The 72089-nt window shown below is 34.1% G+C and overlaps 2 protein-coding genes across 2 annotated transcripts; one reads left to right on the top strand and one right to left on the bottom strand.

The window, feature by feature from the left end:
* Positions 1-49588: 49588 nt before the first annotated feature.
* LOC129748520 (uncharacterized) lies at positions 49589-71625 on the bottom strand. The gene is made up of 2 exons (XM_055743168.1): positions 70941-71625; positions 49589-50526 (listed from the first exon to the last, which is right to left on the bottom strand). Exons 1-2 carry the CDS (start codon positions 71266-71268, stop codon positions 49718-49720), a joined length of 1137 nt encoding a protein of 378 aa, XP_055599143.1. The 5' UTR covers positions 71269-71625; the 3' UTR covers positions 49589-49717.
* Positions 58091-59317, top strand: LOC129748522 (hydroxysteroid dehydrogenase-like protein 1). Its single transcript, XM_055743170.1, has 4 exons — positions 58091-58333; positions 58391-58624; positions 58684-59129; positions 59189-59317. Exons 1-4 carry the CDS (start codon positions 58165-58167, stop codon positions 59285-59287), a joined length of 948 nt encoding a protein of 315 aa, XP_055599145.1. The 5' UTR covers positions 58091-58164; the 3' UTR covers positions 59288-59317.
* Positions 71626-72089: the final 464 nt, after the last annotated feature.

Below are 72089 nucleotides of genomic sequence, written 5' to 3'. Positions count from 1 at the left end.
CAAAAAAAATCAAAAATAAGACAAGCGTGGTAAAAATATGACGAATACCGTCAAACGGGGCATCATGCAAAAGCAGGTTCTGTATACCACAACACTCATTCCATTTTTATTTAAATATACTGCTATGAAGTTATCATTGAATGATAAGAAATTGATAATGACATAGTTTTTAACATAGTGAAAGATTTTTTGAAAGCTTTTGATTCGAGCCTAGCCTAAGGGTCCGGCGCCGATTGACCGACGCATAGGGCTGAGATAAAAGATCTCCACTGTTGGCGATCCGGAGCCAGCGTCTTCACTTGCTGCCAGCCAAGGTTCTCGTCAACTGTGCGGATTTCAGCGGTTAGACTTCGCCGCCACGAGCTTTTGGGCCTGCCTCTTCTTCAATTCCCATCTGGATTCCAGTCAAGCGCCTCTCTGCAAATCTCGTTTTCATCTTTTCGCAGCGTGTGCCCAATCCATCCCCATTTACGTTCCCGAATCTCGATTTGACGTTTGAGTTGAAGATTCGGATCTTAATTCGTATATAGATCTGGCGTGAGCGCCAGATGTTTCAGAGACTCGCAAACGCAAATCGGGCTTTTCTGATCCGGGTTTCAATGTCCTTCTTAGTACCACCATCAGGCTTAATCTGGCTACCAAGATACTGGAAGCACTCCACTGTCTCAACCTGTTGTCCAGCTACCACGAAATTGGAACGATTTTGAGACCTGCTGCCTTGGAGCTTTCGGTGAGGTCGTCGAGTTTGCTCTGCATGTCTTGTTGTGTTTGGGCGAGCAAAACAATATCGTCTGCCTTTTGATTCTCATAACAAAATTAAAAATAAGCAATAGATGTACAAATTCTGACATTTTTCGATGCCGTAAAAAAAACATTACCCAGTATGACGGATTGGCTTAATGATATCACCTACAAATTTTATATTGCTTTCATTATCCAACACTGTTGGTGTTAAAATATTTTTCGCACAATCACTCGATTTTTTTAAATAAATATTTTTATAATTTAGTTACCTTTCTGGGGCAAAATGCAACAAAACGCAAATGAAAACTAAACCTCATAGGGTAAAACTGTACAAAACGCACCAGCGGGGTAAGATGGCCGATGCCATTATTTCTCAAATATACACTAACCAACGGCTTCGAATAATATTTTTCTTCATTTATATTGTAGCAAACAAGCTTTTTCATCATTCAATAGATGAAAAGTTCACAAAAACTACTTCAGTTCTTAGAAACAGAAGAGCTAATGGAATCAGCGTGAAACTTGTTATTTTTCATAAGTAACATTTAAGGTTTTATGGTAAAACAGCCTGCGCAATCTGATAAAACTACAGCTTATCGTTTATCCACTCATGTGCACTTTCGGAAGACAATAAAATTTTTGTTGTATTTTATTAACTTCCTACAAAATTTCATCAAAAATCGTTCATATGAAAATTGGGGCAGAATGCCCACAAGATCACGTGTTTTACGCTTAAATTTCGAATGCTGTTAACTTTTGAGAAAACCCAAATATCAAAACAAGATGCCATATTTTTTATTTGCTGACTCTCAAATTACGATATCAATGCATAACTATAACAAATTTCGTTCTTGTTCGAGTCAAAACGGTGCCGTCAATGTCGTCAAACCAGGTAAAATTATGACAAAGTGATAAAAATATGACAAATGTCATATCTTTCAGATTGTTGTCATTTTTTTTACCTAATTTGTCATAAGTTTGCCATGTTTTTACATTTAATTGTTAATTTTTTGTAATAATTTGTATTATTTTTTGCCATATTTTTATCACATTTGTCAAATTTTTATCGCATCTGTCAGATTTTTGTCATGTTTTTGTTATATTTTTGTCATTTTAAAGGTAATTTTTTTGTCATATTTAGGTCATAATTTTGTCATATTTGTTAGATTGCTGTCATTTTATTGTAAAATTTTGTAACGGGTATAAAAAAACACCATTTTCACGATTTTTTTCTAGAGCTATCGTTCAAACAAATGTTTTCTAATTTTTTGCATTATACAAAGCATTGTTGAAAGAACATTAAGTAATTTTTTCGTAGAAAAATATTGAAAAATGAGCCGGTGAGGGAGCACTTTCGAGGATGTCTTTAAGAAAACAGGATTTGCGGTGGACACTGTATTTCAGCATAGAATCATCTGAAGTCAAAAAATCAGAGCAAAATATTTTTAATAGATGTTTTTCTGGACCCCAACGTTTTTATTTAACTTAAAAATGAAATTTTTGTGCCTGTTTGAAGTAAAAACTACGATTTTTCACGAAAAAATCCGCCATTTTTCACCTGTAAAATCTCCCCAAACTAAAAAAATCAAAAAAGAAAAACGTTGGGGTCTGGTATTTTATATGTAGAAAATATGTTCCAAATTTGAAAAGAATCGGATAAGTAGTTTTCAAATGACGATGTCCACGGACTTTAGAAATGTGCTTTCGAGAAAAACGCGTTTGAAGTTTCTGCTCTTGCTTTCTTGCAGTATAAGATAGGAGGAGATAAAGGCCTATAACTTCTACAGTTTTGCTTCAATTGACTTGAAAATTTGATACATCATTCTTGAAATGTTTTACAATAAGAAAATAAAAAAATAAAAAAGTCGATTTTTTGAAAGTGTTAGACCCTACCCCCCCCCTTAACTGAATTCTGTAATGACAGCCAGCCGAAAAAGGGGTCGTTTGCATCTGAATTTGCCACTCACTTATTTACGATCGTTTTGGGAAAGTAGTTTATAATCATAATTTCTCTTGGCGTTGCCAATTGAAAAGCCGTTCTGGCCAGGCACGTGTCCATTTCAACAGATGAGCGAACGCTTTCTCCGCAAGGAGCAACGCGTGCACGCACTTTCGGCATACATAAATAACAACCCGTACAGAAAACACAAAAACAGTTTTCCCGGTTTTCTTCCATATCATTTCACCAACCGAAAACTGTATCTCTTTTCAGCAGAAGACTTGCTTTTCAATAAACGCGGCAAAATTGTTAATTTACGATTATGATTATGTTTACTTATTTATGCATCGATATATACATTTTTCCCAATCGAGCGTGTGCTTCTTCCATTCGCATTCGCACATCGATATTGGGTGATAGTGTCCCCTTGCCGTATTCTTTTTTTCCTTTCCGGTGTAGATTTTGGCAAAAATGCTTGCTTCCGTCAGCACTAAATATTTCGCGAACGTCATTTTCATCCCCTCTGCCAAACAGGAATCTGGGAAATCTGGTACCGTCGCGTCGTCGTCGTTGTCGTCGTAGTACCTAACTGTCAGTGATTGCCCTCTCTTGGATCGGAATGGCAGGGAGCGGCAAGTGATGTCGACATCCGCCGGGAAAGTGTCAATTTTCAAAAATTGATTATTGCTGCAACATCATATGTATGAACGTGGCGCCATCAAGCACGTGTAGCATAGGACCGAAATAGGTACCAGGGAACAACCGGGATGCCAACTGTTGTAGCTCGTGGATCGTGGCGGGAATTTTGACGATGACGTTGATGCCGACGAAGGGCCCCGAGGGAATGGCGAAGAATAGCGGGAAACCCAATTTTGCTAAATTGAATCCGATAATCTGTTTATTGTTTCGAAAGCAATCTCGGCGGTGTGATATTTGAGACGGATATGTGCTCAAGATTGGATTTGAAAATTAGAAAGCAATTACGGGAAATCAGAAGTTATTATGTGTAGGGTGATTATGATATTTAATTGACAAAAAAGAATGAATCTCCAGTTTTTGATGTTGCCAATATAATATGCATATGTAAAAATAATGATGGCTTGTTTTATTTCCAACTTAGAGCTATACCTAATATCATTTTCAACTAATTAACTCATGGCTTGTGCATTATACAATTCCAACAATTTCGACTCAGAACTAAAGTCAAAACCTCGAAATCTTATCCAAAGTCAAAAATTCTTCTACAGTTTTTCGAAAAAAATCTTATTTGTTGTTTGAAATTCATTTCCGAACATAGAATTTCAATAATCTTGTCAAATGGCCCAGATTTTTCCCGAATCTTGGAACTTTATATACTGAATCAAAAAAAAATTTATGTTGAGTCGGTTGAATTATGTACCTATATGAGTCTAATTTTTTTAAATTAACTTCATCAAAAATAATGTAAATAATTCGTTTGAAATGTGATTTAAAATCTACTGATGTATTTCGATATCTATAAACAAAAGTCAAGTATTTTTCTTTATGATTTTAATCTAGTAATTTTGATATTGGCCCCGGATTTGCACGGCCTGGACACTTGTGGAAACTTATTTGGAAAGTTAGGTAAGTATTGGGATACGAAAAATATTTCAATGATTATTGGAGACCCCTCCCCCTTTTTTGTAAAAAGGCGGAGGGGGCTTCTTTCATATTTTTTTTACATAACTCATAAACTAATAAAGCAAATGGAACCAAATTTGGAATGGGAGGGTATTTGAATACGAAAAATATTTCTAAGATTATTTGAGACCCATCCCTCTTTCTAGTAGGGAGAAATAAAGGGGGGAGAGGCCTCTTTTACAATTTTTTTCACAACTCAATAACTAATTAAGCAAATGGAACCAAATTTGGCATGGGCAGATATTTGGGAACGTGACATGTTCTAATGATTGTTTGAGAACCCTTCCTTCTTCCAGTGGGGAGAAAGGAAAGTGGAGGGGAGTTTATACAATTTTTACATCATAACTCAAAAACTACAACAGCAAATGGAACCAAATTTGGCATGGAACGATATTTGGGTACGAGAAATGCTTCTTTGAATATTTGGTATCCCTCACTCCTTCAAAGAGGTGGATGAAAAGGGGGAGGTCTCCCTTACAATTTTCAGTATAACTGGAGAGTTGGTCGAGCAAATTGAACCATATTTGGCATATGAGGGTATTTGGATTCGAGAAATGTTTCTATCATAAATAGAAGCCCCACCTGCATAACTCGAGAATTTATCGACCAAATGAAACCCAATTTGGCATCAAAAAGTATTTGAGTAAGAAAAATACTGTTTCTATGTGAAACAATTCCTTTCTTGCAATAGGATGATAGAATTGGGAATATGGGAAGGGAAGAGGAGGCTTACATTTAACTTTTGTGTTTACAAAATCCGAGAAATGGACAAAACTTAATATGGAAATTCATTTTGGTATGATTCTATGATTATCTGACACACCATCCTTCTTTCAATGAGTAGGTACATAGGAGGAGGGAGGTGAGCCCAATACAAATTTGTTAGCATAAGTTCTCTATTTATGCTAACAAATGGAAACAAATATGGCATGGAAAAGTACTTGGTTACGAGATATCTTTCTACGATTGTTATAGATCCTTACGCTTTACAGTGTAAATATGGAAAGAAAGGAGGAGGGTTTATTTAAATTTTGTTGTAAAGCTTAAAAACTTATCAACCAATGGAACTATATTTGATATAAGAGGATTTTTGGGAACGAAAAAATTAGTTATGATTATTAAAAATCACGACCTCCATTCAGCAGGGAGAGAAAGGAAGGACCGGGGAGGGGCTCTCTTATCAGTTTTCCAGCATAAATCCAGAACATATCAAGAAAAAACAACCATATTTTATAAGTTAGATTGTTTGCGTACGATTAATTTGAGACCGTCCAGACAGCTTCAAATTATCAGATCTTTAACACAAATATATAGAGCAAGATTTAGAATATTCGTTTAAGTTATCTTTGTGTTGCAATTCGAAACTCCAGCTGCAGCTCTCATTTTATAGCGGTTGCTTATAAATTATGAGCAAAAATAATAAAATAATAAAAATTTGAATAATTTTTTAAAATATCATTTGATTTTGAAAGGTATAGCAAAGCACACCGGGTCAGCTAGTTTCTAATAAATTCACATTGAAAGCCAAAAATTCGGAATACAAACAGTGTAATTCTGGTTGATATTCTGACCCAAATATTGCTTTTAAGCTCATAATTATTTAGAACTATTATCTTGAACTAAGATTCAAAAATCGTTTCAAACTTGGAATTCATATTTCGAACTCAGGTTCAAAGGCAGTACTCAGATTAAAAATTCAAATTCAGCTCGAAGTTAAGTTTTTTATTCAGGATTAAAATATCTAAGTGAGAATTTCATTAAGGATTCAAATTACAGGTGATCGCAGTCGCAGTTTCATAGTCTTGATTCTGGTTTAAAAATTAAATTTTATTTTCAATCAGAGTTGGTTTAGATCACACATAAAAAAAATCACACATTTCAATAAATCATGAAATAAATTATTGATAATTACCTTTTGTGGCCAAAGCAAATATAATATATTTTTTTTAAATGAAATCCTCAAATCCCTTATTTATTTTTTAGAATTTTTTTAAAAAAAATGGCAACTGCTACAATTATTTTCCATAGATAGAAATTAGAATGAATATCTTACAGTGACCTTACTATTAATGTAAAATAACTCAAACCTGAATAATTGCATAGAATTTTAAGCAATAATCTTGATTTTTGTAAAAAAAAAAACATGAATGGTTCTATTCTCATTTCGCACTTTTTTTCATATTCTGGTCCTCAACGCCAAAAATTCGTATAATAAAAATACCGTAAAATAGCGAAAATGTTTTTCTCAAACTTTCACTATTTTAAATGTGAGAAAAGGATTGTTTTACGTTATTCCCCTAGCTATACCCTGACCCCCATACAAGCTTAATCCCTGTGTGCGTTGCAACCCTTATAACAATTTAGAATCACTGAACATCGACTTATTAGCAGTTTATCAAGAACAATTCATTTTTTTTTTCGATTAAGAAGCCTTCGAAGGTTATTTTATCCAATAATTCAAATTTTTAGTTATATGCTATGCTTAATATGCTGAAACACTAATATTTCTCTATTGTACTGATATTCAAAATTATCTGCTTCAAAGAAAAAATTAGAAGAAACCCGGTCCATCCTGCTTGCCCAGATATCGAGGTAAAAGTTTGACCGGATCTATCCACAATATCCGCAAAATATCATCCAAAATCTCAAATTAAGTTGACACATGGCCGTAGAAACAGGGGGTGGGGGGTTAAACCCCCCTGCATAAGGTCCAAAAAATGCCAACAGCAATGTTCTTCTCTAATTTTAAAAATTGAACTCAGAACTAAAGCCAAAACCTCGAAATACTATCCTAAATTCACAATCCTCCTACAGTTTTTTTTATTTTCTCCCTTGTTGAAATATATTCCCGAATATCGCATTTCAATATCGTTAAAGTAAGCTTATACGATTGTCCAGATTTTGTCCGACTTTTACACTTTTTTTGATAAATCAAACAAAATTTTGCTCAATTTGCTATCTTATTTCAAAATTGTTCTGATATTTAATATATGCCTTGAGGAAGGCTAAGACCAAAGGCCGAAACGTCAGGTAAATTTAAATTTAGTATTTGCTTTCTTTTGACAATAATAATAATAAATAAAAAAAATGAACTTTTAGGAAAACTTTTGTTGCACCCAAATTTTTTGTAACAATTTTATCAGAATTAAAATGAAGGTTTTTTTTTTGGTAGTTTGAAATATGATCGACTTATGTGTTTTGTTAAAAAAAACAATTTTTCAAATGTTTTTCTTGAAAATTTTAATCAAATAATTAGGATATTGGCGGATATTGAGGAAAATAACCCAGATTCGCACGGCTCGGGAAAAGTCTGGAAAACTAAGGTTAGAATTATTCCGGAATTTGAGGTTCCAAATTTCATTAATAAATTAATGTTAAAACTCTATGTCTGCATCCAGATTCCGGAATCTGTTTACGTTTTATTGCTCTTTTAAATTAGTTTAGGTCATCAGGCAAAATCCGAGCATTTGTTTTTAAAACTGACGACCTGAAATCCGAGCAATATTTGGGAAAATTTGGTCAAAACCCAATAATTTCTCAACAAAATTCAAGAAAAAAAAAATTGAAAAACAAATTTTTTCATCAAAATTTTTCGAAAGATTTCAAATCGTATTTTAGGCATCGAAAAAACTTTCAATGATTGTTTTTGTAAAACTTACTCAAAAAAATTTCGTTGTGGACGCATAAATAGAAAATTTTTACGACACAATTTGTATTTTTTTTCAGTTTGCCAAATAAAGTAAAAAATCCGGGCAAAAACCGGGCAAAAACCGGGCAAAATCCGGACTTTTTACAATAAAATTCAGGCACCCGGGCCGATCGGACTGTTCCCAAATTTCGTATCAAATATCCGGGCAAACTCGGATAAAACCGGGCAATCTGGCAACCTTAGTTCAGCAGCATTATGAAGTCGCTCGTATAGTAGTGTTTCAAAAACTTTAGACAACCAACAGAGTTTCGAAATGGGTCTATAATTCTCCACCCCATGAATATTTACCGATTTATGGATTGGGGTTATGGCAGTGGTTTTCCAGATACTAGGAAAAATACCATCATTTAGAGATCCATTGAATATAATGCGCAGTGGTTCGGCTATTGTTTCTAGTGATCGCTAGTATAAAACACGATGGAATACCGTCCGGGCCGGGCCCTTATGTTGGATCAACAGCTTTAAGGGCTGCCAAGACTTCACGGTTGGTTAAAATAGGCTGAGGGAGGGTTTTGTCAAAGCTAGGCAATGCTTCGGAATACTCGTTGATGGCAGGTGGGATATTTGAAGAATAAATAAAACACTCTTGAAGAATTCAGCTAACAGATCAGCAGATTCATGGGTAGTTTCAGATGACCGACGACCGTCAAATAAGACTCGCGATGGAAAACTGCTGACGGAACGTCATGATTTTATGAATTTCCAGAATTATGATGGCTTATTTTTCATTTCCCTTTCCATATTATTGATATCTTCTGAATACGGTATTACGTAGCGCTGAGTAAGCTCGTACACTTACCTACGTTCAATTTCAATTTTTGTGCGTCCACACGGGAATAATTGACTATTCCTACGGTGATCGTCGATTCCTGAGGGCCTGAGCCCTATAACATATGTAAAACGAGTCCAGTAACTCGACTCGACTCTAATCACTGTCGAGTCGAGCGAAATGTCTTATTACGGTAGTCGAGTTAAATTGATCGAATTAGTTTTTTGAGCACGAATGGCGGCTGTCATGTTGAAATTTTTTGCAATTGACTCAGTCGAGCTATTCGGCTGAAATTTGACTCGACTCGACTACTGTAATACCAAAGTGGCTCACTCGAGGAAAATGACTCGTGACTCGTCGTATGTAATAAGGTCCATAATCTGTGGATTCATTGTGTACAAAGTTGAAGGCAAGGATAATTTATTTCGTATGGCAGCCCTCATTTCATAACTTCTGTTTAAAATATTTGAAGCAAGTTGTTTACTTTTCTTTCATCCTGCCTACTTAAGAAGGGTAATACGTAAATGATTTCGAATAGATGTTTTGAATACCAATGAAGATGAAAGTAGGCGTTGACCCAAATGCAACTCACGCGTTTTTCAGTGCTCGTAAAATTTTATTAAATTTATTGTTTTTCAAGTAAAAATATAGACAGTTTTGAGGGAAACATTACCATAAAATAGCCGGGAATGATCATCACAAGATGATGTAACAGGACTCGGTTTCAAAAACAAGTATATCGTTTTATAGTGATTTTGCTTTTGCATAGCTTCGGTCACGGCGGTTCAGTTTCGTGATTATTCTTCGATGGTTCTTGTCTCGCCAGCTAGGTGCTAGTTTGTTTCGGTCTAAAGCTTTACACCTAGTTGAGTGTTAGAAAATAAGTGTCGATCTGGGAGATTTCGGGAAGTTAACGTTCAGAAAATAACTGAACAAGGAGAGTATTCAGAGCAATTGTGAACGAAGCAAAATGATGGGAAACTATAGAAAATTGCAAATTACTGGTTATGTTTTATCCATACGTGTTTTGCATCTGAATGGTGGCGGACTACTTAAATAGTGGATAAATGTGATTTTAAAATGGAAGTTTGGAATACTTAATATAGTGCATACTTAACAGATCGGAAAAAAGCACACACGGAAAATCGTAGTGCGGGGAAATTTAGGGAGCTAGCTTGTTTTTTACATGTTGCAGCTACCAAGGTTCATAAGGTTGTATTAGAAGTGGATTCAAACTGGTTCAAACTTGTGCGGATATGGTTAGACAGGAAGAAACGTGCCGCAATGGATTCGTAAAAGACCGGAAGTAAAGTATTAGTTCCCATGTATTCCAAGATTATCGATACAAGTGCAAATTTGTTAGCATCGTAGCATCTCTGGGTACAACAAACATTTGGTATTTGTGTACATTTAAATATTTTTCTACGCATCAATCCTATCTGCCAAAAAGAATTTCCTATAAACAAAATTAACCTTTCCCCTTGCTATCTGATACAGTATCTTTATATGTAGGGTCGTATGAGTTCTCTGCACCTGAAAAGTTTATTTGGCTCTTCAGATCACCCCTATATGATTACGCATTGACTTGTCACGGTGTGCATTATGGTATTTTCCATACTTATTTTCAATGTCACCGTTTGAAATGAGTTTTGAACCAAGGTATTCATTTTGGCATCTAATGTTGGGTTGATTATTTGTTGTACCTCGTATATCAGCCAATGCTAGATGTGTTTAGTCACCCAATGCTATGCTATGCTATGCTATGCTATGCTATAGATGTTTTAAATACCAATGAATCAGTAAACAGCCCTGGTAAAGAGGTAACGCTATCAGCTATCTCGCAGGTTCAACGCCCACTAATGATAGCAAATTTCTTTTTTGATGAATTTTAAAACTGCTCTGAAACTATTTCCCGGCAAAAAACTATCATCATCTCAATCATGTAAAAGGAAGCGAAATGCTTTTAAAATGTGATTCGATATTTCAAGCATTTTATGAAAAAAGATCTGAGATTCACTTGGAACGATTGCGATAGAAAGTTTTTTCAATCTTAGAACCAAAACCAGCTTCTCGAAATGCTCCACCATCAAGGGCCCATCCATGTTCTTCATTAATTTTTATAAACCGTAACTAATGCCTCGTCGTGCAGTCAAACCTGCAAATGTCGTCCTGCACATAAAAATAAATAAATATACACAAAACAGGAGCATTCAAGGAGGAAAGCATCAAGAAGCAGAAAGGAAAAAAAGCTGTAAGATCCACTATAGCTCGAAAGATGATGACGAGAAAACTGTCCTGAAGATAACGATCCTTTTTATGAGCATTTAAAATTCAAATGAGACTGAAAGAGAAAAAAATAAAAATAATTGCCAACAAACAGCATCAGCGTGTGGTGGCTTTCAGGAACAAACACCCTGGGAATGATGAAACGCAGCATCTGGAAGGGGGACACGAACATTTTCCTTCATGATACGTTTCGCCACCCGGATTTTTCATTTTCCGTTAACGTTGAGCTGATTTTTTTTTCATAAAAAGCCTCTATATGCATGAGTGTTTGAAACTGCCAACACAAACGTTTGGTGCAAATTTTCCCGGAAACGATACGCCGTAATAAACATATCTTCTGGCAATTCCCGCAATTTTCACGAGCGCCAAGTAATTACTATTTAATTTCTGGGATGCCCATATACGGTAGAGTGCTCTTCCCAAAATTGCCACGAATAACGTGACGATCCATCCATCGGAAAGTGCATCGTAAAATAATTTTCAGTGCGTTATTGCTGTTTGTTGGTGTTTTTGTTTTGGTTTCGGAATCTGCCATCATTTACCATCCGGGGCGGCAGGAAGATTTTCCTTCTCGAAAACCGCCAGGCAGCTAGAGATGAGTGCCATATTTCAACCGGGATTTACGATTTGAATATGCCCGATTATAAATTGTGGAATCGTGCCCCGAAACTAAAGCTGAGCTGGGCTTCTTTAATGAGTCAACCGAAGGGCGGTTTATGGCACACTCCCGAGGATACACTGAATGCCAACATTTATGACCATTCCCGCAACTTCGAATAATTAGTGGTGAGCTGGGTGAAGACATTCATTCAGTTTGTCGGTCCTTTCCTGGATTGGGCTCGATGTTTCGGTTCTGATAAATAGGTGGTGCGAATGTTGCAAAATAAAAAGGGAATTGAGCGCTAAATTCGAAATTTGATACTTCATTTATTTTTTGGAGCCTGGAAAATAGGATGGTCCAAAAAGCGTAGTAATCGACTCCTTGCGTCAATTCGAGTACGGATGTTCATTTTTTATGGAAACTTTAAAAAGTTTCTGAATATCTACATCTTCGTGAGCTTTATTTGGAAGATTTTAAACGACTGAAAAAATCATTTTAAGAAACTGCACACAAGTCGCTTCAAATTGATGGCAACTGTGAGTTAATAAAATTTGAACTTACATATATACGCTACAGAAACTCCACACTACTACCACTTTTTCAAAAAAGTTTGTAAAAACGGATTTACAGATATACAAGCTCGAACAAAAAATTATTCTCGAAACCGGGATAAAATTTCCAATGTTGTCATCAGAAAAAGCTTTTAAAAATAAACGAGAAACATTGCCATTTGTTTGTTGAAAATTTTCGAATCAACACACATGCATACAATCTTCTTCTTCTTCTTCTTCTTCTTCTTCTTCTTCTTCTTCTTCTTCTTCTTCTTCTTCTTCTTCTTCTTCTTCTTCTTCTTCTTCTTCTTCTTCTTCTTCTTCTTCTTCTTCTTCTTCTTCTTCTTCTTCTTCTTCTTCTTCTTCTTCTTCTTCTTCTTCTTCTGCTTCTTCTTCTTCTTCTTCTTCTTCTTCTTCTTCTTCTTCTTCTTCTTCTTCTTCTTCTTCTTCTTCTTCTTCTTCTTCTTCTTCTTCTTCTTCTTCTTCTTCTTCGAACATTAACATGTCAAAAACTTATGTTATGATGTCCTGGAAAGAGAAAAAAATGCGTTCCTCATTTTTCTTTTCAACATCATATCTGATACATAGAATATGCATTGCAGATACTACTACGGCCAGGCCAACCATGTGATGATAAACGCTAAAGATTCAGAAAGAAGCGAGGGATGAAGCGTGGAGTTCTCTGCCAAATGCTTCGTTTGATTAAAAAGTGTTTTGGTTATGAAATAAAAATAGAATATGAAGAAAACAACATTTTAAAAATAATATAGAACAGGCTCACTATTTCGAAGGGAAATTATGATAACAGATGATTCAAGACGCAGGAACAGATTGAACAGCGCCTAAAATTCTCGGAACGGGGCATGATTGTATCAGGTGATGCTGAAAAAAACTGACGGCTTCGTTTTTTCGCAGGAACCTAATTAAGTAAGTCTTTTTTTAGGTGGGCAATTTATTCAGAGACCGGCCACATTTTTAGAGCTTCCGTATTAAAATGTTCAACAAATATCACAAATTGCAGTCTATGAAAAAAAAATCTCGTCCGTTTTCATCGCCCACAGCCTACCAAGATGAATCAAGATAAATAATATGTACAATCGTATAAAAACTCAAAAATAAACTTGTAATTCAGTAGAACAGACGACTTTTAATTGATGTTAGTTATATAAATAAAATAACACTTATTAAATTTTATATTCTTTTTCTTAACTACAGAGACAAGTTTTGTGCTTTCGCAGTAATTAGAGCCACAAGACTTAACGTTGTTTTAAAAAATCTAACATTAAAAATTCTTATTTAATTTTTGGCATTTCGGCGAGTTGTGAAAATTCAAGGTAGAGTATTTAGAAAGAATATGAAAGTATTATAGGTGGAAAGATCAAAGCTAGAGCGCTTTGGGTAGAAGAAATTGAATAGTTGGTGAAAAATGTGAGCAGGGCTTTTGTTGTGTGAACAGCTTTTGAACTACTTGCGTGATTCTTTGCCGCGCGCCGTTTCAATGTTGATAGGAAGCGATGAAGAAACCCATCGCATTCCTACCCACATTGAAACACGGACGGGTCGAACACAACCATCCGATGTACCTGAAAAAGTAGCACGCATCGATAGAATTGGCTTAGCAATAGAACAGCACATGTGAGCGCTGCTTGGGTGATTTTTTGCCCGGTCGGACACAATCTCACATGTGTTCGACCCGTCCGTGTTTCAATGTGGGTAGGAATGCGATGGGTTTCTTCATCGCTTCCTATCAACATTGAAACGGCGCGCGGCAAAGAATCACGCAAGTAGTTCAAAAGCTGTTCACACAACAAAAGCCCTGCTCACATTTTTCACCAACTATTCAATTTCTTCTACCCAAAGCGCTCTAGCTTTGATCTTTCCACCTATAATACTTTCATATTCTTTCTAAATACTCTACCTTGAATTTTCACAACTCGCCGAAATGCCAAAAATTAAATAAGAATATATCCCAGCGGCGATTAAAATAAGATAACAACATTAAAAATTAGAAATTGACGAAACATTAAAGATTATAGGCTTTTTTTAGTGGTACTTTTAAAGCATCCTTTTGCATATCATACAAAATATAGTACCTTCTCCAAGCAAGTAAGAAGCAATAAGCATACAAGGTGTATGCTAAAAAATTTCATGATGTTGACAAGACTTCAAAAGTGATATTATCGAAGCTTGTCAAGTAGTCATACGACCCGTTCAAACTGACTGGATTAATGTTTTTTTGTTGTTTACATTGCACATTTTTTCGGTTGGACAATTTCCCTTGGTGTGTTTGGAAACAAATGGTGGCCCAGCCAAAAAAACAAAAACTTTAATCAAAAAACATTTTTAAAGGAGACTAAAGGGTTAGCTTAAGGTTTCCAGATTACTTGATTTTTTTCGGATTTGCCGGATATTAAATAAATTTTTCTAATTATTTTAAAATCAAACAAAAACAAAACAAATTGTGTTGTTATTTTTTTTATTTTTGCGTCTCAAAGCATTATGCTTAATGATTTTATTTGAAGATAGTTTTTTAGAGCGACTTCTAAGTTCATGTTTAAAAAAATTTTTATTCGTTTTAACACTTGCTTCTATACGAAATTTAGATAAATTTCAAACAAATAATTTCTTAAATCAACCTGTTTTTCTTAAAAACTGATACTTGGGAATTGTGAAAATCGACTTCGGAACATCTATGATAATTCAGTCTTGAAATCCTTGATAGATACAAATGGAAATATCTACTCTATCTAGATGGAGGTCTTAATAATATTATATAGAAAAAATACTGGCTAAATGAAGAGAATGTAGAAAAGAAAGTTCAACCCTTTATCGAACTTTCTTGGAAATGCGTGCATGTTTAGCGTCATTATTGAAAAAAAATTATAATGATCAAAAGAAATTGAGTAAAAAATTTATGACTGATTTTAATTTGAGTTTGGGAAACAAGAGAAAATATGCAAAAAAAAAAAGAAAAAAAATCATATTAAATATTAATTTGAAGAAGTTAAAAAAAATCTGTTATTTCTTTGAATTTGATTATTCTAACCAAGTTTTTGGTCCGAATCGATCACAAACACTATCTGTCAAGAACAATCTTTGGTAGGAATTTGCAAAACTATGTCACTAATCTTATTAATTTTCACGGACATTTTGGCTCATAACTAGCAATTATAAACAAAAAACTCAAATGGAGCAATTGTAATAATTGGTTCTTATAAATAAAATATTTGAGCTAGCAATATAACACTATTTCTGTTATGCAAAACTCTGATAAGATTTGAATACTACTGCTGATGTATTTCAATATTTGAAAATAAGAAATTTATTCTTCTACTTTTTCTTCACTGGTTTTGAATAATACCTTAATTCTATGAGGATTTATCAGGTTCTTTGTAGAGTAAACTTTAAAACATATTTTAGGATTTCGTCAAATCATTAGAAAAATTTTGCTTGAATACGTCTGGAGATCAGGTTTTAAGCCCTTATCCGCTCTTGATTGTCAATTTTACTTTTCTCGCCTAAACCGGTAATCTCTCTTGATTTTCATCTGATTTTCACAAAATTTATGATTTTAGAAACCTCAAATATGTTTCAAAGACTCTATTCACGTGCAATACTTCAGTTTTTCATTATTAAATGTCTAAAAAATCCAAATAACATGCTTCCTAAAAATGACTGTAGATCAGATATGGAATGATAAAAAAAACTTTCACTTTCAGTGTCCAAGAAAGCTGAAGTTAGATGCTATTCGTTGCACATAAGGAGAAGTTTTTTTTTAAGTTTTTTGAAAATATAAAAATCTAGTGGACAGTTTTATTAAAGTTTTAGAAAATCTGAGAAACTGCAAATTGACAAGAGGTTCGGTAAACAGCTACCTTTGAAAATTCGTCAAAAACTGTGTGTTTCGTATTTTGAAAATCTAAAATTACAAAAATGTGCAAAATAACGTCAACTTTATGAAGAGGTTAATCACCGTAATTTTTGTTTGTTACTTTGATTTATCGGCCTAGCGGTGAAAAGTGATGTCCGTCAACTTTTCAAACCTTTTTTCAAAATTCTTCTGGTATGACTTAAACAATTTTGAGGATTCATTAATTGAAAAGTACGGTTTTATCACCACTTTTTTACATTTTTTGTGATCATGATCTTAATTTTTTTATATTTTCTTATGTGCAATGTATAGCTTCTAACTTCAGTTTTCTTGGACACTGAGTAAAATTTTGTTTAGCATTCCGTAGCCGAAAAAAAGACTGTCGTTTTTTCCAAAGCATGTTTTTTCGGATGTTTTTTCTTATACCTTGAATACCGGAAAACTGAAATTTTTAAGCTAAATAAGTTTGAAAAACATATTTAAGTTACTTCACGAGGTATCTTAACTATAAATTTGGGAAAAATCGATTGAGAAACAAGAATTTTGAAAAAATCGGTTGAGAAACAAGAGAGATATATTGGTTTTATTCAATCCAGGGGCAGTACCAGGAAAAAAAAAGTTATGGCCAAGTGATGGTTAATTTGAATCAGGTTCCCGACCAAGGTTGCCAAGAAAAAAATCTGTGTTTTTGACAAAAATCTCAAATTCTGTGATTTGAGCTTAAAATTCTGTGACGGTTTTCTGTTACTCTATTCCTATGAAATTATATGAAAATCATGTGAAACATCTACTAATTGGAACATTTTTACAGTGATTTTAGAAGAAAATCAATTTGCATTACCTTGTTTTAATTTTTTTTAAATTAGAGTCAGAAATCAAAAGTCGAATGAGGCTTAAAAAATTTATAATTTTGGAAATATGTACAACATATGTGAATTGTGTAGTTTTATTTTAATTCTGTGATCTGTGACAAAGATTCTGTGATTAAATTTTGCATTTTTTTATATTATAAATATTTCCGTAATTTCGACAATCTTGATCAGGACCCGTGTTTAGAATCAAGATCAGAACCCTGAATGCTTCCAAATTAAAATCAAATAATAATATAAGAACAGAATCAAGAACGGGACAAAAATTGGAATCAGGATCCAGATCAGAATAAAAACCAATAGATGGATCAGCATCATGATAAGGAAAAAGATCGGGATCAAAGTCTTTGTCAGGATCAAGGTTGATATCATGCTTGTACTAGCCGGGTTTGAAAATTATTGACAGTTTTCTGAAACTTATTCACCGTTCATACATAGTAATTTTTGGTTTAAAAAACCATTTTATCAGCTCTCGTTTTTATAATGATGAATGTTGTAAAAGAAATTTTGAACATTTTTTTTAAATTAACTCCAATGCCTTTCCGAGATTTTCTTGATCATGGCAATGCGTTAGTTGTGAATTTTGAAAAAAAATATTGCCAAGATAGGTAGGACTTTTTACAGGAAATCTCGAAACCCAGAAGAGGAAATGATAGACTGAAATTCGCTGGATCGTTTTTGTATCGCTTTCTTACTATTCGGAAAAAGTCAGCAAATTTCGAAATGATTTGTAATCGTTCAAATAAAATCTTTCGATGGCGTTTTTGGCAACATCCAAAAAAGATGTTTTTTTTGTTACTTTTTAATTTTAATTTAAAATCAAACAAAACTAATGCAAAACATAATATAAGCATGATTTTTTTAAATTTGGCTTTAATAAATTACTTTTAATCAGTAAAAAATAGAATTTTTCCATATTTTTAACTGCTTAACACTAATACAATTGAGCGAAATTGAAAAAAAAACTATGCTGATAGTATGTTTTAAATTAATTTTGATTAAATTGAAAAAAAAAAATAAAAATAGTGACAAAAGAACCGTTCGATTTGAGCAACATTCGCTTTTTGCAACACAAAATTTCCGGCGTGTAGCCAAAAACGAACGGTGTCCGTATATAAAAATGTTGTTCGGGCCATGTAATTTTGACTCATTTTAGAAAAACCTTTAATCAAATAATTATTATTTATCAGCTTCAAAAACTTCAACAAAATATGAGAGAATTAACACACAGAACAAAACGAAAACTAATTTAAAAAATTGATAATTGCAAAACAAATGCGTTTCAGCATTAGAAATTTTTTATTGAAAATCACTCTATAAGAAAGTAAAATTTGAACTTTGGCACTGGTTGGTTGATTTACAAGAGAAATTTTACGCTAAAACCATTTTTTTTTCTTTTTTCTATTCTGGCTTCCTGCACTGGCTCGAAACTGGCCGAGCTTTTGGTCTCATCAGTGATGAGGATTTGGATTACTTGAAAATATTCAGAATCATTTGAATGCATAAAGCATGGATCACGACAAATCTGGACGCACTGTTGATTAAACCATAGCGCTCTTAGTTATCGGATCTAGAATTTTTTGACAGTACTTTGTTCGGAAATGTTTTCTCTATCAGTGCTGAAAATTTCATTGCGATTCAATTCATTCCAAAAAAGTTATACGTGATGGAAGCCGCGAGACGAAAATTAATTTTGGACACTCAAGTCAAAAACCCGACTCCAAATCGCGATGATAAACAAAATACGACGGCCAAAGCGCGATCTCGGAGGCTGTACACGACGATGCTGACGAAGTTTGACTGCGTGATAATGGACGACGAAACCTATGTCAAAGCCGACTACAAGCAGCTTCCGGGACAGGAGTTTTATACGGCAAAAGGAAGGGGAAAGGTAGCAGATATTTTCAAGCACATGAAACTGTCAAAGTTTGCGAAGAAATATCTGGTTTGGCAAGCCATCTGTACCTGTGGCTTGAAAAGTAGCATTTTCATAGCTTCCGGGACTGTCAACCAAGGAATTTACGTGAAAGAGTGTTTGAATAAACGTCTGCTGCCTTTCCTGAAGAAACACGGTTGTTCCGTACTGTTTTGGCCGGATTTGGCATCTTACTATTACGGTAAAAAGGCCATGGAGTGGTACGCCGCCAACAACGTGCAGGTGGTTCCCGAGGACAAGAACCCTCCCAACACGCCAGAGCTCCGTCCAACTTCTGGGCTATTACTGTTCTATTGTCAAGCGGAACCTAAAAAAGACCAAAAAAACTTCTAAGGACGAGCAGCAGTTCAAGGCAAACTGGCTTTCTGCGGTGAAGAAGGTGGACAAGGTGGCTGTACAAAATCTGATGGCAGGGGTTAAGCGTAAGGCCCGGCAATTCGGATTTGAAAAAGCGGAAGCCTAACTGAATATTTTTCCTGAATTTCATACTTATTAAACTTGAAAAAGAACAGTTTCAGCGATTTACACGTGTTTTCCCTTGACCAAGTTTTGACCGTATCACCCGTTAAGGAAAAACATTAACCTATCTGATTTTTTTTATCTTGTAGCGGTTAAATGCAGCGAAGCTAGACTTGCAACGTCATGTGTTTTAATGCCAAATTTAGAATCCAATTGACATGTCTCACCACTCACCGCATCTAATCCCTCCTACCACACACATCTTCCAGAAAAGGAACAAAATCATCTAATCCGAAGCATTTAATGGGTCAGAAGTACTTGAGCTTCCGGAAACCGCAAAAACCCCGGCAATGTCTCAATCTTCCCGAAAGTGGCAACGACAACATGAATTTGGGAAGACTACGGAGGGCGAATATCCTCCCACTCACTCATTTCAACACAACCGACCTTGCTCGACGGGTTAATATTTTTCTTCTGGTTTCCGTTCTCGCTTAAGTCAGCAAGTAGATAGGTAGCAGCAGTTGGAATTGTTAGGTCGGAGCCGAAAAATGTCACCAGGAATCCCGGAGTACCTCACAGCGGCCCCGGAGAATTTTACGGTTCATTTCCGCATAACAACCCCTTGCTTGGCAGATAAAATTTTAATTTTTCTGCTCAAATTAAAATTTCAATATCCATTCCGGCGAGAGCATGTTTTGCATTTTGGCAAATGAGAAAAGATTCGTTTCTCTGAATTCGGGGTTTCCGGGATCGGTATGCGGTATGTTGGACACCGAACAGTCACTGGTGGCATCTCCAGGAAACGGGAGCACTCTTGAGAAGTTTCTTGTCTCGGAAAAGCCTCAGAGGAACTTTTTTCTATAACTGGCTGACCAGGAAGCAGTAGCAGAAGCCCTTCCGTGTGCCACCGGTGAAAACAATAAACTTGCAAATAACTAGCCCGGCGGACAGCCAGAAAATTGAAACTAAAGTTGGGGACACTTTTTCTCCTCTGTTGATTTCATTCCGTCGCTGAAGCATGTTGTGGTTATGAAATTTCTGAATTTAGGAGTAACTACCCAACCGTTCGTAAGTTTGCGATAGATTTTCTATTTATTTGAAGGGAAAAGCTTCTCGCCCCTGACCGACCGCAAAGTGGTCGCTCGGTTTTTCGAGGTACATATTTGTCATCCCCTGGTTGGGGGGGAAATTATGAATCCAATTCGGAGCTGTCAAAACAATTTCGTTTTGAATTTTGCTCACGGCAAAATCTTACTCTTTTCATTATTTGTTGAAATGTTCGGAAGTCGTGCGTTGGCCCTGTTTCGAAAACTATGCATAATCATAAGATATAATCTTTTTGATACTTTACATAACAGACAGACAGAAACGATTAAAAAACTGAAATAAATAAATGTATTTATTTAAAATCCAACGATGGTTTTCGAGCATGTTGCGATTTTTATTTCAATATAGAGGGGAATAGGAATACTTTATCCCATTTTCTTGTTTTCATTATATCTGTTTAGAACAATTTAGCAAATCGCCGTCTTTCGCATTTTTGATCAGCGTGTCATTTCAAGTTTCTATGCTTCAAAAGTAAGAACGATACATAAACCCGTAGATGAACTAGAAACTCTATAGATAAAAGTAATATTGGCTATTTTTGGCCATATTTTATCTCATTTCACGGTTTATAGGACAAAAAGAATTTAAACGTGTTGTCTACCATCCTATAGTCATTGCATATGTAGAGCCAAAATTTTCTTATTTTTAAATAAAAGCACTCTTTTGAGTCCTTTTTTTCAGGCAATTATTGTATTTATATTATTTATTGGATAAATATTCATAATTTCGTGCTAAGCAATGTAATTTTTTTTTATTTTTAAACAATATTGTTATTTTGTTATATCTGGCATTTTGTTTAGAACATTTTATCTGAAGCTTGCTTTATTTAGAATTGGAACAAATTTTTTCTCATATTGTGGCGCTTCTGTTGGACGGACTTGGAAGTTCTTGGAGCCCACGTGTTGGGAATTTTATCAGCTTCACGTATGTATTTTTAACATTCCATAAATCGACTGTACTTTGTAAACAATCAACATGAAAGCCAAAAGAAAGGAAAAAAATGTCCACAGTTATTTGGAATATCCATTGAGGTCTGCATCTAGGCTTGCTGAACAGCTCCAATTGCCTATAAATACCGTATGAAACATTATCAAACGATATAAGGAAATATTGACGATGATTCAGAAGCCTCAAGTTAATCGTCGGAGAGGTTCTGTCGACCGGAAATTGCGTAGTATGATTTTTAAGACGATGAGGAATTCAAATCTGTGGGACCATGAATCGGCCAGAAAATTCGGTGCTGCCCATAGTACGTGAGGAGAATGCAACTCCGAGAAGGAATCAAGTCGTATCGAGCTAGCCAACAGTCAAATCGGACCTTAAAACAGAAAAGTGTTTGGCTGAAATCCGTGCTCGGAAGCTATACAACCAAGTGCTGATCAAGTTTCGACGGGTGTATTCTGATGGACGATGAAATCTATGCCAAGGCTGACTTCGGGTCAGGTCTCAGGTCAAAAATTTTACTTTAAAACAGCTCGGGGAGATGTTCCAGCTCAATTTAAATTTGTTTGCCGACAAATTTGCCTGAAAAATTTTTATTTGGAAGGGAATTTGCAGCTGTAAGAAAAAAGTTAGTTTTCGTGGCAATAAAGACAAACACATCGGAAACATATCAAAAAGAGTGTCTCCAAAACAAATTTTGCCGTTCATTCGATCCCGCGACTCGACACGAATGCCATAAGGATGGTAAGGTGTCGTTAATATAACATAATAAACAATTCGATCCCACGACCATCTCGTAATGTTTTGGCCAGATTTGGCAAGCTGTCATTACAGCAAAGTCGTTCAAGAAAGGTATGCAGATAAATGGGCTCCAGTTTGTTCCGATAAACCTTAACTCACCTTACTTCTACCAGTTCCGCACTATTGAGAAATACTGGGTAGTCATGAAGAGGAGAATCAAGGCAAAAGGAAAGATTGTCAAGACGTCAATCAGATGAAGACCTAGTGGAATAAGATAGCTAAAACGATAGACGAAGAAGGTGTGCGCCGTGTTACAGGAAAAATTCGAGAATTTCTTCGAAATCGTGACGAATAATTCTGTCGAGGTCTATTTTATCACAGTATTTCTATAGGAATACCAACGATAAACCAACGCACCAGATGAGACGATTGAACTCCAATAAAGTACCTAATGATCCCACCTAAAGATTAAATTATTAGCTCTTCTTGCGTACTTTAACTTCTAGCACTTAAGCGCCAACAATTATTATAATAATAATTGGTGTGCAGAAGTCGCTGTAAAACCCGGACTCGCTCTCAGGGGGGATTCTAATCAAATCGGCACAGAAAGAAGAAATCGCGATAAAAAGTTTGTATTGAGTTGGCTATGTTCACAAAATAATCCACAAATGGATCTCCTATACCGCCGCTAAGGTAAAATATACCCAGAATCAGAAAGATGGAAAGACTTACCGGTAAATCGAACTCCTTCCGCATACAGGCACTTCCAGCTAAGTTCCTCCGGACAGGATCGACAGCGGGTCCGTCTTCGGCTTTTTGTTTAATCACTGGGCAACTTAACGCTCGCACGGATCTTTTCGGAACGATATTTCCGGGGTTCACAAGGCCGACAAAATAACCGCCAAAAAAAATAGTGAAATTCCACGAAGCCACGACTCGAATACTTCCAAATAGCCAACTTCTCGACAGCAAAGCCAAAATGTCTAAAGGGGTCTTACTTGCATTTTTCCCCTGAAGTCAACTTCCCCGCCATTTTTCCTTTAGAAAAAACCGCCATCAGTATCCTGAGCGGCTGACTAAATAACGATAAGTTATCTTATCGCCTTTGGAAGGGTTTTCCATTACACCGAAAGTTTTTCCATATTTCCTCCTCTGAGTATCTTTTACACAGAGTCTTATGCGTATATATTCCTCCCATGAGGGATTATTTCGTGAACAAGCCAATATAATTTTCGTGAACCGTTACAATTCAATGTGTTTTTTTTAAACTATAAAATAAACTATGCTACATTTTTATTAAAAAACTTTCTAGAATTCAATATTAAACAGCTGAAAAACAGGCTATTGTTTTTGTTCCAATTCTGTCTGAAGCAAGCTTTATGTAAGACATATTAGTTAAGGCATATTTCTAAGGATTCAAGTCACTTCAGGGATCTCAGGTTGTACCTCATAATATTGATGCATTTTAACGGGCACGATGACGAAATGGCGATCAATTCTGCAAATTGAAAACTTTAAAGATTTATCGTTGTTTCAGTTACCGGAACTAATAATTAGCTGAACTATGTATTTTATACACTAGTTCTCCTTAAACGTAGCGAGAAAAATGAAAAGCAATAAGTGGATCAGCGATTTTGTGTCAGTGTATTTTGGTAATGTATATTTTTAAAGAAATTAAAAAAAAAGCTTTGTTCCTACTCATGACTTGTCAAAAAAAAGTCAGCAATAAACTCCAATTTTCACTCTTATTTTCTAAATTGAATAATGATTATTCTATTTGAAATTTTATAATTATTTTTTTCAATCCTATTTTTTATTGAAATAGAGGAAATTTTTTTCGTTGAAAAAAGGCTGTCTTCTGTTTTTTTCTTCCAATAGACACCCATTTTGCAATTAGAAAATCAAAGTTTGACTTACTTTAGAGAACATATTTACTTTAAAGCAACCATGCGCGGTTCCATGCGGGAAAAGATCGTTTAAAATATACGTAAACGCTCAAGCTTCAAAGAAATTCAAAACTTTTCGGTATACATTTAAATGTTTAAAATTTGAAATGTTTCCCCAACAACATGAGTCAAATTTTCCATTGGGGTGAACATTTTTCCAATAGGCGCTTCAGAAGCGGAAGACTTCTATTAGCAGTCTAACTTTCTTATTTCTTTAGCATTAAACTATTATTTAATGTTAAACTTTTTAAACACGATTTTTTATTGGAAAATAAACAGTAGTTTATTTTAATGATAACATACCATTTAAGTTCTACAAATAACTTTATCGTTTAGGGAACAATTTTTATTTTTTCTTTATCAAACATTGCGTAACCTTATGGGATAAATAACTCAATTTCAATACTTTTTCGGTTTGAATCATCTAAACTCCGTCAAAATGGAGGCATTTTCTTTGTAACACCATCACGCATAAACGCATAAACGGTCGGAATGAAGTGAAATTTAAATACCAAATATTTGGTATGGTGGTTTGTGTAACAGTTTCAAGAATTCCATATACATATACATATTTTGAAACATTCATCACAAAAAGTAATGAAGACTGATGATTGGCGAAAGCCAATAAAAGTAAACCTCGTTTTAAAGCTGGGTTGGGTAATAATTCAAGTTTTGTTTTTTTGTTCATTAAGTAACAAGTTGACTACAGACATATTTAACACAGAAAGGTTACAACAATTTTTGAAATTATTTCAATAATTGTTAGCGAGGCAGGAATCAAAAGTCGAAGAAAACTGGTTTTGACAGTGTATTATTTCAAAATCTAAAATATAATGTAAAGGTAGTTTTATAATTCTTGTTTTGCAGTTCATTTCAACTATCTTACATTCAGTACACGACCTGAAATCTATTCTCAAACCTCCGCTAACAGCGCCAAGATCGAATTCCTGACGCCTGACGATACCTGATAGAAAATGCATTTTTATAGTTGTAAAACAACATGGATGAGGTTCCAATAAATTACCACACTTGGTTTTTGGTCATACTGGAATTTCCCAGCCACCTGTGTTACAATCTGAGTATGACGCCTGCCTATCAAATACAGGTTAGGATTTGAAAATGAACGAGGGAAAATCAATGCTTGAAAAACTTACTTTCTCCAACTAAACTAATGGCTGTAACTATTGATTGTAAATTCACTGCGATCGATCGATAAATGAACTCTAAATTAATATTCAACTTCTATGCTAAAATAACTGCCAAATAAGTAAAAATCCACGCTTACGCCAGCTACGAATCGCATCGAAAAAAAAACTTTTTCTCTTAGTGGTAATATTCTTCCTCCCTCTCAGTCCCGCGAGAAGAGAAACGTCAGTGGCGTTGACATTTACTGATTCCCTTCAGCAACAATAATGATTAAAAACTTTGAAATAAAGCGATACCATATGTTTTTTTCTCTTGTGATTACCTATAGATAAATTTCACTTCTAAATTTCATGGTATACCTTTAATTGAAAGTCCCGATTTTGACAGAGAGCATAATAAATAAAATTAAACTAAATAGATGCTTCCAATTAAGCAAATGCAATTAGAATTTATAATCACACAAGTAGTTTAAAAAAGTCCATAACATAGAAGACCCAGCTAACAATTTTCACCAATTTTCTATTTCTTTCTACCTTCCACTTACATTTCTTTCCAAGACCCGTCGCAATGACGTCAAAAAGTGTTTTGAGGACTTTTTTCAGTAAATCGTGTATAAAAATTAATATAAATACCGCACAACCCTTAAAGATATAGGTTTTAATTGCTTAAAAGCACTCCATTTTAACCCTTTCCTTCCCACGAGCTTTTTTACGTTTTAAAAATAGAAATAATGATTTATCACTAAAGTTCTAGAACAAAAAATGCATAATTTTAGGCTACCTGCATGATCCATTTGTTAATTTTGGGTTTTGAGGTGGATCATATGTGCTCCATAGGGAAGATAACAACACATAGGGTGCAAATGAAAAACAAGGAAAAATTGCAAAATACATGGAACTTTATCACCTCATTGACCACAAACTGAAACGATACGATATTGTAAAATATTTCTTTGGTATCCCTCAGAAGTCTAATTATTTATATTTTTTTAAATTTTCATTTTTGGCTTGATCAAAGGCCGCCATGACACTTTACGCCAGAAAAACAAACCATGCCGTTTTTCGAAAAAATCACGAACTTTTGCAAGTATTTCGATGCGTGTGGTCATTTTAGTGAATGAAATAAACATCCTGAAAAACCATCCATAATTAACTGTATCGAAAAACGTAGTGCCTCCTCTATTGGGTACTACTTCTTCAATACAGTTAATTGGTGCGGGACAAAGAATTTAGTATGTGGTCAACCTTCTATTCCAAATGCTCTTCGCTCTTTTCACCACCTTAGAATTTTCTTCTGATCTTCTATCCGTCTTCCATTTCAACTCTTTAACCCTCACCGATAAAGCCGCAAATTAATTTCATAAAACAAATTCACGGTTTTTCCTCTTCTTAAATAATTAAAAGATAAGTAACATAACATCAAAAATAACCAACAAATGGGTAGTAAAAAAATAAAACCTTAGTAATATGGTTTCGTATGGCTATGAATAATATCAATGTTACATTTCTTACGTAAGATTTTTGGAAACCCCCCCCCCCCCCCTACCCCCTAATGAGATTTCGTAAGCAAATTTGAAATCCCCCCCCCCCTCTATGTACTTACGTAATTAGTGAACGGCCCCACTACACTTAAACTGAAAACAGGTTTCAAATCTATTTACTATCATTTATTTCATTCACTTGATTTCTAATTAAAATCTAGATTTTCTAATTAAATTTCAGAGATACAATGCTTGATTTCAAAATCTTCAACTCAAAAACTGGGCAACATCCAGGAAAAATTTGGGGCAAACTCATAAATGGTTATACATAGCTGAAAAATCAAGAAAAAAAAAATTGAAACATTCTATTTTTATCAAAACATTATCCGATTTCAAATTAAGCGCCGATGTGGTCTAGCGGATAGGCTGGCGCGAGTCTGGTATTGGTACGCCAGGCGTACTGGGTTCAATTCCCGGTATCGGCAAGAAAAACTTTTGGGTTCGAATCCCGTAAGTGGGCCGATAGGTAAGATGTGTTACTGACTAAATAATTGGAATGTTCAATCAGTTGCCAGCTGGCCAGGTATATACACGGATGCCGGAATACCTGTAAGTAAACTAGCCCACCTGATTGACTCGTTCTTCCAATATAAACCTACATCAACACAATACATTCACTCCATAACAGTTCATACGAAGCCATGGGGTCCGGGTATGATGACGCGCTGCATTGGAGATTCGTCGAACCTAGTAATCTAAGAATGCATGTGAGCACATACTTAGGCAGAAACTGCGGTGAATCCGTGCACCCATGGTGGATAACCAACATACAACATACAAAACATTATCCGATTTCAAATTTATTCTAGGCGTCCATAAAATCGTACATATTTAGGTATTTTGACAAACCGCGTTTAAAAAATTTCAGTTTTGGTCACAAAAAACTAGTTACTTGATTTGAATTTTTTTTGTCGTTTTGGCCAATGAAATGAAAAAAAAACCGGATATTTTTCAACAAAATTCGGGCAAACGGGCCGGACCGGACCGTTCTGAAACTTTGTTCTTAAAAATATCAGGGCAAGTCCAGATAAAATCATGAAATCTGACAAGTTTACTTACAAAAAAAAATGTAATTCTACAATTTTTAGAAAACTCCATGAAATTTAAATGATATAGCTAAATATTTCTGACATCGTAAAAAGACGTTTAAAATTTTTCGATGTTGAAGATTTTAATTTATTTAACAACTGCGTAGAAGACTGAAAAACATACTTATTATTCTCAAAAATTTCTACAATTCATTTTTGTTAAAAATTTCTCTTCATATACTCTGTTTTCGTAGAACTGTTGAAACATTAAACAGAAAACTTATATAGGGTAAAGGACCCTAAGACAACGGCTTAAGGAAGCTTTTTTCATTATTTCAGTAGAATTTCCTACAACGTTGGTTTAAAACTGATGTTTAGTAATTGAACTATATTTCTAATACTGTTTTATGAAACTATGAAGGAAATAGATCAATCCGTTACGTACTTTTTAGTCAATTTATGATTTATTTTCCTCATTCAAGTTCCTTCATTGTCGTACCGGGTTCCTAATTCCGTCGTACAAGGAGACCGAAATCGTCTCAATTTATTCCACCCTCTTCAGAAATACATTTAAAATTTTGCGGTTGCGGTTCATGCAATTGGCATTAGCTTACATCGAACGGATCAACCGCACAAGATAACAGCAGAAGTTCTTTCAAGTAACCAGTCGCAATAAGCCATGAAACTAGGATAGCTTTATTGTAAACAGGTCTACCATTGCTTGGCTAATTCATCTGCAGGCAGCAAAATATTATACCTTCTATTCAATTATACCGAAATTGTCTAAAACTATTCCTCCCTCATGAGGTACAAATTTGAAATTTTGCGGTTGCGGTTCATGCAAATGCGATTATTTACTTCGCACGGATCAACCGTGCAGGATAACTGCAAAGTTCGAGTTAGAACTAAGTCGCAATAAAATGGACTTGCCAAGAAATACCAAGGTAGCGTTATTGTAGCTAGGTACCATTGCTTGGCTAAGGCAATTGCAGGCAGCACAATATTAGACCTTACAAATTGAATCCACCCTGCAAATGTATTTTCTACCAACACACTCTACAACGGACAGGACTGCCATGATCCAGGATTTGTCTGTAAGATAAAATTTCATAACATTCATACAGACATTTAACACAAATTACATGGCACAAATTTACACAGAAACTACCCATATTTGAAGAACATCAACATTTTTAATAGAGCTATATGTTTTTCTTCGTAATGAGACTGAATAGTAAGACATTTGAGGAGAGGCAGAATCACATTTGCGTTTTGTCAACATGTGTATTCTTATCCATGTGGGAACCCTGGCGAAGGATATCGAAACAAAGCCACGCCCAGAGATGCCAATGTGCCTGATTTTTCAGGGATTGCCTGATTTTTCGAGGCTCTGCCTGACAACCTGAAAAGCCATCGAATTTCCCTGATTTTTGAAAATATGCCTGATTTTGCCTGATTTTTGCGAATGTGATGAAAAAATGGGTAGTAAGGAACGAAATTAGGTACCATTTCTGAATTAAAAAAATAAATGTGACTGAATCAAAGCAATCGAAAGATTCCCTTTAATTTTCCCTTTAAAATGGAATCTTTTTTAATTGCTTTGATTCAAAATTTTTAAACCAAGTAGGCTCACAACACATATTGACGAAAATGTGAAGTGATGACCAAAAAAAAAAAAGGTAATCACTTTGAGCGGAATTTCCGTTACTTTTGCGTTGCCTGATTTTGCCTGATTTTTATTTCACCAGTTCCCTGATTTTTGAAAAAAAATGTTGGCAACCCTGGCCACGCCACGTTGATGCGTGTAATGCGCATTAGACTGGTTCAGCTAATCTATTCGAGTTTTATTACGAGCGATAAAACTTTTCGACTTTTTCATTCAAACTATAATATGTCAAAAATAACAAAACATCTTTTGTTGAAAATTCACTGAGAATTTATAAAATATTAAACAAACATGAGTCAAGTTTTAAAACTTGTATGGTAGGAATCAGCATAAAAAAGGGGTTCGATTTTGTTTTATTTTGAACGACTTTATGTACAAAAAATCATATCCTCCGATTTTTTTTATTCAAACTTGTATTGAGATCCAAACCAGAGACTCGTGAACTCTTATTTCAAAGTTTAAATTATTCATTCATCTAAATTCTCTTGTCATTTCGAACTTCAACGGGAGTTTTTTGCATTGATTTTCCATGCATCGTCAAAATTCAATAGAAATCGAGGTTATCGGTCCAGGAATTGATTTTTTTTCCTCGAGTAGTTATTGATTCCCATTTAGAGAATTTCTCAAAACTGGAGAAGTTTGAGTTTTCAAGGATCTCTCAGTGAACATTCTGTAGAGCAAAGCGTTTGGTCGTATGTAAGATATTGCAGTTTGAATGAAAAAAGTTGAAAAAGTCTAATTTTCATATAATTGATGTATCTTATGTTTCAAATAGTTGAGGGAGGTTAGTGTCATCAGATAATCGAACCAAAAATAATCAAATCTTAAAATATAAAATTATGAAGAAACAATGTCATTGGAGTTGAACGTTAGAAATGTGTAAAGTTGGAGATATTTTTGCGTGCACTCAAACGTCTGTTAAATTATGCACGGTACTGGTAGTAAATAATTTGTAAAACACCAACCACTTAGCTTAAAAAGCCATCAATTCTATGTTCATTTAAAACCATGCAATATAAGCAATGCTGAAAACATCAAGTAATTTATTAATATAAAAAGACTTTTTACACTTATCTCCCAGCGCATCTAGTTCCTAGCTTCAAAATTACTTTATTGTGTTGTGATTACTTAGAAATCAATTATGTTCATTCTCTGAGTCCGACTGTGGTCAGCCAAAAATAGTAAAAATGAACCGGTCTAATTCCAATTCTTGCAAAACGGTTTCCTATTCCCGTCGCAAAATTACGACGAATTATGGGGGCCGAGCGATTCGATTTCAATCGAATATTGACAAATTTATATAGTTCAAATTAGTTTGAAATCATTTTTATAATTTTATTTCAACACTTTTCTGTTGAATTTGATGATTTTGATTGTTATATGCATTGACAGGAAGCGTTAAAACAAAGAAACACGTTGGGGGGGGATCACTAAGTTCGTCTTTCAATATGGCGGAGTGCGCCAATAATTTATTTCACTTCGAGATTTCAAAATCAAATATCTCAAAAAATAGTTTTAAAAGTGACTAATTTGTGATAGAAAATGAATTCACAGGCGTAAGTTTATCATGTGAAGTAGCCTATTAAAGTGGAAAGTGATTTTTTGGCTCTTAAACATGCATTCATGAATTAAGACGAATAAGAGGGATACGACGGAGGAGGGTACATCTACCCTATCTTTTTCTCAGACGTCAATATTACTCGCAAACATCGAGAAAGTTTTGCATTTGATGGAAACCTTTTGAATTTTAAATTTTTTTTGTAACATTTTACAGTTTTTTCTTTGCAAAAAATGCTCAATTTTTTCAACAATCCTAAACCAATCGAAAGTTGCTCTTAAAATTGTTGCAACAATCTTATTTGTGTTGCCTTATGCACTCAAAAATCAATAGCTCATTTAATTTTTTTGAATTATTTAAATTGAAAATCGGGAGTATTGTGCTGTTCAAGGATTTATTTTTGATATTTTTCAAACCCTGATAAACACAACAGAATGGTAAAAAATATTAGAGTTTTAATATCAGTTTTAAGCTCATCGCAATTCTATAATCAAAAGCTTATTTCACATAAGTGTTTTTGAACGTATGAGTAGTTGTAAAATGAGAATCACTAAAATTTCTGTGTGATATGAAAAAGCTGCACCGATATGAAAAAGCGCAGAAAAAATAGATAGATGAGAAGTTTCTTAGAATTTTTCGCTATTTAATAACAAGTGTATTATTTTCATTTATTGAATGAAATTTATAACGTGAGATTCCTAAATGGATTATTTCTTAAGTTTATCTTAAAAGATTGTAATTGAATTGAAGAAGATCGAAATATGTTGAAATGTAAAGCTGATTAAAATGTTTTAATATCTTCTCTTATTTTGAAATTAAGCTCAATGAAATTAAATTGGAGGAAACGGACAGCGTAGAGCACCGACTTACCCCCACCCCACCCTTCACTCTTTCAAAATGATTTTTTTTTATCTAGATACTTAAGTTCTGTTTATTCATCGATTTAAAACGTATATTAAATCATTCCACCACTTATCTTGAATTTTTAATTGGATGAGACTGGAAAGTGTAGAACCGCGAAGGAAAGACTACATGATCGAAATAAAAAAAAATTCTTTAGTGAATATGTCCAGAGTATCGATTAGACATAGTTTCAGACGCCGCACGAGCTTACGAACAGAGATATAGTGCCTTTTTAATCCCGTATTCCTCTATATTACTCTGAAATATTTGAAAACTGTATGGGAATTGAGGGTGAAGCAGCTATAAATCCATTTTCGATGGGTGCGATGGCTCAAATTGCTTTCATTAGATTTCTCCGAAAAAACACACCAGATAGTATCCATTTGTTCCAAAGTTGTCGTGTGCGAAAAAGCTTTTTTTTTTAATATTTAAATTGAAAAAAAAATGTAAGAAAATTGAGGGTAAAACAGCCTTAACTAAAGTTTGCGATGCCTGCAGTGACTGAAATAATCTGTGTTCTATTCCTTAGAAAAAACACATAAGATAAGTACTTTTTGGTTCAAATCTTTCCAGTATGAACAAGCCTTTTCTGGATTAATTGAAAAATGTTGGGGATTGGATGGTAAAATAGCCACAACTCGTGTATTCGATGGGTCCGATGGCTCATGTTACCTTTATTTAATTCCTTAGAAAAAAATCACATATCATAAGTGACATCTGGTTTAAAATTATCAAAAATACCTTTCTGCAATATTTTAAAAAATAGGGATTTAAGGTCAAAACAGTCATAGCTCCAATTTCCGATGAATGCAATGGCTCAAACAGCCTTTTGATTTCTCGGAAAAAATATCACACCAGATAGGCCTCATTTTCTCCAATTATTTTCAGTCCGAATAAGCTTTTTCTGAACTACAGGTCGGACTCGATTATCCGGAGTATCGATTTTTTTTTTCACTCCGGATAATCGAATCTTCCGGATAATCGAATCATAAAAACAAATGTTTTTTTTTTCAGTCTGAGGACGTTAAATTGTCATTTTTTTGTGCATTATTTTTGTTAAATGCAGTGGCGTATAGCCAGAAATAATTTTTATAGGAAAAAGGGGTAAAGTCGTGATTAGAAAAAAAAAACAAATATTACCTTGACCTGAAACATCTCGGAAGTGATTTTTGTTCTCATGCTTCGTTATTCAATGAATGAATTTGTTTTTAAGCTTAAATAAACGAGAGGTTTCCTGATAAGAAATATGAATTTTATTTAACCTAAATGAGAATGTAACAAAAAAGAATATCAAAGGGGGAACATACTGAAATGACACCCTAGCTTAAGTCTCTCTTTTTCTTACTACTTTCACGTTTGTACATTTGATCATACTTTGTAAATAAACTTAAATACATTTCAAAATCCACTCATTTTCAACCGAAGACAATCGATAATTAATTAAACTAGATAATAAATAATTATTCCGTTACTTCTCACGATTTTTTTTTAAATATTTGATCAACAAAAAAGCTTTTGTAAGGAAAGAGCTTGAACAAAAGTTGTTCTCCATGGCCTCAAAAGTTGTAATTCGTTGAAAAAAGTTTTTGATTGTTTTAATAGTTGCTAGATTGTTTTTCAATAGTTACTATATCTAAATTTCAAGAAGGCTTATAGACAAGCATAATGAGTACACAAGGAAGTTTATATAATTAGTGACTGCATCATAGTAGATTTACAAAATTGATAAAGACGCCAATGTGGTGGATCACTTGTGCTACCATTGACAACTCTTATTCTTACCCCTCCTGTTCCTAGCTACGTTCTTGCTTGGCCACATATTTATATTATGTATTATAGAGTTAATGAGTTTGATCTTAAACAATACACTGTGGATAACCGAGTTTTAATATAAATTACAACTACTATACTAGCCCCTGACCTCCCTAACTCCGTCCAAAGCTGATAAAAATATTATTTTGTGAATTATAGTACTAAAGTATTTAAAAAATCAAAATTAAAATTTAAAAAAATTTTTTTTTCTAAAACTCCGGATAATCGAGTCTAAAATTCCGGATAATCGAACTCCGGATAATCGAGTCTCCGGATAATCGAGTCTCCGGATAATCGAGTCCGACCTATATATTAAAAATGTCAAGAAATAGAGGGTAGAACGGCTATTCCATTTCCTGTATTTCTCAACCTTATTTTAACTTTCGTTGTGCTTTTCAGCAACTATTGATTATAGAGCTTTTCCAGCCGAACGAAACCAATAAGCCAAAGTGAGAGCTACGCACTGCGGTGACTGTCAATCATTTCTGCTGACACTTGCCATACCGAAACTTTCGTGCGAAATTTGCAAATTGAATTCGCAACCATTCTGATGAACAACTTGAAAGTTCCATAATTGAAACCACCTCTCATTGGGGTAAGGTTCGGCAAATGGCAGCGCCCCGTTTCCGTGTACCGCAAGAGGTTGTTGGATGAGCGAGTGATGAGTTGTGTGTGAACCAACAACAATACTTTGAAAACTCAATCCGAACGCCGAAAGTAGTTGATTTGATTTGTGATGGCAAATGTGTTGCTGAAGGAAAAAGGTGGAACAACAATTGGATGTGAAGTTTCAAAGTTTTGAATCTAGGAATTCAATTTGAATCTAAAAAATATTACACAACATAGTTTTTTTTCAATTTTTCCATCAAAAGCTGTTCGAAACTTTAAGATAACCCCCCGGAAAAGTTCTGGATGTATAATGTTTAGAACAGCACTGCTTTGAAAGTTGCCAGCTTGGACTGGTTTTGGTTGCTGAATAAGTATTGTTCTAGGAAAATTATTTAGCAAAGTAATTATGGCACTTGGAAAGCGTTTTGTTTTCCTCAACAAACCATCGTCGAAAAGTTTGCACCCTGGTTCTAGGTACGGGATTTCAACCTCCTCCCGTCACCTCTTCGCCCGCTGAACAACAATGATTCCTGCAACAATTTGCGCTGGCATATGAAATTTACACATTCCAACTCGACAGAATTTGTAACAAGTAAAAGTTTTCCGCTGCTTTCCCATCTCTTGGAGAGCTGGTTGCTTTCTGATTGAGGATGGAGGTGGCAAGTGGTGGGAAATTTCAAGCTTGAGTGACAATATTCAACACGCAGCAACTCTGTTGTTGGAAAGTGAAATTAGTGAAACGTTTGTTGTTGCTTTGCTGCTGATGGCTGATGTCGATGGTTCTCGACATTTCCCAGGGAAGGTTCCCTGCTGCTAATGCCAACGCCAATGAATGGTTGCGGCTAATGGCTGTTGTTTGAAGCAACTTTCGGTGATCGACCCTAATGAAAACGCGCTCAGAGTGAAATTTTGCTAATGATTTTGATTCTGACGACGACGATGAGTGCTTGTCGAAGAAGTGAACAAGAAGATCCAATTAAGGAGATTTGCATTGAATTTGGCAGTAGTTTTGGTCGATGGCAACCCTCGAAAGCTACTTATTGCTTACTTTTGATTGCATTTTCGAGCGAACCGCACAAAGTTGTTGAACAGCTCCTGAAATAACGCTCGAATAAGTTTAATTTGTGATCAGCGAATAGCTGTAAAATAGTCTGGGTGCCTAAAGTTTCATAAAACGGATCAGCTTTCCAAGTCCTTCGAAAGATGCGTAAAGCATTCAGAATGTTCAGTGTTATATCCAAGTTATTTACGAAAAGTCTCATTATTTATACAGAATGTGGTATATTTCGTAAGGGTAGCAGCCAAATGGAACATGTGGAATAGACTGGCCCATAACAAAAAAAATCCTTATATTCCACGCGGCACCCCCTAGGTTGGTGCCTCTAGGTGAAAAAATGACTTTCTGAAAGTTTCAGGTCATTTGGCAGAAGCACGAGCTGGCGCAAAGGACTTCAAATTTGTATGAAGATTTTCGGAAAAATGTATGAAAAATCGCCATACTTTCACTTTTTGTGTTCTAAAATATGTTCCCAGTATGCTAGAAAGCTCAGAATTTCAGGAATTGTAGATCAAATAATGACAAACATGTTTGTAGAAGATTGTGATGCGATACGAGTTGATTGTGATGAGTTATTTGCAATTGAATATGTGATTGTCGCATTTCTATGATATAACGTGAACAGTGTATGGGCTAATAATTGCACTTATTTGATCGCATCGTCACACAATGAGAATATAATATACAAAATTTGTGTCCCGGCAAAGTTGTAGCTTATTTTATAACAAATAGTTGCAACTATGCCGAGGACACAAATTTTCTATCTGTTATCTCATTGTGTGACAATGCGATCAAGTTAGTACTAATAATCCTCCTATATACCGTTCACGATATATCGATGAAATGCGAAAAAAATCACACATTCATTTGCAAATAACTCATCACAGTCAACTCGTATCGCGCCACAATCTTCTACAAACTTGTTTGTCATTATTTGATCTACAATTCCTGAAATTCTGAGCTTTCTAGCATACTGGAAACATATTTTACAAAACAAAGAGTGAAGGTATGTCGATTTTCCATAAATTTTGCTGAAAATCTCCATACAAATTTCAAGTTCTTTGCGCCAGCTCGTGCTTCTGCCAAATGACCTGAAACTTTCAGAAAGTCATTTTTTCACCTAAAGGCACCAATCTAGGGGGTGCCACGTTGAAAACAATGTTGTAAAAATCATCTCATACAAATTTGGGCCAGTCTAATGTGGAATTTTGAGAACCGACCATATAAATTATATAGATTTACCCAAAAACAGTGTTGCTCGGCTACACTAACGCTGTTGCGTTAATCCAATTTTTCTCTAAATACACTCTACCGAGAACCATGTCCATGTATTACCATGTCCAAGAAGCAGTGATTGAATTCCTCATGAATAATTCCCCCCGGGACACCCCTTAGATACCAGACGAACCTTCAGGTTTGTCAAAAGTAGGCTTATCAGATTAAAATTTCGAAAAGTAGGACAAAGACTTTGACATTTTTTAATCTAAAGTAGGACAAAAAGTAGGACGCTTTATTCAGTGATTTGACCTTGAAAAAAACATGCATATATTTTGTATAAGATGGTATCACAGCAATCTAAGATAACAAACGTCCAAATTTTATACTTTTTCAGTAGTAGTAAGTACCAAGGTGAGTATATATTCAGGAGGTGTTCCCGAATAACAAATTCCCGATTCAGCCATTTTGGCTATGTAGGCTATGCAACTATACGGAACTCATGAAGTTTGTTTACCAACAAACCCCAGAAATGCTGAGCAAAAAATAAACAAACTCATTGAGAGCCCCGCTCACTCCTCGCCTACTTACTGTGAAAGTCGGAGAACCTAGTGTATCTAAGAACCTTGGTAAGTACTTCAAGTTACGCAAGTTGATAAGATAGTTTTAAATTTGCTGTCAAACATCACTAAACTGGGGTATAGGTTCAAGGTAGGGACTAACCCTATTTTTTCTACCTAATCTTTTTATGGTAAGTACTTACACTTAAAGTATCAGCAGCGGTCAGGTGTCAAAGCTATAATAGCACCTAGTTTTGACTCCTCGGCACCGCACCGGAAGGTTTCAAACGATGCTATCTAGTTCCTGGGTGTTAAAATGAGAGCTAGGAGCTTAATTTGAATACCGACCAGCTCCTGATTTGACAGGTGCTGAAGTGTCTAGAGGACAGGCCCGTGCGAAGGAACCGTCCATGGGGGGGGTTTTCCAAATTCAAATTTAGCCATAAATGATAACAATTCCAAAAACACACAATAAATAAAGAAATTGATTTCTAAACCATTTACGTACTTATTTTTATTACACAAACTTAAAAAAAGTGAATTTTACGGATAAAATAAATCAAAGTTTTCAAAACAACTCAAAATGACTGTTTCAAATCAATGCTATTTCCGGTAAGTCATTGATAAACTATTCAAAATGATGTTCCTAAGACTGAACTAGAAATTAGCTTGAAGATAAATTTTAAGCAGTCTATTTCTTAAATTTAAAATCAAAGCTTCGGACATAAATTAATTCTTATGAATTAATATTAAATGAAAACATAAAATATATTATCAAATTAAAAAAAAAACTGAACTCACAAATAAATGTCAGATGAGACTAAAAATTGACCATGATTTAAAATTGTTAGAAAAATGATAATGATTGTTATTATCAATCTAAACATCTTATTTTACATTTATTTTCTTAGTTTTCAATTGAAGAATTGATTAAAAAAATGTAATATCTTGATTTAAAAAAAAAAATCGTGATTTGAAGTGAGAATTCTCGATTAGGAAAAAAGTTTATTTTGAAGTTAGAAGAATTTACTTAATAGTTAATAACTAAATTTTATTTGATAATAAGAAGAAAATATATAATTATGTTTCAAGAGTTCAAGTGATCAAAGTCACAGATAAAACCTTTTTCTATATTTAAATTCTTCCAGTTTTTGGTCTTTTAAAAGAGAGAAGGTGGAAACTATGATTAAAAAAATATAGATTTGGAGGCTTCCAAGAAGATTATGATTTCAGAACAAAAAATTCAGAGTAAAAAAAAACAAACTTATGAAAATATTTCAATAAATTTTAAAAGATAGATTTCAAAATTCGATAAATTTATTTGAAAATTAAAACAGAATATGAAGATGAAAAAGATAAGTTTTTTTTAACATTTTAGAAAGATTTTTTTTCAATAAACTCGTCTAACCAGTATAAAATCTTATTAATAGAATTTATGACAACTCGAGGGGACTGCAATTTGGTGCCTAAGATTAAATTATTGATTTGGAAGAATTAAGCGTCCTTAGCTCGAAAAAATTTTGACTATCACCTTGCGTTTGGTTTTTATTAGCTTAATTATGTATCAGTTTTAAGTGACATCAATCATTGATAACTGAAGAAATAACAAATCTACGTTTAAAAGAAAATTGATTTTGATTTTGTTTATTATACCTTTTTAATTCAATTAAGAAATAATATTTCAGAGTTTATAATGCATGATCTAAAAAAGTTAAATTCCACAGTTATTTTAATTTAAAAAGAATATTATGAAAAGTATTTCAGAAACAACTGAATTAAGTTTAAAAAAATTTAATTCATTTTAAAAAACTGTTCAAACTTGCAATACGATTCTATTTTTGCTTTTAAACAGCAAAAATTTTACTTGGAAAAGTAAACAAATAGAAAACCTCTATAATTTTGTGGCCGTGTGCCGTGTTGATCATTTAGAAGAACAAGAAACACATAATAATATTGAGACTGGCATGCTTGGCATCGCTCCTCAGATTTGCCCGTTCAGAGAAAGAGCGTGTATTTTTTTCGCTGTGCTCTTCCCAAACGGATAATCTTTAAAAAATGCTCAGTTACCTCCAGAGCGACCAAGCGTCCACCCAAGTGTGGGCAAGTGAAGCAAGCAATCTTATGAAGTGCGTTCTCGGTGCAGATAAATTCGTTCGCACTCGGGCGAAAGAGAAGCTTTACAGAAAAGTCGGTTTGTCTTCATCGGTTGCGTCTGGATCGATGTTTCGAAGTGCGTCAGAATTTACAATGCAGAACACAAATCTAACAGAACTAAATTAATAACGCCAAAGGTAGTTAAGATAGAATGTTGGTGTCTTGGACAACATTGCTCTGTATAATAAAGCGCATATTTTGATATGAAATATAAAGTTTACAAGTCCACCAATAGCAAGATACAAATCATAACTTTCTTATTTAGCATTTTAGAGCTTAAGTTTTTTCTACAAAGTTATTTATCTCAATAAAACACACAACTTTGCTTAACATGTCAAAGTTCTACAATCTTAACCCAAGGAGATACGGTTAAATAAAAAAAACCTTACAAAAAGTTATTGTTATTCTCGCGCTATTTTTTAATCTCTCCACTTTAAATTTTATATCAAAATATCTGAATTAACAACTTTGCCCAAAACACCTATCTGGTCATTCCTGAGCGAGTTCCTCTAGATTGATGTTCTGCACCAGGACCAATGATTAGCTACGAAAGCTTTCTTCGGTCAAAAAATATCAAAAGCATAGCGGTAAAGGAAGATAAATTATAAATTTTACGATTTGTGAAAGTTTTGCAGTTTTTTTACTAAAATTTGTCCCAGACCCCTGCGTAATTTTCACGGTTTGTTTAATAGACAAAGATTTTTGGATAATTTTAGTAAATGTTACTTTGCGAATTGCTGCTTTTGTAAATTAATGCTACCCACGTACGATATTTAAAGTACATAAACCTAAGTATACAGTAATATGCGGATGCCCGGATATTGTGAAAAAACTACTTGGATTTTGCCCAGTTTTATCCACATTATTTGGAAAATGAAACAAGAAGTCGCAAATCCTGTCGAAAACAGGATTTGTGAAAGTTTGTTTCATCAAAAATCAAACCAAAACTTTCCTTCGTATGCTTGAATGTTACACTGCTGATGTGTTACGACAAAAAAAAATGTAAGTCGTTTTTTCTTCACTAGATAAATGTCTAGAATTTTCTCAGATTTGGCCGGATATTGCTCGGTTTTTGGAATGGAAAATTTCAGATTATTTACCCGGTTTTCACCATGTTTTTCAAATAATTTTCCAGGAAGTGCCCGGCCCGGCTACGTACAAAAATATTTTATACATATACCTACATTGGATCTCTTCGACTGATGCACTGTTCCGCGCTGCATAGCGGCTTTTTTTAAAGAAAACATTCCTGCATTGAAATCTTTCTGGCTTGATACACTGAGCGACACAGCAGCGTCGCTAGAGCACAATTTTCTAGCCAGCTCCTTCTCTTTTCTTTAGAGCGAGCGACGTCCACCCGACCGTCGGAGCAACCGCAATCGGGCGCACTCGGCAAAAAGATAAGTGAACGTTGATCGGCTGAGCAGTGCACTCGGAAACCGAAATGATAAAAGTGTAATTCGTTCTCTGCTCTGTTCTGTTTGCGAGGTGTGGGACAAGCATGGAGACTGGAATTGATTTCTTGAAGAATATTTCATATTAGCAGCATTTTTTGTAAATCAAAATTTTTAGTAATAAAGCAGAGGATACTAGGTTTAAGATTTTGTTTTGCTACTTCTGATGACCATCGTGGGTCATATGATACATGGCTTCCAACTTGTTGATGTAAAAATTAGTATTCGATGAATCAATTTTGAAGTTAAAATGGTTGGTCTCAAATTCTGATTCTTTTTGGTTACACTTCATAATAAAAACTCATTCTAAAGACGAGGTAGAGTTTTTGTATGTCAAGATTTGAGTTTCAAAACAAAAGATTCATTGAAATGCAAAAATTAGTTTCAATTTGTGAACGGAATATATGTATGTAGTGCCATGAAATAGAATGTCTCAAGCCTAGAGTGATGTAAGACTAATTTCCGCCGGAGGCGAGAAAATTTTTTTGACTATTTTGTTAACACTTATTGAACACCTTTTAAGATCAATTAATTTTTCTTTACTACGTTGAAAATTTTACCTGGAAAAAATCTCCATGGGGGGGGTTAAACCCCTAAAACCCCCCCCGTTCGCACGGCCTTGCTAGAGAAAATTTACAAAACAAAATACTAACAAACAACAACAAACTCTATCGGTGCGCAACCAGTGTCTAAAATGGAAACAGGTGTTGCACTTACTGGTGCGCAAATGTGCTGCTAAATTTAAAATAAGTCATGCATTGTGTCCAGGGTTAACACCTGGGATACCTACCGCTGCTTATGCTCTTAAACGATTTTTTTTAAGTGCTAAGATGGGAATCGAACCCATGCCATCAGTGAACCTGCGATTACCTTCTTACCGCGCTGACGGCTCGGCCACCGAGATGTACAATGTTTTCTGCTCAATCATTTTAGCTTCAAATAAAATAACCTTTGCATGTTTTCATTAAAGAGTTCTATTCTTAATATTCGTAGAAATATTTTTCTTATTTAAATACTCGTTTGATGCCAAATTTGGTTTCATTTGCTCGAATAATTCTCGAGTTATCAAAGAAACTGTATACTTAATTGTATTTAAAAAGTATGAACTTTTGTACTAAAGCTGTGTTGAATTGACATGTTAAAATAAGGAAATTAGAAATTAAAAGAAAAACGTTGCCAAATGATGTTGAAATACTGCCTTTGGAGAATGGCTGTATTTATTAAAAATGCTGAAATGAGGAACCTTATAAAAATTACACATACATTTGATACATTTTCCTAACTTAGATTAAAACCAACTTGAATAAAAATTTGAATAATAAAACACTTAAAACCACTTACAACATAAAAATATACACTATTCTTATTATTTTTTTACAAATTTATAACAAACCTTCAGAAAGTTGAAGGTGTTCTGATCCCATTTGAAGTGGATATTTACAAATGAATGTTAACCTTATCTTTCACCAGAATACTGTCATGATTCATATACCCAAGAAGACTTTGGAAGAGTTTTCCGAGAGGAAGAACCATTTTCTGAAATAACCAGATCGTAATCCAGATCTGAATCATATTTCAGTCCATAAGCTGCAAACATGCAAAAAAAAACGAAGATTCAAAAAGATTTTTTTTAAGTCGGGTGGAGCAACAATCCTCAAAACCCTTGGGTTATCCAATTGACTGAATGCCAAACCAAATATTTTTTACTTTTCTGATAACAGTGTAAGAACCACCTATAGATCCGATTTTAATTTGCCAGCATTATCTTGCTACTAGTGCCATCTACATTTCAAACCGGGAAACGAAATTCAATGTTGCCGTTAGACGAGTTTCTTTTGTATTTCAACAATGCCGAGATACTCTTTTGTTTGGGGCAGATCCGGTTTGGTCTTACTAAATTTACTCCATTCGAGTAGAGAACGTCGAACGAGTCGGCAGGTCGCGCCTTGTAATTTTTATCTTTTGGTGCTACTGAATAAAATAGAACGCGTGAGGACTAGGTAAATTCTTTTTTATAAAAGGGCTTTGGTTGGTCTGTCACTAATCTGTTTTTTGGGATGCAGGATTCTTTATCCCGCTACAAGTGGGTCCAAGTCCGGAGCTACATCCGCTGGTCACGGAAGTTGGGCGTGAAGACGCCACTCGAGCTAAACGCTACAAAGCTCGAAAGCAGAGCACCGTTTGCGCACACCGCTTGTCGACCCGGACCGGGATCGGAACGGGATTTCTGATCCATTCAACGGCTTTCGACGATTCCCTCGGAGTATCGACCGCCGGCCAGAAAGGGACACCTAGCGGACGCCATTTTGTTCCCGCTCCACGTGGATTCGCCATTGTGCACGAGGCAAGTTGCTGGTGCAGTCAAGCCTTTTCCGACTGCCAGTGCCACCCGTCTAGGCCGTGAGAACTCGCTGGTGCAGTCACCCCTTTTTCCGGCTGCCAGTGATCACTTGCTGGTGCAGCCAACGTTTTCCCGACTACCAGTGAACGCTGTCTAGGGCAAACTATTTTTGTCAAAACTTATTATTAATCAAAAATCTTCTGGAGCCCTGTTCTGGAACGAAGGAACTTCGTATGAACCACTCTAACATCAGAAAAGGCTCAGTAGAAACATGGCGATGCTGCGCGCATTAACGGCGGTAATGCGCGCCAAAATCATCGGTTTTCCTCGGACACGAAAAGGTTTTTCCGAAGGATCGAGCCACCGTCGATCCTTGAATCGGTCTCTTTTCCCAGCCAACCACCAGCGAAGACGGATCACGGTAACACTATCAGCGGCCCGTGAGGCCAGAGTCAGAGGCCAGCATGGCTATAGTCAGAGGCCCAGAGAGGCCAGAGTTTGTGTCGGAATAATTGTATTGTAGTTCTAAGTTCGGTAATACAGTCCACTAATTAGTAATGTTTTAAGAATGAGTGCGTTTTTATTCGATAAAGAAAATCTGATGCTATCGATCCATGCCATCAGGGGCGATCCTGAACAGGCCCTTTTAAAAATTAGGATGAATACAAAAATGTTGAAAAGTAGCTTTCTTGTTATTGATTTTTGAAATCGGAAAACGTTCTCTCCTTGATATTTTCTTTTGCTCTTCTTCGTATCATTTCGCTTTTTATTCTGCCCTTCAAGTAAAAGAGTAACTCGACCAATAGTTTCCATATTCTTCCTAAAGTCACGAACATTCGAATGTTGTTTTAGCCAATTTTCAAAAAAAATAAACCCGCCTTGTGCGAGTCTCACGCCGGAAGTAAAGCGTACCTTCAGTCTTCCTTGACTGGAAGTGGCGCCCTTAACAAAGCTGATGGTATTGTTGGCACAATCAAATTCATTACAACAGGTAGACTACCCTTTAATCCAATAATTGTTAATATTTATTATTATTGAATCTTTGGATTTTCAATCAGTAGTTTCAATGTTTGGTACTTAACAAAACATGATTTGCGCTTATAAGAATTTCCACTCCAAAAATCAGTTTTTTTGCGTTATCTAAGCTATTTGAAAAATGGTTTGAGCTGTGTTTTAGTTTAATAACTGTCATTTGGAAAGATCAATGAAATGGATTAATATTTTTTATGATACTCAATTTCAGATGAAAATGAACCTCAAAAATGTGTGTAAGCTTATGGGAATCCCTACCACCATACTGACGAGTTAAAACTTTTGAAACACAATTCTTCATTTTTCGAAAAATTCGTACAATTGCTTCAAATGGATATGCGTCAGTTTGGCATAAACGTTTGTTTTGATTTCACGTTTTGATTTTCGTGAAACTGGCACAAATTTTGTTCTTCAGTTTGAATGGCCAGTGCGTTAAATCTTCTCAAATTGTATTCGAGTGAGGAAGAACTATTGAGTGTTAAAAATAGGGAGTCCAGCGACCAAAACTGGCCGAAATCAAAGAGGTGAAATTTGCCATAGGATCGTTTTCGATTCAATATAAATCTTGTTTTGAAAGAGATTGGAAGCGATTTTTATTATTCACAGTGGAACAGCTTAAGAAAGTATCGCGTCCGGACTTTGACCTTAAATCTTCGCTTCACTTTAGGAATGAAAACATAGAGGTTGAGATAAAAAAAGCAATGTTAAAGAAATTGTTTGTTGTTATTATCGACTTTTTCCGGCGAATAAATAACTACAAAATTACTTGCCAGTTGGTCCGGACGTTTCGAGCTACTTTTGGCTTTTCACTCCACTTCAGCGGACCTTAAATTAAATTTATTTTCTTATAATTCACCACTTTACTAGGTTTACTAGGCCTACTATTTTAAACTTACTTAATCTAGCGATCGTCTATACTACTGTTTATAGTTATTTGTTTACATCACAGGATTGGAACACGGATTGAAAAGTTATCCATGATGGAACGCGAGAAAGGAAAAATAATTCTGCATAACAACGTTGCAAACCATTTATGGTCATGAGCAAGGTCACCGAAATCACAGAATAATCTGTAATTTAACAGAATTTTCAGCAAATTTCCATCATAGAATCTGTGTCACAGAACACAGAATTTTAAATAGGAATATTTACAGATTTCACACATTTTTTTAATTTTTTACGTATTTCCAAAATTTTAATTTTTGATGTTAATTGAAACCCACGAAACAAAGGATCCTCAGACAGAAGAGTGAAACAGCTGATGTTTACAGCAGTTTGTTATAGGACCTAAGAAGTAAGACAAACGGCATCAAAAAATCACCATTTTTAAATATTGTGGCACTTTGTTAAGAACTGCCGGTAGAACTAATCATATTTACCCACTTACAAATTTAGAGAATACATATATGTTAAATGTAGTATTCGAGAAATAAAAGTTGTTTGATGTAGAATGTGATTGAACCCAAATAAAGTTGTAGTTTGATAAATAAAACTGTTGTGTCTTATGTAAAAATCTTGGAGTTGTTACTAACAGTTGCAGAAGAAATTGCTATCACAGTCAAGGATCACGTAGGCTAAATACCCCTCACGGAATCTTCCAACCCAATGTATCCAATGATTGAAGGAAGGAACCCACCCACAGACAGTCCACTCAGGTCCAAGCAAGGGCTTGGACCACACCCCAATCCATGGGTCACTGGTTCAAATCCGGCTCGAAGGACCAAAACTGTTGATACTCGAATACTATTATTTATATATATTTTAAAAAATTAGTAAGAGGGTCAATACGACTAGTTCCACCGGCAATTTTAGCAAATTGCTAAAATATTCAAAAATGGTGATTTTTAAATGCCGTTTTTCTTACTTCTTGGTTTTTTTAACTAACTGCTGTAAACATCAGCTGTTTCACTCTTCTTTCTGAGGATCCTTTGCTTCGTGGGTTTCAACATTACAACATCGCGCTTAGTGTGGTTCATCAACATCCCGGCCCATCCTAAAATCTCTCGCATTTCTGAACCAAAAAATAAAGAAAAGATTCTCGCGAACACAAGGGTGGGTGCAACCGATCGTTCTGAATCTCCGAGAAACTAAGTTTGATTGATTTCTGGTTGAGATGCCGCTGGCAAAAAAATTCTATCGGTCGCGTAGGAGATCCTGATGCTGTTTTCAAGATAACCACCCTCGCGACTCCATCAGCTCCAGGATTAACTTGTTCTATTCTGCCCATCTTCCAACGACTTGGCGTCAAATTATTCTCTTTGATGATCACCAACTGTCCAGCCTTGACATCGATCGGCTTTTTCCATCTTTTAAACCGCCCCTGAAGTTGTGTCTAGTCATAAACTCTCCAACGATCCTAAAAGTGTTGAAGACGCTTCTGCAATGTTTGGCTCTTATTTTATCTGTTCATAGGTACTTCACTGTAACTTCTTTCAGGCACCTGTTGAAATGGTTCTCCATTAAGGAAATGTTAAGACAATTTTCCACCTGTACCAAGAGCGTAGTCATGTCCTGCTTCCCAAAGTCCTCCGACATGGGGCACGACTGGTGGTATGAAGTACCATTGGATATGATTGTTGGCACACTCCTTAAAAACTGCTTCTTTATGCTGATCACTGCGTTGCAACTTTAGTAGTTCTCGAAGGTAGCTCCGTACTCCGACGAAATTCGTTCCTTCAGTTTACGCTCGGACGTTGGGGCGATCACATGTTTCTAAATTGAACTCTCGGTCAGTGCATCTTTTTTTCAATTCGTTAAACTGAAATAGATTCCGGCCTACCGATATGGAAAGAATGCGAAAGAATACGATTAAAATTGCGTTTGGTGCGTGCGCGAGGCCTCCGGCATATGTTAACGTTTTTGTTTTTGTTCAGAACACATTGGAAATACAAGCGTCCATTGTGCATTCTTTGTACAAGGACGAAAATGAACGATGTTTTTACCTAAAGTTTATGGACGAAACAGTGTTTAATAGCTTTATCAATAAAATGGACGCCGAGTACCCCTTCATATATGAAGATGGAACCAGGATTATGGTAAAATTGGACGTTGCGAGTAGTGTTCATCGTTATGTGCGAATATTCAATTTGCCTCCCGAGGTCGATGACGAGGAAATTGCAGTTGTTTTGGGACAGTATGGGACAATTAAGCAGCACGTTAGAGAAAAATTTGCGACAAATTCTGGTTTCCCTGTGTTTAACGGTATTCGTGGCGTTCACTTGGAAATCGCCAAGGAACTTCCAGCGAATATTTTCATCTCAAACTTCAAGGTTAGGATATTTTATGATGGTGTTAAAAGTCGGTGCTTCTTCTGCAAAATTGAAGGCCACCTTAAAGTTAACTGTCCCAAGCTGGCAAGCATCAACGTGGTTGGTTTGAATAGCGTTCACCAAAAGTCATCGGAACCAAGTACATCGTTCAGCCAAGTACTTAAGAAAGCATTGGTTGGGGCCACACCGAGGATTGAAAAAATTGCAAATAACTCGACAACGTTGCCGAGCAAGCTTAAAACCCGATCAACACGACAATTGCTACCGAGCCTCAACGAAGCTTTACACACAACGGCTGCCACAAAACCGACAACGTCTGCAGAAAAAATGAGCAGCGGAGAAGAGATCGACGACGATGACGATGACGATGACGATGATGATGAAGATGACGACAACGGCGACGACGACGACGATGGCGATGAGAACGAAGAAGATGAAGATGACGATGACGAAGAAGACAATGATGACGACGCGCAAATAGAAGTGGATAAGGTTAATCTTAAACGAACTATTTCCAGTCCTAGTTCGACCTTGGAAAACGAATCCAGGAAAAAAATAAAGCCAAAAAGCAAAATTGCATCGGTCGAATCGATCCCGGAATTGAGCCAGACCGAGACCATAGGACGCCAGACCCGAGGAAGAGAAGCGACAGTGACGACGAAAAAAAGCAAATGAATTTTATAATTTCAAGAAATTTTGTAGCAACTGATTTAGGAAACGTAAAACGCAAATCATGATAATGTACATTTATATTATATTATTCGTGAAAAGATTATTAGTTGTAAGTTTTTTGTTGTAATTAGTTTTAATATTTTTTTTGTGACTCGAATGAACACTAAGTGTTTAAAAAGTCAGAAATAAAATTTAAAAAAAAAAAAAAAAAAAAAAAAAAAAAAAAAAAAAAAAAAAAAAAAAAAAAAAAAAATAGATATCGGAACAGTAGCGTCTTGTTGCGATGAACCGCTGTAAGGCTTATATAAAACTATCTGTTGATAAGTCGGATACAAGTTCTAGATGAACCGCTTTCTAACAAAGGCAGATGAAAACCGAAACATAAGCTTTGACCGCTGGTCTTCTGGGAGCTTGACGAACATATATCGGTCCGAAATAGTCGACGCCTGTTCTTGAAAAGGCTCGAGCTACTGTCACGCGTGCTTTGGGGTAATTCACCCATAAATTAAAAAAAATCAATTACATTTGGTTTTGAGTGGAAGCATTTCATACAATTATGTACATTCTGTCACGGAATTTGTGCCTCCAAGAGGCCAATACTTCAGCCTTGAAAACTATGCTATTCATTAAAACTAACTTATGCATTAAAATAAATGGACTTTTTCGGATGATGATTAAATATAAACCAGGACTCTTCGAGCTCGTAGTTTAGTCGCATTCCATTTGGCTCCCTATCAAGTACAGCTTTCTGAACATAAATTCAAGCGTAGCGTGATTAGCCGGCGCAGCAAATTATGTACGCCTCTGTTCAATTCAGTTATTATTGAAAATGATTCTTGCTAAAATTCATGAAATGCGATTAAAAATTTTCTTAGTCAACTGGCCAAAAACAGGCTCTTGGAAGGATCGCCAAATGTGTAAACCACATCATGCCAAAATGAATTATCATCGAAGTGTAGGTACAGGACAGGAGACGTTTGTTATATAATCGATGCATAACAACAATGTTGAGCTAAAACGATAGACAGCATTCATACTTCCGTTCTTCATGTCGAGCTTAGCCCACACTAATAATAAGAAACCGTTTGAGAGAATAAGAGATAAATTCTTCAAGTTTAAAAGTAAAAAAAAAACTGCACATATAATAAATATTGAAAATAGCATAAACTATTTTATCAAGGAACAAGTATGTCCACTTTTGACACTCAGAAGTGCATATGAGCTTCGCGACGCCTTTTAAGCTTGGTTTCTGGACACTGAGAAGAAGCACACCGTCAGATCTCCTGAACTGCCATTTGCTAATTCCTTCTTGTTTCTTATAGCTTTGGTCACTGACTGTATGTACATAACTTTGGAAAAAAAATATGTACAGAACAAAATATTAAGAAAAAATTCTACCAAATTTGGTTTGTTTCGGATTCTTATTGAAAACCAGCGATATTTTCTTAAACAAAAATTCAACATTTTATTTGTATTTACTACAAAAAGCCTTTCAATTCAGTATGCCGAAAAATCGACTATGGCAAAATTCATTTCTCCTTCAGATGTAAACTTAACTAATATATTCAACTATTCATCGTCCTCCATCACCTCAGCAATCAGCTGCTGAATTTTAATCCTTATCGAAAGATTCTTTTTAGACGGAAGTCTCTTCATAAACGGATGTAAGCTCATCAGGAAATTCCAATCCGAATCGGTTTCCAGCATTCCACCGGGGCCCACAAAGGGCTTTGAGTCCCTCTGCTCTCCATCGATGGGTTCCGTTTTGATACGAGCTCGAAGCTTATTTTTAAATGTCACCTCCCCAAAAACCCCGGACGGAACTTCGATTACCTCGTCATGGGCGGACACCGGTTCCAAAATAACGTCGTCCTCCTCCTCTTCTACGATTGTGTCTTCTTGCTGTAGCGACTCGTAGGTTTCGACCATAGTCACTTCATCCGGATCCGTTTCGACAATGTGCTGTTCCGGTCCAACGGCAGCCGATTCCGGTAGGGTCTCAAAGGTTCCATTTCTAATGTTAGGATAAATTGTGATTGCTTCAACCACTTCTATGTTATTGTGTTCATGGTCACCTGGTTGAGCCAGTGCTGCTGTGGTTGTAATCATTGAGGAGCTAGCTGGTTCTTCCGGTTGAGAGCCCATCTTATGGCACGCGCCATCATTGCTATTTTGGCTGCTGCAGGAATTTCGATTCAAATCCGACGAGATGGGTTCATTTTTGTAGTAACTTTCCCGGGTTCTGAAGTGACCGATCAGGAACGACATCCGATCGAAGAGTGGCCAACTGGAGTTCACAATCTCGCCATCCTCGATTCGCTTGACCTCCCGCCGGAAGCTGTCCCGCAGGGTTTTCCAACGCACCTTGAGCGATGAAACTGTGAGGAAGAATGGATAGAAAAATACTTGATCAATACAGGAAACCGTGAAAAAAAAATTGTTATTGGTTTTATTTGTTATAATTTCAGAAAGAATCTAGTTATTACAAATTAATTGAATTCCATTGATGAGAGCATTTACCTTAGATCAAATTTTTAAAATTAAATCAAAACAGCTCCACTTCAGATCAAACTCAGACTAAGAAATCTACTCGATAATCGATCTAAAAGCTGGTGAACTACTAGGTCACACCAATCACTTTAAAAACTATATGTGCGAAAATATTCCAGCAAAGTTAAGGAAGCAGAAATTCCTGATCAGCAACATTGTTGCAAACATTTACTGTCAAGTACGGATAATAACATGATTCCAAGATAATAACATAATACAGTGTGTCATGTAATTAGCCTAACTCGATTAACAAGGTACTCTTAAGAAACATTGTATAAAACTAAGAAATTAAGATCATTATCAGTTTGGACAGATAAAAATCAATAAAATCGAAAAAAATCTTATAACTTCGAGAAAAAAATGTTTACGCAAGTCTTGCAAAAAATATCGAGATGCAAGATGATCACTATAAATACCTACATGCTGTAAAACAATCGCTATATTACTCAACCAGGAATTTGCTCAGAATGTTAACCTGCCCTAACATGTAATCAACTATTCTAATAGAGTGCTTTAATTGGTCTGTAATGAACCCCGCACACTTCGCAACCCATTCATCAATAGTAGTAAAATCTCAAACTCTAGCAAGGTACGGAAATCGTTCAAGTCGTGTGTGAGCAACATCAAGAGACACTGCTGGCTGGGTTCAAAATATGGATCAAAAGTCTGCCGAATGGCTTAAATATTCTCCAAGTTCCGCGGGCAAAGTCAAACATAGTAGAAGGCGTTCATGATCCTTGATCTTTATGGTTTAGAAAAGTGTTGAATGTGGAAAGGTATTTGAATATCACCGTAAGACACAATAAAACTGGACTGCGGAAAAAAAACAAAAAAAACGTAATATGAAAAAAATTTAAAAAAAAAAATACAAAGATGACAAAAATGACAAAAACTACAAAAATCAGAAAAAAATGACAAAAATGACAAAAATAAAAAAAATGACAAAAATGACGAAAATGTCAAAAATGTCGAAAATGCCGAAAATGTCAAAAATGTGAAAAACGTCAGAAATGTCAAAAATGTCAAAAATGTAAAAAATGTCAAAAATGGCAAAAATGACGAAAATGACAAAAATGAAACAAAAAAAAAAACGAAAAACACAAAAAAGGCCAAAGACAAAAATGTCAAAAATGGCAAAAAAAGACAAAAATGACAAAAAAGACCAAAATAACAAAAATTACAAAAATGACAAAAATGACAAAAATTACAAAAATTACAAAAATGACAAAAAATGACAAAAAATGACAAAAAATGACAAAAATGACAAAAATGACAAAAATGACAAAAAAGACAAAAAGGACAAAAATGACAAAAATGACAAAACTGACAAAAATGACAAAAATGACAAAAATGACAAAAATGACAAAAATGACAAAAATGACAAAAATGACAAAAATGACAAAAATGACAAAAATGACAAAAATGACAAAAATGACAAAAATGACAAAAATGACAAAAATGACAAAAATGACAAAAATGACAAAAATGACAAAAATGACAAAAATGACAAAAATGACAAAAATGACAAAAATGACAAAAATGACAAAAATGACAAAAATGACAAAAATGACAAAAATGACAAAAATGACAAAAATGACAAAAATGACAAAAATGACAAAAATGACAAAAATGACAAAAATGACAAAAATGACAAAAATGACAAAAATGACAAAAATGACAAAAATGACAAAAATGACAAAAATGACAAAAATGACAAAAATGACAAAAATGACAAAAATGACAAAAATGACAAAAATGACAAAAATGACAAAAATGACAAAAATGACAAAAATGACAAAAATGACAAAAAATGTCAAAAATGACAAAAATGACAAAAATGACAAAAATGACAAAAAATGACAAAAATGACAAAAATTACAAAAATTACAAAAATTACAAAAATGACAAAAATGACAAAAATGACAAAAATGACAAAAATGACAAAAATGACAAAAATGACGAAAATGACAAAAATGACAAAAATGACAAAAATGGCAAAAATGACAAAAATGACAAAAATGACAAAAATTACAAAAATGACAAAAATGACAAAAATGACAAAAATGACAAAAATGACAAAAATGACAAAAATGGCAAAAATGGCAAATATGACAAAAATGACAAAAATGACAAAAATGACAAAAATGACAAAAATGACAAAAATGACAAAAATGATAAAAATGCCAGATGAAAAAATTGTCAAAATTTACGAAATTGTCAAAATTGTCAAAATTGTCAAAATTGTCAAAATTGTCAAAATTGTCGAAATTGTCAAAATTGTCAAAATTGTCAAAATTGTCAAAATTGTCAAAATTGTCAAAATTGTCAAAATTGTCAAAATTGTCAAAATTGTCAAAATTGTCAAAATTGTCAAAATTGTCAAAATTGTCAAAATTGTCAAAATTGTCAAAATTGTCAAATTGTCAAAATTGTCAAAATTGTCAAAATTGTCAAAATTGTCAAAATTGTCAAAATTGTCAAAATTGTCAAAATTGTCAAAATTGTCAAAATTGTCAAAATTGTCAAAATTGTCAAAATTGTCAAAATTGTCAAAATTGTCAAAATTGTCAAAATTGTCAAAATTGTCAAAATTGTCAAAATTGTCAAAATTGTCAAAATTGTCAAAATTGTCAAAATTGTCAAAATTGTCAAAATTGTCAAAATTGTCAAAATTGTCAAATTGTCAAAATTGTCAAAATTGTAAAAATTGTCAAAATTGTCAAAATTGTAAAAATTGTCAAAATTGTCAAAATTGTCAAAGTTGTCAAAATTGTCAAAATTGTCAAAATTTTCAAAATTGACAAAATTGACAAAATTGACAAAATTGACAAAATTGACAAAATTTACAAAATTGACAAAATTGACAAAATTGACAAAATTGACAAAATTGACAAAATTGACAAAATTGACAAAATTGACAAAATTGACAAAATTGACAAAATTGACAAAATTGACAAAATTGACAAAATTGACAAAATTGACAAAATTGACAAAATTGACAAAATTGACAAAATTGACAAAATTGACAAAATTGACAAAATTGACAAAATTGACAAAATTGACAAAATTGACAAAATTGACAAAATTGACAAAATTGACAAAATTGACAAAATTGACAAAATTGACAAAATTGACAAAATTGACAAAATTGACAAAATTGACAAAATTGACAAAATTGACAAAATTGACAAAATTGACAAAATTGACAAAATTGACAAAATTGACAAAATTGACAAAATTGACAAAATTGACAAAATTGACAAAATTGACAAAATTGACAAAATTGACAAAATTGACAAAATTGACAAAATTGACAAAATTGACAAAATTGACAAAATTGACAAAATTGACAAAATTGACAAAATTGACAAAAATGACAAAATTGACAAAATTGACAAAATTGACAAAATTGACAAAATTGACAAAATTGACAAAATTGACAAAATTGACAAAATTGACAACATTGACAAAATTGTTAAAATTGTCAAAATTGTCAAAATTGTCAAAATTGTCAAAATTGTCAAAATTGTCAAAATTGTCAAAATTGTCAAAATTGTCAAAATTGTCAAAATTGTCAAAATTGTCAAAATTGTCAAAATTGTCAAAATTGTCAAAATTGTCAAAATTGTCAAAATTGTCAAAATTGTCAAAATTGTCAAAATTGTCAAAATTTTCAAAGTTGTCAAAGTTGTCAAAATTGTCAAAATTGTCAAAATTGTCAAAATTGTCAAAATTGTCAAAATTGTCAAAATTGTCAAAATTGTCAAAATTGTCAAAATTGTCAAAATTGTCAAAATTGTCAAAATTGTCAAAATTGTCAAAATTGTCAAAATTGTCAAAATTGTCAAAATTGTCAAAATTGTCAAAATTGTCAAAATTGTCAAAATTGTCAAAATTGTCAAAATTGTCAAAATTGTCAAAATTGTCAAAATTGTCAAAATTGTCAAAATTGTCAAAATTGTCAAAATTGTCAAAATTGTCAAAATTGTCAAAATTGTCAAAATTGTCAAAATTGTCAAAATAGTCAAAATTGTCAAAATTGTCAAAATTGTCAAAATTGTCAAAATTGTCAAAATTGTCAAAATTGTCAAAATTGTCAAAATTGTCAAAATTGTCAAAATTGTCAAAATTGTCAAAATTGTCAAAATTGTCAAAATTGTCAAAATTGTCAAAATTGTCAAAATTGTCAAAATTGTCAAAATTGTCAAAATTGTCAAAATTGTCAAAATTGTCAAAATTGTCAAAATTGTCAAAATTGTCAAAATTGTCAAAATTGTCAAAATTGTCAAAATTGTCAAAATTGTCAAAATTGTCAAAATTGTCAAAATTGTCAAAATTGTCAAAATTGTCAAAATTGTCAAAATTGTCAAAATTGTCAAAATTGTCAAAATTGTCAAAATTGTCAAAATTGTCAAAATTTTCAAAATTGTCAAAGTTGTCAAAATTGTCAAAATTGTCAAAATTGTCAAAATTGTCAAAATTGTCAAAATTGTCAAAATTGTCAAAATTGTCAAAATTGTCAAAATTGTCAAAATTGTCAAAATTGTCAAAATTGTCAAAATTGTCAAAATTGTCAAAATTGTCAAAATTGTCAAAATTGTCAAAATTGTCAAAATTGTCATAATTGTCATAATTGTCAAAATTGTCAAAATTGTCAAAATTGTCAAAATTGTCAAAATTGTCAAAATTGTCAAAATTATCCAAATTGTCAAAATTGTCAAAATTGTCGAAATTGTCGAAATTGTCAAAAATGTCAAAATTGTCAAAATTTTCGAAATTGTCAAAATGTTTAAAATTGTCTAAATGTCAAAATTGTCAAAATTGTCAAAATTGTCAAAATTGTCAAAATTGTCAAAATTGTCAAAATTGTCAAAATTGTCAAAATTGTCAATATTGTCAAAATTGTCAAAATTGTCAAAATTGTCAAAATTGTCAAAATTGTCAAAATTGTCAAAATTGTCAAAATTGTCAAAATTGTCAAAATTGTCAAAATTGTCAAAATTGTCAAAATTGTCAAAATTGTCAAAATTGTCAAAATTGTCAAAATTGTCAAAATTGTCAAAATTGTCAAAGTTGTCAAAATTGTCAAAATTGTCAAAATTGTCAAAATTGTCAAAATTGTCAAAATTGTCAAAATTGTCAAAATTGTCAAAATTGTCAAAATTGTCAAAATTGTCAAAATTGTCAAAATTGTCAAAATTGTCAAAATTATCAAAATTGTCAAAATTGTCAAAATTGTCAAAATTGTCAAAATTGTCAAAATTGTCATAATTGTCATAATTGTCAAAATTGTCAAAATTGTCAAAATTGTCAAAATTGTCAAAATTGTCAAAATTGTCAAAATTATCCAAATTGTCAAAATTGTCAAAATTGTCGAAATTGTCGAAATTGTCAAAAATGTCAAAATTGTCAAAATTTTCGAAATTGTCAAAATGTTTAAAATTGTCTAAATGTCAAAATTGTCAAAATTGTCAAAATTGTCAAAATTGTCAAAATTGTCAAAATTGTCAATATTGTCAAAATTGTCAAAATTGTCAAAATTGTCAAAATTGTCAAAATTGTCAAAATTGTCAAAATTGTCAAAATTGTCAAAATTGTCAAAATTGTCAAAATTGTCAAAATTGTCAAAATTGTCAAAATTGTCAAAATTGTCAAAATTGTCAAAATTGTCAAAATTGTCAAAATTGTCAAAATTGTCAAAGTTGTCAAAATTGTCAAAATTGTCAAAATTGTCAAAATTGTCAAAATTGTCAAAATTGTCAAAATTGTCAAAATTGTCAAAATTGTCAAAATTGTCAAAATTGTCAAAATTGTCAAAATTGTCAAAATTGTCAAAATTGTCAAAATTGTCAAAATTGTCAAAATTGTCAAAATTGTCAAAATTGTCGAAATTGTCGAAATTGTCAAAATTGTCAAAATTGTTAAAATTGTCAAAATTGTCAAAATTGTCAAAATTGTCAAAATTGTCAAAATTGTCATAATTGTCAAAATTGTCAAAATCGTTAAAATTGTTAAAATTGTCATTATTGTCAAAATTGCCAAATTTGTCAGAATTGTCAAATTTGTCAAAATTGTCAAAACTGTCGAAGTAGTCAAAATTGTCAAAATTGTCAAAACTCAAAATTGTCAAAATTGTCAAAATTGTCAAAATTATCAAAATTGTCAAAATTGTCAAAATTGTCAAAATTGTCAAAATTGTCATAATTGTCATAATTGTCATAATTGTCAAAATTGTCAAAATTGTCAAAATTGTCAAAATTGTCAAAATTGTCAAAATTGTCAAAATTGTCAAAATTGTCAAAATTGTCAAAATTGTCAAAATTGTCAAAATTGTCAAAATTGTCAAAATTGTCAAAATTGTCAAAATTGTCAAAGTTGTCAAAATTGTCAAAATTGTCAAAATTGTCAAAATTGTCAAAATTGTCAAAATTGTCAAAATTGTCAAAATTGTCAAAATTGTCAAAATTGTCAAAATTGTCAAAATTGTCAAAATTGTCAAAATTGTCGAAATTGTCGAAATTGTCAAAATTGTCAAAATTGTTAAAATTGTCAAAATTGTCAAAATTGTCAAAATTGTCAAAATTGTCAAAATTGTCATAATTGTCAAAATTGTCAAAATCGTTAAAATTGTTAAAATTGTCATTATTGTCAAAATTGCCAAATTTGTCAGAATTGTCAAATTTGTCAAAATTGTCAAAACTGTCGAAGTAGTCAAAATTGTCAAAATTGTCAAAACTCAAAATTGTCAAAATTGTCAAAATTATCAAAATTGTCAAAATTGTCAAAATTGTCAAAATTGTCAAAATTGTCATAATTGTCATAATTGTCAAAATTGTCAAAATTGTCAAAATTGTCAAAATTGTCAAAATTGTCAAAATTGTCAAAATTGTCAAAATTGTCAAAATTGTCAAAATTGTCAAAATTGTCAAAATTGTCAAAATTGTCAAAATTGTCAAAATTGTCAAAATTGTCAAAATTGTCAAAATTGTCAAAATTGTCAAAATTGTCAAAATTGTCAAAATTGTCAAAATTGTCAAAATTGTCAAAATTGTCAAAATTGTAGAAATTTTCAAATTTGTTAAATTTGTCAATACTTGTAAAAATTGTTAAAAACTGTTTTTCCCATTTTTTTTCTCATGAATCAAATTGTTTTTTTGTTGTTAAAATTAGTTAGTCAATCGATAACTTCTCACGGTAGTTTCTCAATGATTATCCCAAACTACTTGTGTTAGAACAGAGACTATGCTGTTGCAACTTGCAATCTACCAATAACGCACTGTAATTATTTTTGTGTGTTCTGATCTTATCAAACCTACAAAGCCAACCAGCTAGCGCGAAGCTTTGAGAAACAAATGAATAATTTATAATCAGTCTATACGTGCGAACTGAGATTCAATCCCCAAAGTTGCTTCGAAGTTCAGGTTGCAGTTTTATAGCGCGCGTTCCTAGTGCAAAATCGATCGGCGATGGAGCAGGATTGCAGTTACGCAAATGTCTTTCTACAAGTAATCGGTGCGTTAGTTTTAGTTGCGTGGATCTATCGTACCTTTAAATCAGGACTAGCAATCGTTTGGGGATCCTTGAAGGACTTGGTTCTTAGAAGAGATTGGAAACAAAAATACGGAAAATGGGCAGGTAAGTTCGCGGAAACCCCTAAAACAGCTGAGGTTGAACAGGTTTTTTTTTTCATAGTTGTCACCGGTGGATCGGATGGAATCGGACGTCAGATCAGTATTCTCTTGGCCAAGCAAGGTTTGAATATAATCATTATAGCTCGACCGGACGATAACCTCCAGACGACGGCCGATCAGATCGCATCTGATTATGGGGTTCAAGTGAAAACAGTCGGGGTAGATTTTGCAAATGGCTGGCAGCTCTACAGCTTTATTCAGAAAGAGCTGGATGGATACGATATTGGTGTTTTGGGTAAATCTATTTTATGATTAAAAAAAAAAATATTTTAAAAAACTTCTCAATTTTAACAGTTAACAATGCAGGAATCCTTCTTAAAATTGATTCCTTCGAAAATATTGCCTACAATGAGCATCAAACGATGGTAAATGTAAATATAAATGCGGCTCTCATGTTAACCCACATCGTGACTCCTTATATGAAAAGTCGCCGGAAAGGACTGATCGTAAACATTGCCTCGATATCCGCCTACACCCCGGCGCCTTTCGCTCTTATGTACGCAGCCACTAAATCCTTCATCTACAGCTTCAGTCGAGCACTAACAGTTGAGCTCAGAGATAGTGGAGTAAAAGTGCAAACGATAACGCCATCTTTCGTGGAGACCAAACTGACTAAGAAAATGCATACCTCGCAGCTTTATCATCTGACAACAGTGCATCTGGATTCGTTTGCCAACTCTCTTGGGATTGTCATCGGAAAAACGGAACTCACTACCGGTCATTGGTATCACGCCGTCCAGGTAAGTTCATAAACATAGAGTAAGTGTTAAAAGAATTAACATTTTTTTTGACGTTTTAGCACACCCTGAGCTCTTGGATACCAATAGAATGGCGAATGAAACTGTTCGAAAAAGTTTCGATGCCCGTGATAAACGGTGAAAATGTGAAAACCAACTAATTACAATAAAACCGGGATTGATTTCTTGAAGCTATTCGTTCCTGACACTATTTTTATAGTGCAATGACTCAGAATCAAAAATTTTTATCAAAAATAATTGTGAAAGCTTAGAAATTTTTAACTAGGAGAGAGTGGGATATCGTTGAACACTCTTAATATCTCTGATGTGCGTTGGGATAAAAATCTCAATCCAACTGCCCTCGTCGTCGATTTGCGTAAGCTGCGTAAGCAACTTCTATAAGTTGTTAACTTGTGTCACATGCACATCATATGATTCTTTTATTTAACTAGCTAAAAAAAATACTTGCATAATGAAACAATAGGGTGTGTCATTTTGTGACTTTTTTCGAAAAACCCATTAGTCTAAAAAGTTTCCTTTTCGGTCAAAACGAAGGACAGAATTTTTGCAGATTTTTAAAATGAGATTTAGGTACTCGGATTTTGATTTGAAATTTTGTATGGAGGAACGCGAAATTTTTTTCGATGAACGTCACTTTTTTGGTTTTTCTTGAATATTTTGTTCTCACACAATGCAAATGAAATTCCAATACATAAGCCAAAGACGACAAAGCGGTAGAAGTAGAGAAAATATATTTAAAACGTCCCATTTTTTTTTTTCATGAAAAGAAACTAGCAACACTGACAGATTTTCCGTCCTATTTTCAGAAATATTATTTTATCAAGAAAGTTATATAGTTTAGAGCATTGAAATGTTCTGATGAAATGATCTTCATAAGATTCGCTATGTGGAAATATGCTCATATGCTTATGATCTTAGTTTTTTTGTCTTTCATATAGAAATAGCTTTTTTTCAAGAATTATCAATAAGTCACTCAAACTGGGGTGTCTTGGGCCATCTATATTGTGGTGTTCTTATACAAACATCTACATAACTAAAAATATTTTTTTTCTATCTGTAAAGTTTTCGTATGCCAAATGAGGAGTTAAGAAAAATATTCTATCTATTTTATTGAATGCGATATATGCAAATGAACATAATTAATGCATAAGGAAGTTTGTCAAAACGTTCGCGAGCAAGTTTTTGAAATAATTCGATCATACACAACACTCTTGTTATTTTCGTCACCTGGAATTACATAGAGGAGAGTGGGGTAACGTGGGCCACTTCAAATATCTCAGCTGTGTGTTGAGATAGAAATCCCAATCCTACTGTCATCGTCGTCGATTTGCGTAAGCATGTTTTTCTTTATGTTGTAGACTTATGTACGTATCATATGCTTCTTTTATGAAACTAGCCTAGAAAAATGTACTTTCATAATTAAACCAGCACCCGCAAAATTGCTTCCGTGCGAGGCCTCACGTACATAATAAAAATATATCATTCGCTTATGATCTTGGTTTTGTCAGGTTCTTTCACGTGGAAAAGGAATTTTTGATGAAACATAAATAGGTCACACAAACGCAACCAATTTCTAAATCATTGCTTGTGGGGAATCGTGGGCAACATTTTGTGGGGTATCTTGGGCCACCTATATTTTGGTGTTTTATACACGTTCAGAACTTAAAATACGTTATTACTATTTGTAAAGTTTTCTTATGCCAAATGAAGAATTATGAAAAATGTTTTGTCCATCTTTTCTAATGCAATAGAGACGAACAAAAATCCTATAAATGGAATTTTGCCGAAACGTTCGCGAGCCAGGTTTTAGGATCTATTCGATCATACACAACTCTCTTTTTAGTTTCCTCATCTGAAATCGCTTCAAAATAACTAAATGAATTATAAAATTTCAGTTTTGGGTCAACTCATAAACTTTGCACGTTATCTAGCCAATTTGGATTTGGTGGCCCACGTTTCCCCACAGTTCTTCAAAATCCAAAAAAAAAATACTTTTTTTAAAACAGTCAAAACTCGGGAAATTAATGTATTTGAAAAATAACAAAAAAATGTCTACCTCAAAAATGTAGAAAACCTTTCCAATTATATTTTTATTTTATTTTTTCTAATGAAGAAGTTATGAAACAAAGAAAAAAAAGTGGCCCATGATACCCCACTCTCTCCTACTTTAAAATAACTTAATGAATTAGGAAATTACATTTTTGGGTAAACTCATACACTTTGCATGTTATTTGGTGGTTTTGGATTTGGTTGCCCACAATTCCGCACATTATATTTATAATATAAACATATATATTTTTTCAAACAGCTGGAACTCGGGGAAATAAATTTATTAAAAAATAAAAAAAAAATGCCTTATGATACGTTAGAAATGTAGGAAACCATACCATAGGTCTTTTTAATTTTTTTATATATTTAACAAGTTATGGAGCAAAGAAAAAAAAGTAGCCGATTGTAGTATCTGAGTAGTAGTTGCTTTATTAAATCAGAATAAAAAACAATAATTAGCTTGTTCTCCAAACTAGCAACTAGCAAGTCTTGTTTCTAAAATTAGCAAAGAGCAATTTTTTATTCAAACACCTTTCGGAGATTTACCATAATTTATTCAGGATTCAGATATATCCAGAAGCAACTGGAAATCAAGATTTTAAGAACAGCAGTTATGGTAAGTTTTTTTTCTCTCTCTCTCTAAAACAATCTCATAAATGTGAAATTGTATGTGCCGACTTGTGATGTCGGCGGAATACTTCAGACACAGTTTATGGTTTTCGAGATGTGGAAACTGTTGCCAAAAACCCGGTAAAACGGGAATTTTCGGATCAGTTGCCTAAAGTGTGGAAACATTCGATGTTTACATGCAGTCGAGAATAAATCCTTGGCTAGAGGCAAATTAGGTTCTCGAATTGTAGGCGCTTTTAGCAAACCAAAATGTGGTTATTTTTACCATGCAGTCGAGTGTAAAGCCTGATTGAAAAGGAAATTATAAAAAGAAATTGAAACGAAAGTTTTGTTTTTTTTAATAAGGTCTAGAGAGAGAGAGAAAGAGGAAAAAAGAGACTCGAAACTTTCTTGGTCTTGAGAATTTTGTACACAGATACATCCCAGATATGGCCAGATTGACTTAGCCATTGAACACTATATGACTATCTTATGACTATAAAGTCGTTTATCGTTCTGCATAAACCAACAAAGAAGATTCCCTTTCTTGTCTATTTATATGTCAAGGAACTACTAGTACTGGAGAATGGTCGTTTGATGAAGAATTGGAAAGAATATTAAAGTTATTGGCAAACGAGTGCATCGTGATATTTGTCTCTCATCAGTATCTATCAAAATATTGAATCTGCTACACTTCAAGATACCGATCTCCAAGAATCATTAAATGGTTAGAAACGTTAGCCGTAGACCTTATCAAAGTATGAAAAAGTCTCTGGAAGCTAATGAATGGAAACACAGTGAGGAATTATAAGAAACTTGTTATTTCACGTGCATTACAGAATAGTATCTTTCTGTTAGCTCATGAACCTCACTTAGGAGTGCCATCGATAAAACGTCGAATTTAAGAAAACAAATGTGGTGGACTTAAATTAATGAAATGGGTAAACATTTCGTTGAAATTGCTCATGTTGTGTCCTTGTTTCGAATTCCAACAGACAGCCAATTCTAAGAACAGAAATACCTGATTATCCTCGGTTTAAAATCGCAGTTGATTTTACCGAAATTCCGATGATCTTACCGATGATTTTACCGAAATAACATAATTTACTAGTGCTTTATTGTTTCTCTTGGTTAAATCAATGAATTTTTATATAGAAACAACGAATTATCTTGGTTTCACTTTTTTTTTTCTAGTTACTTAGAAGTAGTGATTCAAAGCTCAATGATCGCAAAATCGACTATCACAAAAATGTGAGAAGTGTTGTTTGGATAGCCCAACATTAGTCTTTGCGATAATGGTCAGCCGTTTGCATCTGAAGAATTTAAGAGATTTTGTTCTACTAATGGCGTGACCATTCTTCACAAGGTTTCATATGCTGCTTTTGAAAATGGATTGATCGAGAGGCAAAACCGTCGTCTTTTGAAAACAATTAAGAAAAGCGTTGCTTCTGAAGAGATTGGAAAACAGATCTCCAAGACTAACTAGATGCTTACCAGTCTACACCTCATTCTGTCACAGATTATACACCTTCAGAATTATTATTTGGAGTTATAATTTGCGATAAATTACCGGAAAGATAACAGATCGACACATAAATCACACTTAACCTATTAAAAGTGATAATGCTTTGCTCATTAACTTACCAGAACATTCTCAAAATGATAAATTGACAGGAGGTGTTGAATCATCTAGGACTAAATGACAAAGAATGGAATAAATGACGTAGTTAGGAAGTATAGAAAAGGGGAGAGGCTGTAGTAGAGGGTAGTCGTTGGTTTATTATGTCAGAATAAAAACAAATATCAGTTTGTTCTTCAAACTAGCAAGTCTCGTTTCTAAACCCATGATACCGTATTCTCCCATACGCCAATTTGAATAAATTTTTTAAACCCTGTATGAAGAAAAAACACTATACAAATGAAATTTTTTTAAATAGAATTGCAGATTTTTATTGTCTCTGGTTGCTTATGTAAATGATTCACTGTAAGAAGAAAATATAAAAAATGCAAAAATCTTTTTTTAGCGGCTTGTGTCCATGTTAAGAAGATAATCCTTGTCTCAAATACAAAAAATATAGATTGCTCAAAAAAAATTATTTATTTCCGAGGAGCCCAAGTTATTCTGAATCTGTTTCTTAATAATTTTGAAAACTTGAATTCTAATGAGGTTCTCGGGAAAAATAAAAATTGCAAACAGAGGTTGAACTGAAGTGAATTTTTTACAACAACCTTTGAATCTAAATTTAATACTAAAAGTGTTCAAATTTGTGAGTGTTTTTTTTCTTATACAGAAAAAATACGTTGCATGAAATGCTCATGAAGCGATTTTGAGAAGAAAAACTTTATGTTAAAAAATAACAAAGGCCTCCAAGCATCGGACTGACATTAAGGTGTTTATACTTTCTAATAGAAATAGATAGAAAGTTTCTATCATGTACAAAAAAATTCTCAGAGATATTATTTTACACGCAAAAAATTCGATTGAAGGTATTTGAGAATATTTCGTTAAAAACACCAAAACTCGTGCAACTCCAACAAATCACTCTCAAATTTAACCAACAGAATCAAATTTGGGTCTTCAGAGGGGAATGGGTGTAAACGGCTTCACAGATCATGCAAATATTTCACGAAAAATAGAGAAAGGAATGAAATAAAAAAGAGAGTTGAAGCGATCTGGATCAACGAGTTGCGCACAATAGACTTCAAACGTATAAGGACTAGTGTTGCATAAATGCTACATTCGAGAAAAAGCACTTTAAAAATTTTTTATCCAAAAGTTGTAGTTTTAGAAGAGCGTGAAAAAAATAATTTTAAATTCTGAAAACTGCCTAAATGTAGTTTGAAATATGTTAAATCGTTTGAAAAGGCGGAATTTTGCATTCATACATTTTGGTTCTGCAGGCCAAATATTAAAAACGATAAATGCATGAAGGAGATCGGACTCGATTTTCCTTTAAGAAAATATTTTCAAATAATAAAATTGCTGGCGAAAAATTGATGAAAATGTATGCAAATGTGTTTTGAAAAATGACTTAAAAAACTATTGCCATAAATCACTCAAAGTTTTTATTTTTATCATTAGAATATTACCTAAGGGGAAACAAACGGAAATCGAGAAAATCGATATTTTAATTTTGATGCCTAATGAGAGTCGATATTCGGCCTTATTTTTATCGAGGTAACACCAGATTTTGACGTTTATGCATTTAAGCTTTGAGGCGTACTTAAATCAACTCCGATTGAGCTGAAGCTTTGCACAGGACAGTTTTTTGGAAAAATCTACAAAATGAATATGGACGGTTGGCAAAATTCGATCTTGAATTTTTTTCCCACAAACCGCGAGGAAATTCAATTCAATATCTTCCCTCCTACAGTAACCAAATCTGAAAATATACTTTCTTTTAGCGAAAATGTCTGGAGAATCGATCGGGCATTGTTTAAGACGCCGCTCGAGCTTACGAACGGAGATATAGTCTCTTTTTATCCCCTAAATCCACTATATCTTGTGAACAATCTAGATCAGGGATCAGGCCGCATGTGGCCCGCGATACCCTTTTGTGCGGCCCGCGAAGCTTTTTTCAAATTTTTATACCTTTCCTTTTTTCTACAATGTATTGTTAGAAATTTTATATGAATTGATCAAATATGCACTTTTTGCAGTTGCCCCACAATCATTCAGATTGTTAACTTTTTTTCTTGCATTTTAAGCATTTATTATAGTGTTCAAGGCACTATTGCAATATTTTTTATTGGCGTAGCTTAATATTGGAGTTTTTTCCTTAATTATTTAACTCCTATCACTTTGCAAAGCAAAATTCATTAAAGTGAGTCGGAAGAGCAGCCAAATTTCGGAAGCAACATATGATCAGAGAAATTTCGAAGCCCGTTAGTGAAGTAATTATTTTCGTTTCAAGCAAAAATAAAGTTTTTTAATAAAAAATATGCTTAGCAATTTTTTTTAAATTATTCTATCCAATTCGACAAAAAGGCTAGTTCTGTTAGCATTCAAATAACGGTGAAAAAAAAAAATAAAACCAAAAACTTGTGATTCGTTCTTTGTTTCTAAATGTTAGCGAAAATTACGAAAGTTTAATAATAAAGCCTGGGTGAATGATTGAAGATTTTTTATCCACATGAATTAGCCGGCATAAAAGTAAGCGAAAAAAAATTATTAGTTCTTGATAAAAACAAGAGATAGGTATCTGAAATTCTGTGATTCGACGCAAAAGGTCTTTAATAATTTTAATTATTAATTCATATATATCAATATCACCGATAATTATCGGTGATGCTTTTTTCAGAAACTTGATAGAAAATTTATCACAAACATCGTTAAATTGAGTTATTTTACTCAGAACTCGCATTCCTCATTACTAAAGTTATAATACAGCTTAAAAAAAAACCTATCCCAATGACATCTTAATAAGATTAAAAATTATAAAAATCATGATAAAAATTCTAGAATCGAGAATATAGTTTTGAAGATAGTGCCTAAAAATATGTAAAATTGAACATTTTTCTGTGATTTCAACAACCAATCTCTTAATGCAATGATCTTCAATTTGAAAAACGAGGTTTTTACCATTTGTAGAAAAAAATCTAGGCTTCGAGGACAAGTCTAAATTGTGGAAAAATCACAGAAAATCAATAAGCATTTCAACGTCCACCGCTAAAAATACAGTGATTTCTTTAAATATATATTTTTCACACTCTTAGTTATGACTGGAGTAACCTCCAGGAGATTTTTAAATGGAAGTTCTTTTTTTCGATTACAGTCGTTTTACCATCATTATGGCATTCGCGACTTTATCAACGTTACAGTTGGCGGATCGTTATTGAAAAACTTATCCGGTACAACGTACAACTGTGTTCGATGTTTACTCTTGGGCTCGAACTCGCAGACATCTGCTCAGGAGACAACAGACTTGCCAATTGAGCTATATCACAAGCCGCTTTAAATGGAAGCTATGACGAACAGTATCATCGGTTTTAACAAAAATGTTGTAAGAACGAATGTTCGCCAAGAAGTACTATTGAAAAATTGAGACCATTTAAAAATGACAAAGATTTAGCGATGTATCTTTTCATTATCGGAAGCTTTGCCAATTATTAAAAAAAAAATATTTTAAGTGCGGCCCGCCGACTAGATTTCAAATTTGGATTGGCCCGTTTGTTCAAAAGGTTGCTCACCCCTGATCTAGATGAATACTGATTTGGACTAGACAATTTTAAACAATAATCGACCAATTTCATGTGATTTTTTACGAGAAATCGAATCAGGACTGTGAGCTACCACACGCTTCGGAAAATGCAGTTATGACTGATTTTACCTTCGATTTCCCTATATTTTTCAATCAATTATGATAACAGTAAGTAAGGACTTGACAATTTTGAACCAAATGAGGCCTATCTAAGTGATTTGTTTTTTTTTTTTTTTGGTTTTGTCATTTATGAGTAAGGTACACCGGGGCAAGTGCAAACGGTTTTCACCATAGTTCAACTTTCACATGTCCTAGAAAAATATGTATATTTTCAAAAATTATCAATTATCGTTCGTTGCATCACTAAAATAGTTCTCAACAAATTCCCGTTGGTAGTGAAAAATTAAAAAAAGTTGGTAAAAAGTAACGGTGCATTTGTGAAAAAATTTCAAAATTTGCACTTGCCCCGTTTATGGGGGCAAGTGCAAACGCAATACTTTTTCCAAACTAATTCACAGATGAGTCAGTGTATCGCTCTTAAAATGAATTGAATACATGTTCCGGCACGTTTTATCAACTTTGATTAATATGTTTGCTGTTTTCTTGCAATATTGATAACTTTTTGGAATTCCATTTTTGGTGACTGTTGTTTTAAGCAAAAGACCTTCACGACCTTCAGACAAGAGCGAATATTATTCTCACAACATTCGGGGTGTAATGAGAATTTGTCATAAATTTTCTGCAAAACATAAACACTCTGTTCATGTCTAGTACGTACTTGAATTCGTGTGTGATCAAACAGTGCCGTGTTTTTAGTGAAAAATTTAAAGAAAGTTTAGTTTATCTATGTCAGATTGTTTGTTTGGGTCTAAACAACAATTTCTAGAAGAAGAAATATTTTTTACTTTTTTTGTGACAGAGAAAAGATGAACGTTTGTACTTGCCCCAAGTTTGCACTTGCCCCGGTGTACCTTATTTCATTTTTTTTCTGTTACAATTGTTATAAATTCAAGATCGTTAAAAGAAAATTAGGTCATTTGATAGCGAAAAAAAAAGGTAAATTTGTTTCAAAAAAACATGTGCCAAATTCGAACGTTGCTTAAAACGAATGATGGCAAAATCGAACGAATCTGTGTTTGATTTGAAAAAGAAATTCATTTTTTTTTCACTTAAATTAGAAATGAGTGCATGAGTTAACAATTCATCGTTGTAAAGAAATTTCAATATGAATTCATAATTTGAAATCTAGAAAATTCTGAAGTTCTGAAACCTAAACAAAGTTCAGTGTTCTAAATAAGTTTTCCTTTCCTGCATTCAAATATACAAACAAAAAAGAATTAAAATGTTACATATAAAACTTTGCAAACGTAATTAAAAATAGTATTGAAACACTGATTTCATTACTTTTGAAATGAGTTAGCTTATTTGGAATGCATTGTAAGTCTGTTTTATAATTCTTAGTAAAATAATTGAATAGAAAAAAAAGTTTAAAAATTTAATTTCAGTTCTCTGAATTCTGAACTCTTAACATTGAAATTTGAACTATGATTTCTGTACTTTGAATTCTAGACACTGACTTCTGAATTTTTAATGCTGAACTCTGCATTCTAGACCCAGAATTCTGAGCTTTGAACATTGATTTCCAAAGTGTAAACTCGCAACTCTGAATTTTGAACCCTTTATTTCGAAAAACTTCACTAAGAATTATGAGCTCCGAAAATCCTGAGCTCTAAATTATGAACGCTGAACTCTGAATTCTGAATTTTGAACTCTGAATTCGCTGGATTGTCAATACAATTTCTGAATTTGAATTCCTCAACTGAATTTTGAATCTGAATTCGAAATCTGAATCTTAACTCGAAATCTGTATTCGGAATGTGAATTCAGAATCTTAATTCGGAACCTGAATTCATAATCTGAATTTGTAACCTGAATTTGGAATCTGTATTCGGAATCTGAATTCAGAATCTGAATTCGAAATTGGAATTTGGAACTTTAATTCGGAATCTGAATTCGGAATCTGAATTCGGAATTTGAATTCGGAATCTGAATTCGGAATCTGAATTTGGAATCTGAATTCAGAATCTTAATTCGGAACCTGAGTTCGGAATCTGTATTCGGAATCTGTATTCGAAATCTGAATCCAGAATCTGTATTTGGAATCTAAATGCAGAATCTGAATTCCAAATTGGAATTTGGAATCTGAATTCGGAACTCGAATTCGGAATCTGAATTCGGCATCTGAATTCGGAATCTGAATTTGAGATCTGAATTTGGATTCTGAACTCGGAATCTGACTTCGGAATCTGAATTCGGAAACTGAATGCGGAATCTGAATTCAGAATCTTCATTCGGAGTCTGTATGCGGAATCCGAATTCGGAATCTTAATTTGGAATCTGTATTCGGAATCTGTATTTGAAATTCTAATTCAAAATCTGAATTCGGAATCTGTATTCGGAACCTGAATTCGGAATCTGAATTTTAAATTCGAATTCGGAATCTGCATTTGGAATCTGTATTTAGAATCTGAATTCGAAATCTGAATTCGGAATGTAAATTCGAGATCTGTCTTCGAAATCTGAATTCGGAACCTTAATTTGGAATCTATATTCGGAATCTGAATTCGGAATTTGAATTCGGAGTTTGAATTCTGAGTTTGAGATCTGAGTCTGGTATCTTGTTTCTGAATCTTAATTTTGGCACTGAATAATAAATTCTGATATTCATTTTGAATCTCATTTCTAAATCAGAATTTCGAGAAAAAAAAATTCAATTTCTAAATCAGAGAATGACGAATTCAAGTTCTGAACGCTTGAAGTTTGGATTCGATTTATTATAATTTGGATTGGAATAACGGTATCTCAAGATTATGGTTTATTTCCGTAGAACAATCAGAACGATTCGTAGTGAAAATGTATCCTAAAGAGATGGATAAAAAATAAAATTAAATGCGGATCAGCTTTGTACCTCGAAAAACTCGTTTCCCATTTCCATGAACATCAAGAGTAGCTTCCTTAATTGTCTTCCTCGATGTTTTCTCTTCCCAGAATGGCTCTTTTTGGTTTACCAGTTTTTGAAAATTTTCTCGGAAGAACCCCGAGCAAGAACTTTTGTTTGAGCTTTAGAGCATCCCAAAATCTCAAGCAAAATTCAAGGAAAATGTTCCGGCAGTTTGAAAAGATATTTTCGGGTTGTTTTTTTTTTTTAATATTGATCACATTTAAATGGTGTTAGCAAATTCTAAGAAAATTTCATAAACTTCTTTAATGAAAAAAAACTTCAAAACTTAAACGTGACTTCAACTTTGAGAATCTACATGTTTACAATAAACAACCGATTAGAACCGTTCAAGCGTAAATAGTTTCTTTCAATAGTCAAGAGAAAAGTGGCAATGTTTCAAACCAAACAGCTGAGAAATTTCGAAATGGTTTTGTTTATCACAATTGTTGTGCCGGGATCTGTTTACCCGATAAGCCCTTCGAAGTCGTTTGAAGTGATTACTACTACGATACTAAAAACGAGATTTTACTGATTCTACTAAGTAAGCAAACCATCACAAACACATCGAAAGTAAAGAGCTCTACTACAGACTGTAGTTGAACATTCGACTTAGCAGCGAACAGTGACTGATGTGAGTGATTCACGTTGCTTTCTGGGGGAGCGCGTTCGTCCGGCTCCGGCTTCTCGCTCGCTGATTAGGCGAAGATAATCCTGACGGAAAATGTGACGCGTTACATTGAATTAACGAAATTTAAAAAATTTCAACTAAAGCTTGAAAATTCTAACCAATTTTTAATTGTTGAAAGTTTATAAGCTTAAGAATTTATATTTCATATCATACGACCCCACGAAAACGTACGCTAGAGTGCTCTGTTTGTTCGAAGTACGAACGATGCGTGTATTCTAATGGGGAGATTTGTGATGTCTGCTTACCTTCCGTGGCCTTGAACGATTTGCGGATCTCTTCCCAGCCGTGGTGCGCAACTTGGACGCGCTGTCGCAGATGTTTCCGATGCCAAAGCGCCGGGCGAGATTTGACGCATTCGATCAGCTTCAGGGTGTCCTCGTTGACGGAGCAGGCGGTGCCATTGATTCCGGTCAAACCGGCGCCCTTGGATGAGATGCCGCCCAGGGCAATTGAGCTCTTCCGGCGGGATTTGTTTGTTGTTGATGTCGTTGGAAGTGAGTTTGTAACTGTTGACGTTGCAGTAAAGCCGGCAATTGTGGCCACTATGGTGGTTTCGGCTACTGGAGGTGCCATTGCGGGAGGCTCACTATTCACTTTTTTCCTTTGAGGATTTCACTCAGCAATCAAACACACTCACACGCGTTATTGTTTACGCAATGGCCCTGAATCGGGGGTTTGTTTATTTCTGATGCGGGAATCTACTAGAAGCGCACCGACTAAGGTTGCGCAGCGCGCGGACCGACTAATCGTTGTTTTTCAACTGGCGAACGCGAGCTTACGCCAGAATTTCTAAATCGCACTCGGTAACGTAACGAGAACGTTCGTCGTGTGCGCGTAAATAATGAAGCGCAAAACAGTGGTGACCGCACGACGTTTAGAGCTGTTGAACACAAAACAAAACTCTTCGATCTGGCGTCACCACAATACGATCAAAGCCACCCGGTTGCGCTTCCACACATCACTCTCAGCGTCGTCTCGTGAGTTTACTCAATAGTTTTTATATAGGAATTAGGAATTGTCAAGAATAGGACAAAAAAAAAAACAAACAAGACGGGGCTCCCGCGCGCGCAGGAGCAAATAAGATCAAGCGTAGCACCGATTAAAACGAGTGTCCCCACTAACACAGGCGCACCCGACGGAGATTTGCGCTATCGGAATCCTGCATGGTTCCATCTTCGTGTTGAGGCGTATACTTAGACATGTGGTATGATTTTTGGCGCGCAGCGCGAAAACAGTCTTTTCGTGTGCGCGTGAAGCAAACGCTAATCAGTAGGAACACGCTTCGAAGATAATCACGTTGTCGAACGATGCGGCGATGCGGGAGGTTTGCGATTGCGTGAAAAGACGCGATTTGCTTGTGTCCAGCAAACAACGACGTGTAGAGACAGGCGCAA

This window comes from Uranotaenia lowii, chromosome 2, assembly GCF_029784155.1.
Source record: "Uranotaenia lowii strain MFRU-FL chromosome 2, ASM2978415v1, whole genome shotgun sequence".
In the NCBI taxonomy this organism is placed as follows: Eukaryota; Metazoa; Arthropoda; class Insecta; order Diptera; family Culicidae; genus Uranotaenia; species Uranotaenia lowii.
The sequence above is the reverse complement of the archived record's forward strand: the minus strand, read 5'-3'. Positions and strand labels throughout refer to the sequence as shown.

Excerpts from the sequence above, each read along its gene's own strand:
- LOC129748522 (XM_055743170.1), top strand. The coding sequence starts at position 58,165 with ATGGAGCAGGATTGCAGTTACGCAAATGTCTTTCTACAAGTAATCGGT. Across the intron at positions 58,334-58,390 it reads AAAATACGGAAAATGGGCAG|TTGTCACCGGTGGATCGGAT; the intron begins GTAAGTTCGCGG and ends TTTTTTTCATAG. Across the intron at positions 59,130-59,188 it reads ATTGGTATCACGCCGTCCAG|CACACCCTGAGCTCTTGGAT; the intron begins GTAAGTTCATAA and ends TTGACGTTTTAG.
- LOC129748520 (XM_055743168.1), bottom strand. The coding sequence starts at position 71,268 with ATGGCACCTCCAGTAGCCGAAACCACCATAGTGGCCACAATTGCCGGC. Across the intron at positions 50,527-70,940 it reads ATCGTTCAAGGCCACGGAAG|TTTCATCGCTCAAGGTGCGT; the intron begins GTAAGCAGACAT and ends TCTTCCTCACAG.